We start from the raw sequence: 71,664 nt of genomic DNA, 5'->3' as shown, positions 1-71,664 counted from the left end.
GATGATCTGGCAAACCTTTTCGGGGTCATATAGCAGTCTCCCTCCCGATGCATCCAAACATCGCCACCTTCCCTTCAGCATGCCTATGCTGCGCTCCACTACCGACCGCGCACGGGCATGTGCTGTACTGAAGTGGGCTTCCTAGGCTGTCTGAGTGTGCGCAATCGGGGTGAGAAGCCATTGGGAACCGTGTTTTACGCAGAAAATCCTCTTTCACATTCCGCTGTTCCTGGGCACTGTATGGACACGTAATACATTTCGGACATAGAGGGATAATATCCTCTAACAACGCCAATGCAGCCATATCTCCTACTGAAAACTTTCACTATCAGGCTTTTTATAGGCTATAAATTGAGCGAAATGTTTTACACGTGTGGAATTAAAATGAATACCTATTCGACGTGAATTTTATTCATGTATGAATAATTCAAATTGTTGAATTGATTTTATTGAGCGAAACATTCATTTGGCCTTTTACCATTAGCCCTAATGGTGACGGTGGTGGTGACGATGATGATGATGAAACTGCATGTCGGCGCTCAAGAAGTTCCGAATTCCTGCAGTACTCCAGTATTGCCACAAGGAAATGTACTTACACGAACTAGAACCAGACGTAGAGATAAGTCCTTTTCTACGTCTAAGACGGTTTTTATAAATCTGTACTTAGACGTGGATTTGATCGCACGAACACTCTAAGATCAAATCTGTGCGTAAGTACGTTTTATAAATGAGGCCCTATGTGTGTAATGCCGAATCTGGAAAATAGAGAGTGAGTTGGAGAGGGAGATGGAGAGGTAGATATGGCGAGAGACAAAAGCTGCCCCTAGACACCATTCAGTCAAAATACAGGACAAGGATGGGACACTGACAGAGCATTTCAGCACAGAGCTAAAAAAACAAACAAACAAAAAAACCTGAAATGTTGAGGAAAACGTAATACTTACAGAATTCCAGGGAACACTCCCACACCACTTCTGCCCCTCCTTCATTCCCAGCGCACAACGGAAGTACAGCCTGGGATCAAAGAGGTCGTCATGAGGGAGAGAGACATTGCATCACACAAACACATGCTAGTAAACAAATGTCATTTTAATTAAAAAATATAAATGAATAAGAGGTCATGACAGCAAACTCACAAACAAAGCACAAACACGTGCGCGTGCGCGCACACACACACACACACACCTGTAGCGCTGGGATTTGTCGACTGACTTAATCAGAGCCTGGAGTTGGTGCAAACAGTGAGAGGGAGGAATGCTGAAGAAAAGGAGTATCAGTATCATCACCATTGTCGTCGTCCAGCTTAGAAGCAGTTGAGTGACTTTCATGTAGTTTTATAGAGTTTCACCACCTACTAAATATTGTTTACTGAAATATTGTTTATGGCATTACTGAAAAGGGCCAAATCATTAAAACATAAACTTACTCTGCAGGATGAGTGAAACCGCAAGGCGGCGAGCTGCGCACACGTAGAAAGATTTCCCCTGGTTTGGGCCATCGCTCACGCCGGTTTTCAGTAGGCAAGTGGTTCCTTGAGGAACGTGAACATAACAGGCAGCGTTTGAATGAGACGTACCTTTGTTTATTGACGATTTTTTATTTGGGGCTAAAACAGGGCAGTTAACTTAAACTGCTTAACCTAGTCGTCTAGAATAGACTAACGTTACTACCGATATCTGTAAGTTACCTAGCTAAGGAAATAACTGAAAAAATAGCCCTTTTGACCACTGACTAGCCAAGTTACCAGCTTCCTAGAATACAATTACCACCGAAAAAGGCACTGCTATGATTAGAAATGAAAAACCACATCTGCATCAATGACAGAATTCCAACGCAAAGAAAAGGCAGAAAGCATTTAGCAGAGTAGGTAGGTTTGATGACTACATAGCCAGCTTTGGTTAATTAGCAAACTAACTCCATCCAATTGTGGCGGGGTGGTGCACTTAGCATTAAATGGTCTCAGAGAATGTTAGGACCAGGTCTCATGCTAGTTGTTTCCGACTACGCCACTCTCACAGATGGGGTGAGAGACCCTCAGTTGAGCATACTATAATTAGGACTAGGTTCCCTGCACAGTTCCTGTCCAATCAAAAGAACTTAGGCAGAGGCCGTGGTATAACAAATATAAATACAATGTTTATTAAATGCACAGTAGTAAAATCAGATGGATGTACATCCTATTAAAATAGCAAACACTAACAACAGGGGCGTGATTGTGGGCCTAATATACCTGGGCCTTTAGCTTAGAATGGCACATGGTTTGGTGAACTCCCAACCTGGGGAACGCTACAACACACGTGATTTAGGAATACAAATATATAACCACACCAACTCTTATCTGCATATCACATCTAAGTATCACTGCAAACATTAGGCATTGTAGGACAAACACTCAGTGCAAAGTGTAAAAATGCGTCGCCAGGTTAGTAAGCCTAGCCTAATCAAGGCTCTAAATGCATATAAACCCCCAAATAAGCACACAAAACAGCCCCTTAAACAAACAAAACAGAAAGAAATCAAACAATGGAAAACTAATAGGGGAAAAACAGTGGCAGTCGCCGGACACCACCTGCAGCAGGAAATATCCTCATTAACTACACAAACCACACAGCATCAGTGCACAATGTTCTGAATGACTTAACAAAACATACCGAGGGCTGTTGAGTTTCTAACCCCGCTACTCCACGCTTGTCCACCGTCGTGTCAAGCTAAGGAGGCTGTCGCTACGTGGGAAATACACATTAAGCTACATCAAGCCATCACACCATAAAAACATGCAAACTACTACAAATATAATGAGGGTTACCAGCCTACCTGAGATCACACGGAGCCAATGCCTAAAGCGTTAGGTAAACCGCAGAACAAACAATTGCCTCCAGTACTACGTGCCAATTTAAACTATCGCGGGTCTGAAGGAAACGGCACGTCAGCCATGGGCTGCCTAGGACTCCTGGGTCCTAAAGCTACCCGGTTACACAATGATAGGCCTACATAAATGCCGGGGATAACACAGCTGCAACATAATTGATCTTACCATGTGTGTCACAACGTGTAATTTCCATAATTGCTCACTAACGTTTTCTTCAGACCCAAAAAGTTGCAGTGTACAAATTCTCTGGCGATGACAATTCAATTTGTGCGCGCAGTCCTTCTTCTCTGTATGGAAACAGGGGACCCGCCAGATAATATTTTCTTGTGCTGCCATCTGCTGTTAAATAACTTTGAGGAGTTCGAACAGAAGGATATTTAGTTTCGCGACAGGGGGTTAGAAATATGTATTCACGTGTGATGTTAAATCCACGATCTGTTGAAAGTAATACGTTTGATAAAAGCACCTTACGTAGAGCAGAGATACTAGGGTATATAAATTTAGTAGGCCTACAGACATTTTCAAGAGTAGCCTACACTTTTGAATGTATGTGCCCGTCGCAAGGTGGCAGTGCCCTATTTGCATACAGTTACTCTCATAATAATGTTGAATGGTGATAGAATATTTGTACAAAAAGGACCAGTAGACCGTGAATAAAGTACATGACATTTCGTAAAGACTCAGATATAACAGATGACCTAATGCTTCCTTTTTGAAGCATAATGGAGAAAGATTTATTTTTCCTGTTGCAGGGGAATAACATGTGGGAAGTTTAATGGAGAGATCGGCATTTTACATTTCATTTCTTTGGTTTTCCACTGTTTTCTCTGACTTTCCCCCTGCTTTTAGTTGAGTTTACTTTAGGACAAGTTAAGGGCTAAAAGTTAAAAAAAAATGTGCCAGTCTTTTTTGCCAAGTGGTCCGTTAAGGAGAAACAAAAGCAATCTCTTTCCTCATTGAATCCCCCAAAGGGTCTCACAGCATGTCTGTGTTAAAAGAGATTTAAGAACCTTAAGCACTTGGGGTTGTGATAAGAATTGTTCTATGTTCTAAACAAGAAACTGTTCTATGAAAATTACTGTGATACAGCAAGCACATAAATCAAATAAAAACAGATGAATTTCATGTTTAAAATGATCATAATACCTTCACATTATTACTTGTGTAACTATGTTTGTTTAATAAAATAAATATGTAATAATTTCACAAGCACATGATATAACAATAAAACATATTTATTATTACACATTTTAACATGTTTTGTAAGTCTCAACACCCCAACAATAGCCATGGCCATAACTATAGTATTGTTTCCAATGTTTTTCTATATACATTAGGGGTGGGCGATATGAGCTAAAATTCATATCACGATATTTTCCATTGTCCAGAAGATATCGATATGATATCACGATATATGAGGGGAAAAAATCTTAATCACATTTTAATAGCCCTTCTTAGCTAAATTATATTAGTTAAGGCAAAATATGTCATCATGAAAAGTAAAAATCAAATAATGATAAAATAAATATGTACCTACTGATATGTGCTACAAATGTAATTTCTGTATGATTCCAATAATTTCAAGCATTTTTATAATCAAAAATCGCTGAATTTGCGCATGTCCTGTTCAAACAGAGAGACATGCGAGGTGAGGCAGCGACGAGCAGCGTCTCATCTCAGATTGTGCAATCCCTCACTACAGTTGAGCGCATGCCTTTTGCTTTCTCGTTGTTTGTCACCACTGTAGTATTTGTGGACACTTGTATTATATGTCCTCTCTATCCATAGAATAGGTCATGTATTTCACGTATGTGTAGAGAACCTATGTAGTCTTGCTGATCTGACATAAACCCGCATAGCAGTGAAAAAGCACTGAGGGGAGGCAAACAGTACCTGTGTCTGAATGAAGGGGGCGTGCGCGAGAGCCTGAAACTGGACTTTCAATCGAAACGTGAAATGTTAAATAATGGGAGACCAATGCCGGAGCCAAAAGATATGCTTCAAACGAGGGGACAGAAGATAACTCGATCGAATACTCACATTCAAAGCCAAATTGCTTTTGATGTTGGAACTAGTGATGGGCAAATGAAGCTTTGGTGAAGCATTGAACCATTAGGCACATTGTTTCAAAAATCGGTTCATTACTTGAAGCTTCAGTAACAGTGACCTCTCCTGGTGATGTGCCAAGGCTGCAACTAAATTAGCCCAGCTAGACAGTGGCACGAATCTTTAAAACAATGACAATCTAGTGTGCACGCACCAAATCCCCACACACACACACACACACACACACACACACACACTCACACACACACACACATGCGCCCGTATACAAAGATTGTGATATATATATTTTTTTTACAAATAAAGATTAATTCTTTTTTGTATATTGTGTTATTGAAGAGAGAGTGCTTGGGGAAAGGATGTGCTGGACAAATATGGCACAAGTTGGGTGTGCTTGTGTAACCATGTTGGATAGGGAACAGTCAAAGATTTTGATTTAAAAACATTATTTGTTCTACACTTTTTGGACTGAGCCTGTTGATATAGTCTACTTTTCCTATAGCCTAAATATTTAACAGCCAGCGCACCTTATCATGAGCGATCAGAATAAAGTGTTCCCACATGTCAGAACGACCTCTCTTCCTAGATGCTTTCATAATGATGATAAATCAATACGAACGTAATGACTGTCACAGAATGAGATAGGCTACTACGAACCAAACGCAATGTTGTGCGCGGAAGTTTTTATGCTTTGAAGGCGCTACAATTCAGACTCAAAACGAGGCAACTGACTGTTTCGTGCGTGGCGCTGTGAACCACTCAGCTGGTTCATTCGGAGAAATGCAAAATCCATATCATGGCGTGGCACAATACCGGTTTTTACTATCAAACCGGTATATCGCCCACTCCTAATATACATATGCATGGAAATACTCCCATGTGGTAAGGGTTATGTACATATTTTCAACAATTCCAAAAAATGTATACTACTGGGTCTTATACTATTGGAACACAAATTATGAAATCGCTTCCATGCATGCAAGTGTTTGCTAAAAATATGATGAAGGCTATTGCATTAGTTTTCTTTGGAGTCCACCAAATCATTCCCTAATGCTGTTATTGAGGAGGAAGTTTACATTGACTCCAATGACCACATACAGTACATAATGAAGTATGCAGCTTCTTAGGAAACCCCTCCCATTCTCATGAATGACATCCCTATGGATGATTTTGAGGAGGGTAAGATTTGGAGTTCTGTAAAGCCCAATGGTGAAAATTAGAGATTACCCGACAGGGTCAAAGATTGCCAGTGGAGAATCTGGTCCTAATGACATCACATATTATTTGAGTATTTCACTTCATTTAAATACTTTTTAGTATTCTCCACCCAAACACCCAACTAAACTCTTTGGATAGTCTGGGGAGATCTCTGTCCACAAGACCGTTAGTGTTGTATCTTAATGCTGAGGAATATTAAACATTAATGACAGGTGTGCATGTGAACTGTCTGACTGCATTCCTGATCCTGTATTTCAGGGTGTGGTTAGGTTCCTGGTCGAAAAGGGGTTAATGCAGTTTCTCTTCCTTATACTGTGGAAAACTAAATGCAAAACATGCAAAATGCAAAACAAAATGCAAAACATTTTTCTCATTAATTTGTCAATGTCACACTTGTCAATGTCAGACATTAAAACAACATTTTGTGTGAACACTGAACTATCTGGAACTGAGTTCCTTGGTGCAATGACAGGTGAAACAGGTGAAAATGAACTTCTTAACCCCAGGAAGAGTGCATTGGAGATTTTTATTTTGTCTTACAAAACACAGCTTAAAAAAGCTAAAAGAAAAGCCTTATTTTATGACACCAAAAAGGCAGAACTCAGTTTTTCCTTTGTAACGTCCTTTAACTCATACTGTTCCTTTTCCCAGATACACAGATAATCTAATCTGTCCTCAGACTGTTGCCTATTCACCTGTTCATGTTCATTCATGTTCATGCAAAACTCTGCTCTACCCTCCTCCTCCTCCCCCAGCTACTAACCTCACTGCTGATACCTTTGCCTCCTTTTTTCACAGAGAAAGTGGCAGCCATCGGGAAGCAATTCAACCAACTGTCTACTCCCCCTAAGGGCACAACCATCAATGGCTCATTGTTTCCTTCTTTCACCCCTCTCACTGAGAGTGAGGTCTCCAAAAACAGGTAGCCGTCCTACTACACGCCCGTTGGACCCCATCCCATCCAACATCCTTCAAGCCATATCACCTGCCGTCTTACCGGCAATCACACATGTGATTAATGCTTCATTTAATTCTGGAACATTTCCTTCTTTATTCAAAGTGGCTCGGGTAACACCGCTGCTCAAGAAGCCGTCTCTCGATCCCACTCAGGTGGAAAAGGTGGTGAGCGACAGACAGAGGGATAGAGAGAGGGAAGGAGGGAGAGACAGACAGACAGATGGAGAGACAGACAAAGGGAGAGACTTATACAGTCTTTAGAACTGAACTGCACAGTTAAGCTACAGGACCTACAGACAGAACAGCATGTGTGCTTTTGTGTGTGTGTGTGTGTGTGTGTGTGAATGTGTGTGTGTGGTGTCACCAATGCATAGGAGCTGGCGTCTCATATGAACGGCACCAAAATAATTTGACTCCTCAAACACTTGTATGAATGGAACTGAACTGGTTCCCATATATATATAACTGGCACTGAACTAAATGGACTCCTCTGGTTCCCATACATATGAGTGGCACTGAACTAATCTGACTCTTCTGGATCCCACACACTCTCCTTGCCTGACCCCCTGCCATGTTTGCACACAAACCTCACTGGCGTAGTGCAGCAGGCCTTCGAGATGCTTTTCAGTCAGAGACAAACTTGGCGTGTGTTTAATGTAAGGTGATTGAAGTCAACCCTGTGTGTGTGTGTGATGTGATGTGAGTGAAGTCAACCCTGTGTGTGTGTGTGATGTGAGGTGAATGAAGTCAACCCTCTTCTCCCGTAAATCACACACCCTGGTCGTCATGGCCCTGCTGAGTGATGAGGGGGGAAAGAGTTGGCCGGAAATTGAAAGAATTCAAGGAGTGGAGTGCGGTGTGTGACTTCCTGGAGCTCCACTTGTTGAAGAACTAAGCACTAATTGTGAAGGTGTTTCATGTTAACGAGATCTCATCCCTCTCAGTGTGAGAAGCTGGTTTTGACTGCAAGCATTTTTTGAGTAAATATACTTGCAACAGCACAGCGTACAGCAAATAAACAAACCACACACAGTGGCGTGATCTGGCTTGGCTATGATACGGTTACTTAATCTTTTTTTATAATGCAGGTCGGCCAAACCCTGCTGATCACACTGATTTTGCCCAATCACAACACCTGGGACCTGAGTTAGCTAACTCCAGTCCAACCACATCTGCTAAGAGAGCACAAACCCTCAAAACTGCTCATCTACAATACAATGACAAAGTTTTCAATACTGTCAATAAGATAGATAGATATGTACTTTATTAATATCTGTATGGAAACATTCTTGTGTCCAGACAGATAGCTGGAAAGCTACAAACAGTCCTGAAAATTGTTCATCGTTAAGTTGGATATTGTAGCGATCTCAGTCACTACGAGTTTGATACAATAAACCATTACAATATGACCGTTACTCGCTAACAAATATCAACAGCAACGACATCGGGAACGTCTCTTTTTTCAGTTCACAAGATCATACTCATAAAACGTGTTGTTATCATATTCACAATTATGAATAAACGTGTTTGTAGCCTGGTTAAATTACATGGAAAATCCTGTTGGTTTGTTAAGGTTTACTATGGGCAGGGGCGACGTTAGCCACCCGGAAGTAAGTTATCTGTTGTTGTGACGTCACGTTGAATTGTCGTATAGAGTAGCATTAGAAACCGTGATTCTTCACTTGTTTTATGGGGTTTGTTGTAATGTAAGTTGAACAAAAATGGTCAAACGATGTTCATGGTGTAGATACAACACTTATACGAGGTATCATGAGAGGATAGGCAATGGGGTATATTTTATCCCATTTCCCAAACTAAAACAAGGCAGGGCCAAATGTCTCCGGTGGATTAAATTGTGTGGCAGACCACAGTCAACTCTACGTTCATTAGCTATCTGCCATACTCTTGTTAGGTTGGAAATGTCCTCTGCTAAAGCAATCAACTAAGCCTACATGATCATAGGCATACTCATTATTCACATTATTGTCATTGACAGTACCGGCTTACTTTCACCACTGATGTTATGCTAGGCTTAGGCAAGTTATCTCTGGCTAAAACGGTTAAAACTGGCTAACGTTAACGTTAGCTTTTCACTAGCTGCGCTAGTGTAGCTATGTCAGTTATCGGACAGTTTGTTAAAAATCAGCCTATTAAACAAATCGATATGCACAAGTATACATAAGTTTAATAATTAATTAACATGACAACGTGAACATTTGCCGATAACACACGCATGCCGGTTACGATAGCTAGCTAGACAGTTAGGACACAGTCCTGTCAGGGGCAGGTTAATGCTAGTTATAATAAACGTAGGTCTACATCTCAGTGCCTCTCCAGATTAGTTAAATTAACTGAAGGTAAATTAATTTAATCTTTCCCTGCGGTGCATGAACAATGCTGGTATTGGATGTATTTATCTGCAATCGTGATGACCGTGGGATGAGGCTTCTACCCTTTGCATAGTGATCTGTACACTTTCGCCTCAAATGTAAGCTTGTTATAACATATCTAGTTTTAAATTTTATACATATCCCTCGATTGCATAATGAAATCCCCTTTGAAAGCTTCTAGACGAAATCAGGTTCTTTTGTCTCCAAAAGTTGTCTAGAGCCTCTTGGGATATCGTTTTGACACTGATAGCTGCCATTGTAAACTCTAGTCAGCTCTGATAACTTGTCCGAGTTAGCAACAGTAACTAAGGGGGGCGGGGCTTAGCCATAGGTCAATTGTGTATTAGTAACGAAACAAGAGGTGTTTCAGCATGACATATCAGCTGCTAAATGAAAACTATGTGCCTGCGAGAAATTTGAAAAAAAAAACGAACATCAGAAATGTTTTTTTTTTTTTTTTATGTTTATTTTTGATATATAATTTAATATAGGCATATACAAACTGTCCCACCAGCTAGCTGTTACTCAGAATCACCGCTCATTGTATGGTTTAAACCGTATTTTCACTTATAGTTCAAGCACACCGAGTACAGTGCACACCTTCTGCGTAGGAGTAACGGGTATCTATTCAGGAAAAGTACTTGTACTCGAAGTACACTAACTAAACTACCGGTAATATGTTATTTTATTTATTTATTTTTTATGCTTAATTTCTGAGTTGTTTGGTGTGTGTTTTTTTTAAAAAATGTATTTTGTCTGTTTCGTTTTGTTGTGGTTTGTTTATGTATTGTTCTTCTGTACTATGTGGCCTCAATCAGGGCATTGCTGCAAAAGAGCCCTGTGCTCAGTCAATTTCTCCCTGAATAAACAATGATGATGATGATATTCATTTCACCTTCCATGTTTATTTTGACGTTATAGCCTCTCGAGCGCAAGCTACCCCCAATGCCATGGCAACCAAACGTCTGAACACTTTAGTTTCCCCTGTCCAGGCTACAACTCAAATGTATCCGCCTAGGGCAGCGTTTTTGAAAAGCATTATTTTCAGTGCTGGAAAACGCCGTTTTAAAGTGAGGGGTGTTGTGTATTCCTACAAGACTATTTAACGGGATGCTATGGAGCAGTTAACCTGGCTATTAAGTATCATAGCTATCTCTAGCTTAGGGAACCATCTTAACAGTTTGCCGTTGCCTGTGTGTGATTAACTAATATGTGTGAATATGAACTTGTGAACATAAACTTGTCAGGGCTCTCAAGTGTCACGCATTGAGCGTGACAGTCACTCATTTCGGTCTTAAGTCACGCACTCCCGCCACACATCGTATTTCTCACGCTGAAAAAAAACTCTAGGCTATTTAATGTGCCGCAGCGCGCAAACATGACCTGGCCGCGCTGCCCTCACCATGGAGGAATCAAGCACGTCTCCCCGAATTCCCTGGGGTTCTGCCGTGAGGTGCCAGTTATCAGCCAATCAAAAGAAAAAGTGGGCTACACAATAGCCAATCCAAAAAATACATCTTTTGTATCTGGGTAAGATTTAATCCAGCAACCAATTAAAATAAAGCATCCTAGAATTGCGCGCGATTGATCTTCCGGAGCTCCAAGCATCAGTCTTCTACAAAGAGTAAGTCGTCTCCTGTTTTAATGTTACAACACATTCACAATGGTTTGACACAAGCAATGACAACTTGACTGCAGTTAGAGAATATTTCCCAGATAATTAGCATCAGTTTTTAATGAGTGTTTGTAGCCAACACAGCCTGCCTTTACACTATAGCTTTGACTCAGAACTTCGTTAATAGGCTATAATAAATTCGAGTAGGCCTATTCAAAATATATATAGCCTATAATTCGAACGAATATTAGGCAGCCCTTAATATTCAATGATGTTATGGGCATTATTTTTGGTAAATGTGTTTGCTTGAACATTCTATTCAGATTCCGAGGTTTCTTCACGCCTGGTGAAGTTGTGAATCGCGAGCTCATTAGGCATACTAGCATGTTATAAATATCCTGGCCATGGATGCATTAATCATTGCATCTGTCTTTCAAAGATGTCAGGTAAAAAAACAAATAAGCATCCTGTCCTTCGCCCAAAAGAGGAAAGCCCACTAAAAAGGCCAGATTAGGCCCAGAGAAGGTTGTAAACACATTAGAGGAGGAGATGGTGGAAGAGGAGAGACAGTACAGGTGGAGGAGGAAGAGACAGTGCAGGTGGAGGAGGAGGAGACGGTGGAAGAGATGGTGGAAGAAACAATGGAGGAGATGGCTAGAACAAAAGAGAGAAAAGTCCCAGGAGCAGCCCTACAAGACCTCTTTTAATAGTGAATGGACCTCTAAATGGCCATTTATTACTGTAGGATACACCAGCTCATATTACTGGTGCTCTATCTGCCGCCAAGAGACCTCGTGTGCCCAGTGGCGGTTCTAGACAATTTTTACTAGGGGGGCCAAGGAGGGGCACATAAAAACTATAAGATTTTTGTAACCAATAGTAGCTAGGTAGTAATATATAATAATATATAGTAATAATATAATAATTATAATAATAATATTATAATAGTATTTTTTTCTGTTTATAGTTTCTTCAAATTTAGACTTTTTAAATGTAGTATTTTCTAATTCTAGTGGTTGTCATCATACAAAATTGCCCCACCAGAAATGTCGGGCTAAAATCGCCACTGCTATTCATACTAAAATCTAAGCATGTGCTTTTTTATGTGATGTCTCCTTTAGGATTTGTTTTTGGCGTTGATACAATCGTGAATAATTACTGTGTCTTATCAAACCTAAACTATCCTGCGCAAGATAGTGAGCTGTAGCTGATTGCATATCTAAATGAGACAGAAGGACAGCGATATTTGGAAAAGGCATTGAGGCATTATTAACTTCAACTTTATTTTGTCCCTTAAAGTCTGCAAAGTGTCTGCACCAACTTTCTTTTCCCGACATTTACATTTATCTTTCAAGAGTACAAATGCCTATCAATATGCAGTTGCAGGATGGGTGAACGACACCAAAATATGGCATCTGGAGACAAAAAATATTTATGTGATCACAGGTCATGTAAGTAATTATTCACGATTGTATCAATGTGCTGCATTTCACTTAAGAGGTCAGTCATTCCCTAAACCTTTTGGAATAGAACGAAATTGTATATTTGGGTTTCTTTGGCGACAGTTCCCGGGCATTTGAACTTTCTGTGGGTTGTGACCGACGCACAGCTAGACTACTGTCTCCCTGTTGGACACAAATATATATAATATTAGACACACGTCACAATCACATGGTATCCATGAATAGTAGTTGCTGAGCTCTCATTCACCGACGAGCACCACACCTGGCAGACTACAGTGTTTGGGTACGCCGCTTTAATTTACCGGTGTAGAACGTTGCGTCACAATATTTCCGCTTTTGGCGCTCGGGTGTAAAATCATAATACATTTTTATTTTTTGTATTTGGTCGGCACGGGGTGGCCACAGGGGTGGCCACAGGGGTGGCCAGGGATATGTTTACGGGGGCACGGGCCACCCCAGAACCGCCACTGCGTGTGCCCATCCAGGTGTGCGGGATGTGACAAGGCACATAGGCAGTAAGGGGCATCAGCAGGCACTGAAGTCAACCAGCACAATTAATACATCCAATTCTATGACTATGGCATATATAATGGGAACCAACACCAAAAATGATAAAAGAGTCCAAAAAGGCAACAAACACCTACAATAAACATAATTCTCTTTCTCTCTCTCTCTCTCTCTCTCTCTCTCTCTCTCCCAAATTGAATACATACTTTGTAATTGGTTGAATTGTCAGTGCCATGTGTCAAATCTTTTCTGCAAGTCTGAGCAATTATTAACAACAAAACACTAAAAATAATATGGGGGGGGGGCTGGTCTGTGGGCATACGGCAGGGGCGGGGCGGGGCAGAATGGGGGTGGGCCGGGGGCGTGGTCAGGAGGGGGGGATATGTCACTCTTGCCTGTCTTCAAAACTTGAGAGCCCTGACTTGTTAATAGCTGATTACGACGAGGTTCTAAATACCACGGAAAAATACCGTGCGGTATATGCGGTTTGGCAAAAGCGCAGATTAAGCTGCGGTCGCAATGTTAGTAAATGAGGCCCTCAGTGACACACACACACACACACACACACTCTCTCTCTCTCTCTCTCTCTTTCTTTCTCCCTCTCTCCCTCTCTCTCTCCCTCCCTCTCCGTCTGTCACACAACACTTGCTGTATAGTTTTCCATCCTAATCTTCCATTATTTGAGAGTCTTTTCTCTTTTCTCTGTCCAGTGGATGAACACAGTGTGGTTGAGATAAAAGGTCTGTTTTAATCTTTTGTCTGTTTTGAGACAGAGATGAGTTTCGGTGCGTGTTTGTTGTCTAGTGGCTGCCCTGCTGTGTGATCTGTTGTCTGAGAGAGAGGCCTGGTCTCAAACACTTCACTCTCTATCTCACGCACGCACGCACACGAACAGGCACAGGCACAGGCACACGCACAGGCACAGGCACAGGCATACACACACACACACACATTCTCTCCCTCTCTCCTTTTTTCCCTTCTCATTGGCTGCATCTGTTCCCTCTCGGCTCCACACTCTTGATTAAAGACAGGAAAAAAGTGAAGCTTGCCTAGAGCGCCAAATGTGCTTGGGCCGGCCCTGTCTTTGTGTCTTAAGTGCTGGAGTCCATGGTAAACTTAATTTTTTTTTAAGGTTTTCACCTTACAACTTGTTTGGACAGTACTGGCTGCTCTGACTGGGAGCCTGCTTGCGTGTCTACAGATTCTTTATTTAAATGAGTGAGAAGGAAGAAGCAAACAATGCAAACAAAGCTTCCCTTTTTTAAAGCATGTGTACTGCACGCCATTTGTGTTCTTTGTTTAAAGAAGAGGTGTAATAATATTGCTTTACATGGAGTGAAAATAACACATGAAGAATCCATTCTAAGTATATTTTGTAATCATTTGGGAGGGTGTAGTTCACGATGAGCATTTTGTTCAGCAGAGTCTTGGTGTTGTGTAGTTCATTCTGGGTGACAGTCAGCTGCCCTCTCAGCTCCAGCACCATGGCTCTGAGTTCCCTGAGCTCAGCAAAGATGTCACGCTGGGTAGAGACTGCAGCAGCAGCAGCAGCCCCAGTGGTTTTCTGACTTCCAGTGTGTAGACACCCTCTTTATAAGACTCAGTTGGCTATTTTGTAAGATATATGCCCTTTGTGTTCATATGACAGAGCTGATTTTGTGGGTCTTGATCTTTAGCTCCTCATTGTAATTAGTCAATGTTTCCCATCTGGGAGGAAAGCCACTGAAGGTGTTGTGGTGATCAGAATCATCTCTGAGTCTGCCGTGTGCACAGAGTTGCTTGCACCACATCGCCTAGTGTGTCAGATCCCCAAATTACACAATTACAGATTGGAGCTCGGGGTGTGGAACGAAAAAGGCCTGAAATGTTGGGGTCGGAGGTCAGAAATAGTAAGGAGGTGGCATAGCTTTGGAAGGAAAAAGGAGGTGGTGTGTAGCTGTGTACAAAAATAACAGAATGACTAAATGCAACTAATAAGCAGTCATACTTGGACCCATTTTTGTGTGTTTGGGTATTTGAGACAGAGACAAAGAGTAATTGCAGAAGGGAAAACAGTAAACGCAAGAAAATCAAGACTTGTAGTTCATCTTTATTCATAAGGAAAAGTGTAAGCTAGCTGTCTAATCCTGCCAAGAGGAAACGCAGGTTGAGGACAGCATAACCAGAATCCTGGTTCCTGTAATCAGATAGCTAATATTTACTTTATGTCTTGACATACCAACCTGAATCCTGATTACTGGTGCCAGGATCCTGAACAACAGGTATGCTGTGGGGTTCTTTGGCAAGGCACTTGAGGGTAAATGCCAACATTAAATATCGATACACTATTCTTTCAGACCTGGAACATGGGCAGAAAAATTTAACTGTTGAATTATTTTTGTAGTTGAGGATTGTAATGGGAATGGATTGGCCTACTGTTCAAAGCATCCAATAGCCACGTAGCATTACTTCACAAGACGCTATTACAATCAATTAATAATAGGGCATTTTCCCCACACCACACGATTGTCTAGTAAACATTTAAAATATGAACAGAGCCATTGATAAAGCATAAAGGCAGTTACATGCAGCATGTTTTTTTAAACAATATAAACTTAGTAAGACTCACCAATTGGCATTTGATGTAGTCAGTACAGTTGAAAGTAGAAAGTTGTACATTTTAAAATTCGCTATCAAATTGAGTTCATAAAGTAAAGTTATTTACTTATTTTCTACATGTCAAAAGTAACACTAATGAGAGATTTGGGTGTTGGCAGAAGGAAACGGACTAATTCTCCCCAAAAGATACTATATCAACCTGAGTCCTGGTTCCTGTTCAGAACTATCACCATAGTATGTTTTGGGCGTTATGCTGGGGTATTCTCTACAAGTGAGCACAGGAATCTAAATAACACAGCAACTAACGTGCTATTCAACTGAATGGTTATAGCAGGTGTCAAATTGCTGATGAGTGTGAGATAATCATCCATCTCTGTTATCAGAGAGCTAATATTTACTTTATGTCTGATGACATACCAACCTGAATCCTGATTGCTGGTGCCAAGATCCTGAACAACAGGTCTGTTATGGGCAGGGTCGGCCCTAGCACATTTGGCGCTCTAGGCAAGCTTCACTCCTGGCGATTTACCTTTCTCCTTGGCACGTTTCTCTTCTTCTTCCTTTCTTTTCTTCTTAAAATAGAAATATATTGTGCAAATGGATGGCTATTGACTCTTCATTAGCCTATTTCTTTCGTTGAAGTTGCTTGGACACACACACACTAACCATACGCCTCAATGTGCTAGCATGTTCTGACAACACCAAGGAGGTACGTAGCCTACCCCTTATGTTAGATTTATTTATTTAATGTCAAAATATTAGTTGGAGATATAGAAGGGGGCGCAGTTTCTGGGCGCAGCCTCTGAGGGGTGCCATAGGCAACCGCCTATGTCGCCTGTAGGAAAGACCGGCCCTGCCTACTACTTCTTTGCTTTCAGCCAGCTGCTCAAACAGACAAGCCTGTTGACATTTTCAGACAACCGTGAAGCTCGCTTCTTTTGCACAACACAACTTTTAAAAGTAAACTTTCCATTCAAAAGCTTTTTATTACCCATTTCGCCGTATCGCGCTCACCATTCACTCAAACGTCTCGGTTACTTACGTAACCTCGGTTCCTTAAGCAGGGACCAGATATAACAGTATGGTACATGAGGTTAGTCATGGGCCCAAATTGAAGCATTTATCTATTCACGCCTGAAAGGCTGCGATTCGTCCACGCTCTCTCCTGAGCCCGCCCCCTCAGGAGCCTATAAATTCAGGAGCGAGGACCGGAAACATCCTTGGAAAGAAAACTGAGCGTAGAAGTATCAAACCAAGGCAACACTGTACACGCCAAACTTGTTATATCTGGTCCCTGCTTAAGGAACCGAGGTTACATAAGTAACCGAGACGTTCCTTATCGCAGTTGGACTGCGATATAACAGTATGGGACCGTATATATTCCCGCGTGATAATACAGTGGCAGCCAATCACACACACCAACTTTATACATTGCTTTTTCCCTCCTAGAGGTTCATACAGCAGCTGGTGGTGAACATTATAGGGCACATCCTTTATACATAGGCGACAGGGATCAGTGATCCCTCGCCTGTAGGAAACAACCCTGGAATGGTTAATTTGCAACGTAACACGTAGACACTAATGAACACATACATCATTATATCGGTCTCAGGCCAGGGGATTCAGAGATCGCCTGCCTGTAGAACACCTTGTAAAAAACTAGGTTCAGCCACATCTAACATATAGAATCTAATGAAAGTGTGGCGAGAACTCCAGCTTGCAGCTTTACAAATATCTTCCACTGAGACTCCTTTCAATAAGGCCCAGGAAGAAGAGACCCCCTGCGTAGAGTGCGCATGCAACTTCTCCGGGGGATCTAAAGACAAACTCTTATAAGACAACACGATAGCCTCTACTATCCAACGGGAGAGGCTCGGTTTTGATAGAGGTCTGCCTTTTGCACGTGCACCAAAGCACACAATATCTGATTGCCTGAATGCCCCAGTGCGCTCTACATAGCAGCGGAGAGTGCGTACTGGACAAAGCTTATTCAAACGTTCCTCCTCTGGCGCCAAAGGATGAGGCGAGAAAACTGCCAATTCAATCACCTGATTGCGGAATGGGGTTGCCACCACTTTAGGTGTGTAAGCAGCATTAGGTCGCATAACCACTCTGTCTCCAGCGATCGAGAACTGAAGGCACGATGGGCTGACGGACAGGGCTTGCATGTCACCAACGCGCTTTGCTGACGTCAATGCCAGCGCGGTCTTTAAAGAGACACATTTTATGTCCACCGTCTCCAGGGGCGAGAGGTAGCCCGCCACTGCATCCTCGACAGGCGGAAAAGAGAGGTAGCCACTCTCTTTGGCCTGATCCAGGTGCATATACGCGGCGAACCCCGGCACTGGGGCACGGCCCGAGTAGTCATCAGCTGGTGGACCTCCGCAAAAAAGGGGAGGGCGCTGGGAGCTGGCACGGCTGGGCCAGCGTAAACCTCCCCGTCCAGCAGCGAGGCCTGCACGCTGGGAGGGGGAGGGAGAGGGAGCCCGAGGCAGCTGGCTGCCCTCAGCGCAACCTCCTGCAGCTGCTGGCCCAAAGTCCTTGATGTGGCCGGGGGAGAGGTTGCCCGCGGCCGAACATCCAGACTGAGCTGCATGTCCTCCTCGTCCGAGCCCTGCTCGTCCGAGAAGTCCAGCAGACTCTCGTCATCCAGGCCGAAGTCCAGCTCCGGTGTGGGCTGGTCTTCGCCAGGGGGTAGCTCCACCGCCTCGTGGCCCGCGGCCAGCAGGCTGGCAGGCGACGGCGACGGCAACGGGGAGAGGCTCGCATGTGCGGCTGCGGCTGTGAAGCGGCTGCCAGCACCAATGCTGCCTGAGGCTGAAGGCGCACTTAGTCCTTCGGGGGTGATAACCCCGGATGGAGCCGGCGCTGCCCTCTCAGCGTCCAAGCGCTCCCATAGCGCGAGGCGCTTAGTAGCCTTAGCTAGCACAAACGCCAGAGGCAGGGTCGACGCCCGAGAGAGCCGCCTCAGCGTGGGTCCTGCCAAGGCAGGCCACGCAACGACGGTGGCGGTCGCCCTTCACCCTTGCGTGCCCGCAGTCAGGGTATTGCCTGGACATTGTTCTGAAATTAGAAGAAAGTATTCATTTCACAAGCACACTATCAAACAACTGAAACGTTGGTTAGCAAAAAGCTAGCAGGCTCGTCAGAAACTTAGCCGGCTAACTAGCTAGGATAGCGACTCTACTTTCTTAAATCAATTGAATCTTGTAGCGCCCTGAGCTAGTGAGGGTAAAAAACCCGAATAACTCACCAACTCGTAATGAGCAAAGCACACAGATTCTTTGAAACAGATATGAGCGTAGTAATGAGATATACTCAGACTGGGTACTTCGAGGCGAAGTTTTCAAAGAGGATGTTTCCGGTCCTCGCTCCTGAATTTATAGGCTCCTGTGGGGGCGGGCTCAGGAGAGAGCGCTGACAGATCTCGCAGCCTTTCAGGCGTGAATGGATAAATGCTTCGATTTGGGCCCATGACTAACGTCATGTACCATACTGTTATATCGCAGTCCAACGTAACGTAACGTTAGCCTACTACTATTGGCCGGCTTCCAAGCCCAAACGCCTATTGTTTTGCTTCCGGTCTAGCTAGATCCGGCGTGGTGCTGTAGTTTTTCTAAGGTTACTAGTTGTTGCAACAGCATTTGAAAAAAAAATACACAGTTTGCGAGGCCAAAAAGAACGTTAATCTAAATTATAGAAGGGGACGCAAAAAAACTCTGCCCAGCAAAAGAAAAAAATTATAATTTTTTTTAACATTTTTTTTTTCTGGGCGCAGTTTTTGGCGCCCCCTCCTCTGAGGGGTGCCCTAGGCAACCACCTATGTCGCCTGTAGGAAAGACCGGCCCTGGTTATGGGGCTCTTTGGCAAAGCACTTGAGGGTAAATGCCAACATTAAAAATTGATACACCATTCATTCAGACCTGGAACATGGACAGAAAAATGTAACTGTTTAATTATTTTTGTATATGATGATTGTAATGGTAATGGATTGGCCACCTAACATTACTTTACAAGAGGCTATTATAAACAATAAAAATAAGGCTTTTCCGCACATGACACGATTGTCTAGTAAACATTTTAAACATGAGAACAGGAGTTGTAACGTCCTTTAACTCATACTGTTCCTTTTTCCCAGATACACAGATAATCTAATCTGTCCTCACACTGTTGCCTATTCATGTTACCTACCTACACTTTATGTTTGCTTTCATCCCAGGGACGCTTTGAGGATTTCACATTTTCGGGCCTTGGCCCTAATGAGAAGTTTTGGGTACTTTGTGTGTCATTCAAGCAGCAGATCTACTTCACACTACTTGGCATACACATATTTTATGTGTGGACAAGAGAGAAAGAGAGAGAAAGCGAAGAAGAGAGGAAGAGAGAGAGAGAGAGATAGCAGACCGGTTAAAGAGCTTGTCATTGATAGTATCTGGTGGGAGCTACCTACCTTATTCACTGAGACAAGACTTGAAGGCTGTGGATACAAGAAGCTGTTTCAAAAAGGATGAAGGCAACGAGGCGCAGGTGAGGCTAAAGGAGCCGTTGGACTCACAACCTTTTTGCACAACATGGATGACATGCACAGACTTACACTTAAAACACCACTAGATACACACTTGACACTGCATCATAAAGTACACAAGCCAGATACTGCAAGGCAGGCAATACCGCAACTCACCACCAGCAGCGCCAGATCCCCAACAAGTTGAACAGCAGCAAGTCCCAGTAACCTCTGTTGCACTCCAATGCATTGACCACAACCACCGAAGCAAGCAGTCCGCAGGCAACAAGCCCAATATGATACTGTCCTGTAATACTTCCTCTCCACTGGCTGTACCCCCCATCTTAAGAAATTGCACTGGACTTCTCAACAGCGATGCAGGCAGGAAGCCGGGGTACGAGGTGAGAGTCTTCTGCACGGGGACTGGAGGCCATCCTCTGCTGGAAGAGAGTGAAAACTCCAGCAGCGCCCCGTTCCTGACATGATCCTCTCTCAGTTGGGTTGGTCTCTTTCTGTCCCGTTCTATCAGGAAATAAAGACAATAAAACCCCACCCACACCTGCTCCCTTCCCATTGCAATCAGCCAGTCCACTCCTGATTGGTAGGTTAGACGGACGTCAATCCACAATTATCAGTAAAGATGGCATTCATTTGTTTTAATTAAATTCATGATTTTTTTATTGTGAAAAACAAATCATAACAGCATACAGGAGGAAACCACAACAAAAGTAAAAAAGTACAGAAGTAGGTTACAAAACATGTGCAGATCATATCATGTGTAAATAATGCAGTGTGACACATGGGCCTGGCAAACATGAGCAACATCACAACTCAGAAATGTGTTGATACAAATCTCTAAAGAGTCAGATGTTACCACTGTAAGTTCATTAACTCTGTATGGTGAAGGTAGCAGTGTTTTGAACTGACAGTATAGTAAGGACAAAAAGGAAAAGCACTAAGTGCCTAACTCTGTGATGCCTTGAAGTGCGCTGATCAATGCTATTGACATAGTAATCAATCTCACATTGAGAATGTTGTGGAAATCTCACCCTAGCTTTATTATTTAGTCAAATTCGAGCACACCCAGGAAAAGTCATACTAGTTTATTACCAATTAGCAAGCAGGGACAGAGCTGTCTGCAGAGTGAGACCTCACAGCTCACAGAGACGAACACAGCTTTTGTATAATCTGGTTACCGTACATATTGGATCTGCATGTATTTTATTTAACATTTACATTATTTTATTTCATGACAAATGTTCTCCGTATCTGTAGTTCTGTGTGTATGGTCTGTAACCATACCAAATGGCTAGCGCAGGTTTATTAGCATTCCTCTCTGCAGTCCATGGATGCATATGCCTTCACACCTAGGACCAACTCCCCAAGGTAGAACCCAAATGTTCCCCATTCCCACCATACACCTTCCACCAGCCCCCAGACACACCCATTGTGTTAAGTTGTGTGTTCTGCTCCTCTTTTTCCAATGATGTAACCTTTATGCTCTGTGGAATTGCCAATTGTGGAATACACAGAATGAACCGACAACCCACCCACCAGACCTGCATTCCATTGAGTCCTTTGCTAAGATCAGAGCTAACTTCACACCGTCTAGTCAATCTGGAAGTCTGTTATCTGAATTTTGTCATTCTAAAAGTGCCCTCTGCCTTCTGAGACTAAAGGGCTATTGTAGTTAATTTCATTAAACACACTCTTGGTGACAATGGCATTGCCAGTAAGGGCAGATTTCCATAATAAATGTGTTTTAGTTACAGAAACTATGGAATTCTTTATCCCATGATTTAACTGATTTAAAAGAACCCACAAGTAGATTAGAGAAGTTGTAAAAGCAAGAATGTTTATTTTCTTATTTTGAATGAAATCTCATTGTCGTATTGTCAGAGGCTAAAGCAAACTGACCCAGGGAAAATGGTGGGTGTGCATTCTGTTTGTGACATATCCCTGTAATCACGTGATCAATCAGTTAAATTGCAAAAGAGACTCAGATCTCCCATAGGTCACCTACACCAAATAGAAAAAGTTGAAAAGGTCCACCTCATTCGTCCACTACTGTAATCACTATCAAAACCACAGATAATCTGTTCTGATTGGAGTTGGACATGATTTAAAACCTACTTTAAAACACCATATTACAACTGACATTGGTACAGTGACAACACATATTGTGTCAATAAAAACTGAAAGCATCACTCTTAATTATACATTAATGGGACACATTAATTTCAGAGCAGGGAATGCATCGACACCAGGCCTGTCCCAGCAGACTTCAATAGGAGGGTTGTGAAGGGCCATCAAACGGCTCAGAAAGTAACAGTGGACGTAGAGCTCATGGACGACCTCAGGGAGACATGGGTTTTTCTGTTCATAGACCTCTTGTTGACTAAGGTTTTTCTGCTCATGGACGACCTCAGGGAGACTTGGTTTGTTCTGCTCATAGACCTCTTGTTGACTAAGGTTTTTCTGCTCATGGACGACCTCAGGGAGACTTGGGTTTTTCTGTTCATAGACCTCTTGTTGACTAAGGTTTTTCTGCTCATGGACGACCTCAGGGAGACTTGGTTTGTTCTGCTCATAGACCTCTTGTTGACTAAGGTTTTTCTGCTCATGGACGACCTCAGGGAGACTTGGTTTGTTCTGCTCATAGACCTCTTGTTGACTAAGGTTTTTCTGCTCATGGACGACCTCAGGGAGACTTGGGTTGTTCTGCTCATAGACCTCTTGTTGGCTAAGGTTTTTCTGCTCATGGACGACCTCATGGTGACCTTGGTATTTCTCCTGCAAAGAATATTCAAACAGGGACAAACAATCATATATTATATATATTATATATATATATAGCCAATTATATGCATCATTATCATATATATAAGTACATTTTGATCAGTTTTTTTTCTGTGCACAGTCCTGGCTGCATTCAACATTTCTTGAGCAGATAAAGTAGTATATGATTAAAGTAGTACAATGATTCTCAGATCTGAATTTAGCCATAATTACTTAATTTAATTATCCAGAATCATTATTTTAAAGTCTTTTTTTTGATTGGCTAGTCAATTTACCTTGACAAATGTTGAAATGAAATCAGAGTTTTTTTTTATGTTTTCGAATTGCAGGAAGAAGACCATCTGCCGATTTTTCATGGAAGACTGGATGTAGGGTGAAACCTGTAGAATGTAACATTCACATTCAAAACTTTGTACATCATGTATCAAAGCAAGACATTTAAAAACCTAAATCGTTTAAAAAAGAGACAGACCTTTTCTTTAATGGGGCTAGGCATTCCACTGTCCATCTCCTCTCTCCTGGAAGAAATTTCTTTTTTTCCTTCCTCAAAGGTGGCCTGTAAAGAGATTAAATCCACAGTACTCTGTTGGCCCTTAGCAGCGCAGCAGACATAACAGAACATAATAAGACATATAGTAGGAGTTTTTACCTTTATCAAGTTCTTAGCCCATTGTTTCATTTGCTCAGAATTTTCAGACTTATTTATCCCATCTTTTGTCCGTGCCCAGACTTGAGTGTCAATATGTTGGTACATGATGGTAAGCTCTGATCTTCTGCATGGATCATTGATAATTTCAGAGTGTTCTGAGCTGCTGCTCATTTCAGGAAACGCAGTATATAAAAAAAATAACGAAACACGTCAACATCAATTTATTTTTTCAGCTAATAAAGATAATTCCACAAAATAGACACCATATGTAAATTTAGAGAGTACAATTATTGCTTTAGCTCATAGATTCAGGACTTAGGTAACAGTATCGAAACAAATACCTGTTTACAAAAGATTTTTCAGTCTTCAAATCGTCCAGCTGCTTCCTGTGGAGTAGAGAAGTATCAAGTTAGGATGTCTACTGGATGTCCAGGATAATTTACATTGTATATGAGTTATAATAATAATAATAATAATATCTTTATTAATATTAATAATCTTAATAATAATAATATTTGTAGAATATGTATTATATACACATAAAATAAATATAGCATATTTATTCATGTATATATATTTCTTACAAATAAAGGATCTTAATGACATTTTATACACCATGTCAGCTATGTCTATGATGGAAAGAAACACAAAAAAGCTCAATTACTAACTTTAAATCAGCAATCTCTTTACGTTGCTCCTCTTCTTTATCCATGCTGTTCATTAAGCAAGCATGTCACATGAATAAATACAAACAGAACATAGTTTAAGCAACCTCAAATTCAAACATTATTTGTTTTTAATACCCAGTACTTTCAACTCAAATATTCGTCTTATCAAGTCTACACACATACCTCTGTTTCAAGGGATCGCATGCGTGTGAGACCTCTAGATCCATTCTGTTCAAGAACCATCCATGTCACATGAATAATTACAAACAGGACATTGTTTAAGTAACATCAAAATATATGGTTATTCAGACATTATTTGTTTTATATATCCAGTACTTTCAACTCAAATATTCATCTGATGAAGTCTACAAACACACCTCTCTTCCACGAAATCGCATGATTTACTCCCCACATGCGTTTGCAAACTATAGGAAGGGAGGAGATACAGACATAGAGAGGCTTCATTCTTGAGAGGCTGTTGGTAAATAGAACAGTAATTAAAAAATAAAGTTTATTTGCCACTTACCACAGGTGAAATTCCATATACTTTCCCCAAAGTTCGTCAGATTGCACACAGCGTTGACAGTTCATTGTGCAATGTGTTGAATGTGAGTTGGATTCCAAGGACAAAGCTTTTCATTAGGATCCTTAATCCCTCCCCAAAACTGGGCTGGACTTGAATGAAGTATAACACACTGTGGAAGGACTGAAAACAGGCACATTGTGGCATTACACTGTGCTGCTCCAACGCTAAAGGTCCACTTCAATATGACTAAATTTTTAGTTGCCATAGACTTTGGCACAGCCTACAGTGGCTACTGCTTCTGTATGAGATCCAACCCTTCTCATATCAGGACTCCACACTGGGGGAAAGATGAGAGTTTTGATACACTGAAAACTCCAACCTGCATTTTGTTTGATGAAGATGGGGCATTCCTGCATTTTGGCTATAAAGCACTGATGGAATACAAGAGAATGGGTCAAAACAAGAAACGCTTTTTTAATCATTTCAAAATGCAGCTTTACAACAAAGTAAGTTCACTGTGTGTACTGTACAGTGGGTGATTTAATCAGAATATTGTGTATATAATATTGTTATACGAAATACTGGTTACACTCCACATGCATATGTTTGTCTATGGTAAAGCATTAAGCATTTAATTTCTTTGGAAATGTATAGAAACTGTCAGTTAACTTTCTGAACTAATCATTGCCATCTTACTTTCAGAATATCAACAGAAACATGATGATCTCTGACTGGAAAGAAGCTTATGGAGGCTATGAAAGTGTTCTCTGAAAGTCTCCGATATCTAAAGGATCATGCTCTAAGCATGATATCAAACCACACGAATGGGAGAACATTCAGTGCCTCTGATGTGACCTGGGTGCTGACTGTGCCGGCAATCTGGGAACCTGCAGCCAAACAATTCATGAGAGAAGCAGCAATACAGGTTAGTCTGCCACCACACCCTACTTACTATTTCCACACAACTATACAGACAACGGCACTTTTAGAGGTATAGGGGCCTAGTGTTATTACTTGTAGTTAGGTAGATCTCAAACCTGAACTGCAGCTTCTCTGATCTGTTTGTATGAGTCACACCTACATGTGTTGCATATACAGTAGGCCACAATCCTGTTGATTCATTAAAAGCTTCTTCAGAATATTCAGTCCAGTGTCTGTTCCCAGGGGGAATAAAAAAGGCAGAAGGCACCTGCGTGTGTCATGAGTTAGGACATTTGCTGGCCTCTAGAGGCAGCCAAGGACTCTCTACCAGTTTTGTATTCCTCGTACGTGGTTTAGTGACAAACCTGGATAAGTTAACTCAGAGTAAGTGGTAAACCTCGTAATAGAAGAGCCCTCTGACATTGTTCTGCTAGGATAATGAACCAATGGGGGTTATTTTATTACGAGGTTTACCACTTACTCTGAGTTCACTTTTCCAGGTTTGTCACTAAACCACGTACGACGAATACCCCCCTGACCTCTCACCTCTTCCTGTCTTTGTTCCCCCCCCCGCTATTTTCTGGCAGTTCGGGTTCAAATCCTAACTCCAGCTTGACGCTGTACTTGTCCAGATGCCCATTTATGGTTATTTTTCAGGGAGGCCTGGTCACTGAGACAGACTCATCAAAGCTCATCATCGCGCTAGAGCCAGAGGCAGCCTCAGTGTGGTGCAAGCAGCTCCCCAGTGATGGCTTCATCTCAGAGGGACTTGACAACAACATACTGGAGCAAAATACTGGAACACAGTACATTGTTGTTGACTGTGGTGGTACAGGCTTAATCCTTCATAGCAATCCTGTGCAAAGCAAACTTTACCTTTCATACTGCAATCACAGCTATCAAGCATTTTCTTTTCTTTGATTATTGCTTTTTAATTTCAGGTGGAACAGTTGACATTACTGTGCACCAGGTCTTGGATAAAGGGCTCCTGAAGGAATTACACAAGGCTTCTGGTAACGATATGGGTGGTGGATCAGTTGATGCTAAGTTCAAAGATCTCCTCAGAGACACCTTTGGCTGTGAGTTCTGGGACGAATATGAAAAAGCAAACCCCAGTGAAGTGCAGAGAATGATGTTTGATTTCACTACATTTAAATGTTGCAATGAAAAGCAGGATGTTTACATTCCTTGTCCTTTCAAGTTGTCCACTTTAGCACAGAAGAAGCAAGACATTGACCTCTTTTTCACAGATGCTCAGGGAGTCTCATGGTCAGATGGATCTATCAATATTACCTTTTCAAAGCTAGAAGAATTGTTCAGGGAGAGTGTGGACAAAATAGTGCAGGACATAAGAGCACTCATACACACACCAGAGCTCCACATAGACTACATTCTCTTAGTAGGGGGCTATGCATCTTGTAAAATCCTTCAGAAAGAAGTGAAACAGCAGTTTAGTAGCCCGAAGTGCAGAATCCTCTGTCCTGTGGATGGTCAGCTGGCTGTGGCAAAAGGGGCAGTCCTGTATGGACTGAACCCCATGATAGTGGCATCACGAGTCAGTGCTCTGACCTATGGCATTGCAGAAGCTCGCCTGTTTGACAGAGCAATACACAGGGTAGAGAAGCGGAGAAAAACCAAAGAAGAAGAGTACGTGTTCTGTGCTGATCTTTTTCACAGATTTGTCCAAAAAGGTCAGTCTGTAGTCTGTGATCAGGCTGAGGAGTATATGTTTCGTCCAGTTGATTCTGACCAGACTACCATGAGCTTCCAGTTTTACAGCACAGAGGAACCAGATGCAATGTATGTAGATGAGCCTGGATTGAAAAAAATTGGACAGTTCGTTGTCAATATGCCTGATATAAGAGAAGGCCGAAATCGACTGGTGAAACTTGAGGTTAGTTTTGGATTAACAGAGATACAAGCTACAGCCACTGACATGACCTCCAACGAACAACAGTCTGTTAGGCTGGATTTTATGACGCAGTGAAACCAGATTTATGGTTTTAAATCAAATTACTGGAAGTCACACACAGAGGGTTTCAATCATTTGAAAAATGATTTCTGTCAAAACGAGCTTGAAGATCGTCTGTGATGTTTTCTATTTAACATGAAATGGAGAGGGGTCCTTCATGGTTGAGCATGAACGTTTTTAGTTGGGTTTAGGGGAAGAAAAAGTCACTGTTTTAATCATTATTTAGCTAAAATGTATTTAGAGTGTGTTATATTATTTATTCCCAGATGACATGTAAATGCATAAATCCCAAATGTGTGAAAAACATCAGATTAAAGGATGTCATCTTCTTGATTTATTATGATTATTCAGTCAGCTTCTTTGTTCCTCCTTTGTATCTATTAAATGTCACATATTTTACACAGAAATGTACTGAATAACAAAGTACTGAAGAATTACTAAATATTGCTTTCTTTGTACCTTAAAAAAAATCAGTGAAGAATATGGGGGCAATTTTTGTTGTTGTTTGTGTTTACTGCCTTTCTCTCGCTCAGCTCCCAACCTACTCTGGGTTAAATTAAACACGAAATAAGAATGAACATAATGCTACAGAATTATTAGAAATATATATGCAAGCTGGGTGTGTCTGTTTACGCATGCAATGTCAAATGTGAAAAATAGAGAGCGCGCGAGAGAGAGATGGCGAGAGAGAGAGAGGGAGGGGAGATGGGGAGAGAGAGAGAGGGAGAGGGAGATGGGTAGAGAGAGAGAGAGGGGGAGATGGAGAGAGAGAGAGAGGGCATGGAGTCATAGGCACATTAATGCTGAAATCCCCCTGCTGGCAGGTGAAGGGTATGAAAATAATAATCCTGATGCCACCACAGCTGGTGGGGCGCAGAGGAACGCAACAGATTAGAATTGTGGACTGTACCTTTAAGATGAGTAGCGTGGTGAAAGTGCTGAAATCAGTATTTTTTTTCAGTTTGATTGTAGCACAAAATGTATTCAAGAACAACCAGATGTTAATCCTTCCCTTCATGTACACATGTATAGTAACCAGTACATTCATAGATAATACAACTTCTAGACTGCAGTGGAGTAATGTATGCCATGACGCCAGGTAATATCCTGTTGGTAGCGCAAATACATAAATACAATTTCCACTATCTGGGGAGATTGGAGACTTGGAGAGTGTCATAAGTATTACTGGTTCAAAGATACTTAAACATTTTGGGGACACCTCCCCCTCAGATAATAGTGATTAAAAAGAGTATGACAGGGACTGGTAATGAGTACCATGGATTGAAGAAACAATCAAAGAAGGCCTTCATTTCAGTGTCAGTGTTTAGCGTAGTCTAAAGCACGACCCAAATATTTTATGTCATTTTTTTTTTGTCCAGTAGATGGAGGTCTCACTCCATTTTCTGAGACAATAAATGGATTCTGAATCATTGAGGATAGAAAGAGAACATGAGATAATGAAACAAAAGAAAGTTATGAATTTACAACTGATAAACATGCATCAGTGTAGAGAAGATTAATCTCACACGGCATGATAATGCTTTTCACTGCTTAATGTTAATGTCATTCAGCGTTGTATACACACATGCCATCCTACAGAGTCAGCATCCAGAACTGCCAAGGGTGAACAAGAGCACACTAGCATATGCTGATGAAGAAAACACCACAGCTCATCATCACCCCAGGGGTGTCTATCTAAACAATGTGTATTCTAACAATTATTTCTGTCTGTCCATTGATAACTCTTTTTTTCCCACAAAAGTGGAGAGAGAAGAGAAAAGAGAAAAGGTTTGAGTGTGTGTGTGTGTGTGTGTGTGTGTATGTGTGTGTGTGTGTGTGTGTGTGTGTGTGTGAGAGAGAGAGAAAGAGAGAGAGAGAGAGAGAGAGAGAGAGAGAGAGAAATAGAAAGAGAGGGAGAGAAAGAGAGAAAGAGGGATATAGGAGAATGCATGGGGGAGAGAGAGAAAAGGTGTGTGTAAAGTGTCCACACAGCCAACCATAACTATAATGACAACTGGAACTAAAATGATATGAGCGTCCACACTAACCAACTACAGTGAAAATCTCTCTGAGATATAAGTAATGTTTTATTGTGGTGCCTTTATTGCGATGAAAACGATGTCCAATAATACTGTTCTTCATGTTGTTATTGTTTTAGTGTGAGGTGAGGACGTTCCCATTGTTATGCACTAGAGCGATATTTAAAACTATAGTTACTATAGTTACAGTTATTGTCATAGTTATCATTGACAGGGTGAACAGGCCTTGAGAGAGAGAGAGAGAGAGAGAGAGAGAGAGAGAGAGAGAGAGAGAGAGAGGGATAAGACAGGGGTGTGAGGGACAGAGAAAAAAATAATCAGAAGTAAGTCACCCCTGTTGCATGGAGGACAAATGGGCTGACAGGGCCGCTGGCCAAATAGAGAGGAAACGCTACACACTCTTTACCCAGAGCTGACTACACACGCACACACGACACACACGCACACGCACACGCACACGCACACGCACACGCACACGCACACGCACACACGACACACACACACACACCATACAAAAACCATAATCCCTACGCCAATGACCAACAGAAAAGTTTGCCCAGATGAAAGATCGCCTCATGCATCTTTCCTTTTCAAGCACATTACTTGGTGAGTCTATTTGCATGATTAAGAGGTGGGGTATTTTGGACGTAGGTTAAGGCCCGAGGATCCATCAATTACTGGATCAATTACTGAGGTAATGAGAGCAGAAATCAGTCTTCCTTTGAGTCCACCAAACCATTCCCTAATGCTGTTTTTGTGGAGGAAGTTTACATTGACTCCGATGACCACATACAGTACATAATTAAGTATGCAGCTTCTTAGGAAACCCCTCCCATTCTCATGAATGACATCCCTATGGATGATATTGAGGAGGGTAAGATTTGGTGTTCTGTAAAGCCCAATGGTGAAAATTAGAGATTACAGACAGGGTCAAAGTGGAGAATCTGGTCCTAATGACATCACATATTATTTGAGTATTTAACTTAATTTAAAGACTTTTTAGTATTCTCCACCCAAACTACCAACTAAACTCGTTGGAAAGTCTGGGGAGTTTTCTATGTCCCCAAAGAACTTTAGTGTTATATCTTAATGCTGAGGAGTATTAAACATTAATGACAGGTGTGCATGTGAACTGTCTGACTGCATTCCTGATCCTGTATTTCAAAGTGTGGTTAGGTTCCTGGTCGGAGAGAATCTCACATGGATTAATGCAGTTTCTCTTCCTCAGGCTGTGCTTAGCAAAACATGTTTCTCATTAATTCTTTCACTTCTTCGTTGCAACTACCTTGTCAATATCAGACATCAAAACAACACGTTGTGCGAACAGTGAACTATCTGGAACTGAGTTCCTTGGTGCAATGACAGGTGAATCAGGTGAACATGAACTCTTTAACCTCAGGAAGAGTGCATTGGAGATTTTCATTAAAATTTTGACTTACTCAACCTCTTTTTCAATATTGCCTTGAAATCGCTCAATTTACCTCAGTTGTGATAAATATATAGCATATAAATCCTGCCCATGTGTGCGTTCTAACTGAGTATCAAACATGGCCAACAAAACTAAAGCTAAAGCTAAAAGAAAGCTAAAAGAAAAACCTTATTTTATGACACCATAAAGAAAAGGCAGTGACGACAGAACTCAGTAGTTCCTCATACTGTTCCTCTTCCGAGATGCACAGATAATCTAATCTGTCCTCGCACTGTTGCCTATTCATGTTACCTACCTACACAGAGGAGGTGGAGGAGGAGTTATCTCCTGTTGCTGTTGTTTGGGCTAGAGCAAAGTAAACTGGCATCCAAGTTAACACGTGTGAAGATGACTGAAGCCGCATTGCCGTGGTGAAAAATAATAAATGTATAAACGTATAGACCACATTCGAGTATTAACCACAGGGCAGCAGAAAGTTTAAGAAAGTTTACAGATGGCTGACCACACCAGCCAGAGGATTTCAACATCATTCAGTCTGGAAAGGCCAAAACCCCTTCTTCAATCTAGTGGTTCAAGACAAAAACATGACAATGCTAGCGTCACTGCTAAAAACCATAATCGCTACGCCAATGACCACTGCTGAGTCTGAGAGACACTTTTCAATGCCGACATTTACACACAATACCACGGGGCAACAGAGATGAAATGCACCTGCTATGCTATCAATTGAAAACTCATTCATTGGTGGTGGATTGGTGGACTCTGACAGAAAAGTTTGCCCAGATGAAAGATCGCCACACAATGCTGAGGAATAAATCAAATCAAACTTTATTTGTACAGCGCATTTCATACCAGGAGGTAACACAATGCGCCTCACAGGAGGAAAAGGGGGGGGGGTTACAAATACTTGTATATCAAACATTAATGACAGGTGTGCATGTCAACTGTCTGACTGCATTCCTGATCCTGTATAGCAGAGTGTGGTTAGGTTCCTGATCTAAAAAAAAATCTCACACGGAAACAGAAACATTTCGCCGGGGTTAATGCAGTTTTTCTTCCTCAGGCTGCGTTGAACAACATTTTTTTCTCATTAACTCTTTCACTTCCTTGTTGCAACTTCCTTGTCAATGTCAGACATTAAATCAACATTTTGTGCCATCACTGAACTATTTGGAACTGAGTTCCTTGGTGCAATGACAGGTGAATCAGGTGAACATGAACTTCTTAACCTCAGGCAGAGTGCATTGGGGATTTAAATTTAAATGTTGTCATACTCAACCTTTTTTTCATAAGATAAATCCTTAAAATCGCTTAGCAGTCAATATGGCAATACAATTGTTTTAAAACATTGAAAACATTGTGCATTTACCTCAGCTGTGATTCATATATAGCATATAAATCCTGCCCATGTGCCCAGAGTGCCTAACTCTGTGATGCCTTTAAGTCCGCTGATCAATGCTATTGACATAGTAATCAATTTCACATTGAGAATGTTGTTGAAATCTCACCCTAGGTTTTTTATTTAGTAAAATTCGAACCCAGGACAAGGACAACACGTATTGTGTCAATAAAAACTGAAAGCATCACTCTTAATTATACATCAATGGGACACATTCATATACAGATCAGGGAATACATCGACACCAGCCCTGTCCCAGCAAAGTTAAGTTCATTAATATACAATGTTACCAATTATATTATTAATAATAAATATACTATTTTCAGAAAATATATTATTTAAATATGACAAAATAAAGACCACACAAACACATATATGTAATTTTTTATTTTACAAATAAAGGGTCTTTCATTACATTTTATACGCCATGTCAGCTATATCTTATGAAGGAAAGAAACACACAAAAAGCTTAATTAGAATTACAGAATGACTAACTTTAAATCAGACACCTCTTCTTGATGTCGTTCAGCTTCTTCATCCATTCTGTTTAAGAACCATCCATGTCACCTGAATAAATACAAACAGTACAATGTTTAAGTAACATCAAATTCAAACATTGTTTGGTTTTAAAATCAAATATTAATCTTATCATTATGTCCTACAAACATACCTGTTTCATCATTTGGCATGCATCACATGGTCTAGAGAAGGGGAGGGGATACAGACATAAAGGACTCTTGAGAGGCCGTTGGTAAATAGAACAGTAATTAAAAAAATAAAGTGTATTTGCCACTTACCTCTGGGAATGTCCCACAGCCATTCCCCTAGTTGATCAACGTGCACACAGTGACAGCTCATTATGCAATGTGTTAATCCCTCCCCAAGGCTGGGCTGGGCTTTGCTAGTATGAATGAAGTATAAAACACTGTGGAAGGATTGAAAACATGCACATTGTGGCATTGCACTGTGGAATGCTGGATCAGAAAGAAATCTGCTGAATCAGTAGGTTTAGTGACTGACAGACAACATTTGTAGTTGGCATAGACTTTGGCACAGCCTACAGTGGCTACTGCTTCTGTGAGAGATCCAACCCTTCTGATATCTTGAATCCACACTGGGGGAAAAGTGGGGGTTTTGATACACTGAAAACTCCAACCTGCATTTTGTTTGATGAAGATGGTACATTCCTGGATTTTGGCTATGAAGCACTGATGGCATACAAGAGAATAGGTCAAAACAACAAACGCTTTTTCAATAATTTCAAAATGCAGCTTTACAACAAAGTAAGTTCACTGTGTGTACTTTACAGTGGGTGATTTAATCAGAATATTGTGTATATTATATTGTTATACAGAATACTGGTTGCTCTCTACATGCAATTGTTTGTCTATGGTAAAGCATTGTTATGCATTATGCATTAAGCATTTAAAATCAGGATTTACATAAACAGTAGACGTCCACAACACATATGATTGAAAATGTAAAGAAACAGTTTTGAAACTTTCTGAACTAATCATTGCCATCTTACTTTCAGAATATTAACAGAAACACGATGATCTCCGACTCTGAAGGGAAGCCTATGGAGGCTATGAAAGTGTTTTCTGAAAGTCTCCGATATCTAAAGGATCATGCTCTAAACATGATAAGAAAACATACATGTGGAAGAACATTCAGTGCCTCTGATGTGACCTGGGCACTGACTGTGCCAGCAATCTGGGAACCTGCAGCCAAACAATTCATGAGAGAAGCAGCAATACAGGTAAGTCTGCCAAAGCTGTTTGCACCTAACATTATGGTTCTGTGACCATTTGAAATACCAATTTAGCCAGCTTTTAACCATTACTGACATAAAAAGTGTTGCCCTTAAATGGTGCACCAACACCTACTACTACTACATTACTTACTACTTACTATTTATACCCAACTAGACTAATCAGACAGCAGCAATTCCACTTTTAGAGGTATTTAGGGGTCTAGTATTATAAGAGTGAAACAGTTAGGTACAACTCAAACTGGAACGACAGCTTCTCTAATCTGTTTGTATGTGTTTAGTCATAGGCCATAATCCTGTTGATTAAAAAAGGCAAAAGAACCTGCGTGTACTTGTTTAGTTGCCTATTTATGGTTATTTTTTCAGGGAGGCCTGATCACTGAGACATCAAGAGAGCTCTTCATGGCGTCAGAGCAAGAGGCAGCCTCAGTGTGGTGCAAGAAGCTCTTCAGGGATGACATACCGGAGATATTATTTGGAACACAGTTCATTGTTGTTGATTGTGGAGGTACAGGCAATCTTTCATCGTAATCCTGTGCAAAGCAAACTATACCTTTTATACTGCAGTCTCAGCTATCAAGCATTTCCTTTTCGTTGATTATTGCTTTTTAATTTCAGGTGGAACAGTTGACATTACTGTGCACCGGGTAGTGTACGAAATCTCGCTTCCCAGGCAGCTAATGGAATTAAACAAAGCTTCGGGTAACGATATGGGTGGTGGGACAGTTGATGCTAAGTTCAAAAACCTCCTCAGAGACACCTTTGGCCATGATCTCTGGGACAAATATGAAAAAGATCACCCCAGTGAAGTGCAGAGAATGATGTTTGATTTCACTACATTTAAATGTAATAAAAAGATGAAGGATGTTTACATTCCTTGCCATTTCAACTTGATCACTTTAGCGCAGGAGAAGCAAGACATTTGCCGCTTCTTCACAGATGTTCAGGGAGTCTCATGGTCAGAAGGCTCTATCAAAATTAGCTTTTCAAAGCTAGAAGAATTGTTCAGGGAGAGTTTGGACAAAATAGTGCAGGACATAAGAGCACTCATACACACACCAGAGCTCCACATAGACTGCATTCTCTTAGTAGGGGGCTATGCATCTTGTAACATCCTTCAGAATGAAGTGAAAGAGCAGTTTGGCTGTCTGTGCAGAATCCTCTGTCCTGACGATGCTCAGCTGGCTGTGGCAAAAGGGTTAGTCCTGTTTGCGTTGAGGGGCATGAGAGCGAGAGCACGAGATCCTGCATGGTTGAGCATGAATGTTTTCAGCTGGATTTAGGGGAAGGCTGTTTTAATCATTGTTTAGCTCAAATTCATTTAGAGTGTGTTATATTGTTTATTCACAGATGACATGTAAATGCATAAATCATAAATGTGTGAAAAACATCAGATTAAAGGATGTCATCTTGTTGATTTATTATGATTATTCAGTCTGTCAACTTCTTTGTTTCTGCTTTGTGTCTATCAAGAGCGAGTGCTGAAGTCTAACTATATGTAATATTGCTACAGATATAATCTTATGGGTTAGGGTATGTTATGTGATGTTATGTGTATGATATCCTGGTTATCATGTGTGGTGCAGAGAATTAAATGCAACATATTTTACACAGAAATGTACTGAATACCTAAGTACTGAAGAATAACTAAATACTGCATTCTTTGTACCTTAAAAAAAATAAACGGTCAGTGAAGACTACGGTGTCCATTTTGATGTCGTTTGTGTTTACTTACTTTTTCCTACTCAGCTCGCAACCTACTCTGGGTTAAAATAAACATGAAATACGACTCAACAACATAATGCTACAGAATTACGTGCGATATATAAGTATGTTATATACAGCACATCATTTATGTATGTTCTGACTGCTGACAATCAGTTTGGGTTTAAAAGAAAACATGGTACTGATCTCTGTATCTATGCTCTGAAGGAGATTGTCTCTAGGTACACAAGTCTTAATTCATCTGTATTTTTATGCTTCATTGATGCTTCCAAAGCTTTCGATAGAATTTGTCATGAAACAATGTTTATGAAGCTGCTAGCGAGAGGGGTCCCTAAACCTCTTGTGAGGATTTTGGTGTTCTGGTATGCCAATCAAACTTTTCATGTTAAATGGGACAATGTTGTATCAGCTCCTTTCTATGTTGGTAACGGAGTTCGACAAGGAGGAATTTTATCTCCCTTTTTGTTTAATGTTTATATGGACGACTTATCAAGCCAGCTGAATAAGACAAATACAGTCTGTCTTGTAGGTGAATCTATTGTCAATCATCTGATGTACGCAGATGATTTGGTGTTACTCAGCCCATATAGTGCTGGGCTGCAACAGATGCTGAGGGTGTGCTCTCAGTATGGCATAGATCATGATATAAAATATAATGCAAAGAAAAGCCACATAATGATAGTCAGAAGTAATCAGGACAGGAAATTAACCCTCCCTACCTTTTATTTATCTGGCAGTCCCCTTGGTGTTTGTGAGGAAATAAAATATCTGGGCCATGTCATTTCTGAAGATTGGACAGATGACAACGATATATATCGACAGCACTGTAAAATATATTCTCAGGCCAATATGTTATTAAGGAAGTTTTCTATGTGCTCAGACTCAGTTAAATGTTCCCTGTTTAGAACCTACATAACACCATTGTACACTGCTCAGTTGTGGTCTAAGTACAGGAAAAGCTTACAATGATGCTTTTAGATTGCTGCTTCATGTGCCTAGGTGGCATAGTGCTAGTCAGTTGTTTGTGTCTAAGCACGTACCAACCTGTGAGGCGCTCTTGAGACAATTGATGTATGGTTTCATGTGTCGACTGGACAAATCTGAGAACTGTATAGTAGAGGCTCTGGTCAACCCTCTAAAGAGCTGCTATCGATTTACTTCGACATTAAGACGACATTGGCACACATGTCTTCATACTTTTTAATGAACTGTATTATGTATGTTGTATCTTCTTGTTTTTCTCTCTTTTTTATAGTTGTATGTCTGTTATTTTATATGGAACTTGGCGTCTGAAATAAAGATTTATATATTAAAGGAACAGTCTGGCATTTGTCAAAGATTGTTGATATTTGAGCTACACAGCCAATCAAATTGCACCCCTACCTTCCGTGGTCTGGAAGCAACGTACTGATTGGCTGGAATAGCGTATGCTTGTTCAGAGAAACGTTGTTTGTGTCCTAATTGCAAAGCCATCACTGTGAACAAACACCAGAGGTGTTTTGAGCTCACATGTAGAACGGTCAGCTAGAGCACCAAAAACTTTACTGGGTTTGTTACAACCGACTCAAGCTAAACAACATAAAACAAAGCAAGGTTAAATCTACGTTGAATTTATTAGAGGGACAAATATATGTCTACGGGCGAAAAATGTATATGCAAGCTGTGTGTGTGTGTTTACGTGGGTAATGTCAAAAGTGAAAAATAGAGACGGAGAGGGAGAGGGAGAGGGAGAGGGAGAGAGAGAGAGAGAGAGAGAGAGAGCGCGGGAGGAAGGGAGAGATGGTGAGAGACAGGAAGGGAGAGATCTAGGAGTCATAGGTACGTTAATGCTGAAATCCCCCTGCTGGCAGGTGAAGGGCATGAAAATAATGATCCTGCTGCCACCACAGCTGGTAGGGGCGCAGAGAAACACAAGATTAGAATTGTGGACTGTACCTTTAAGATGAGTAGCGTGGTGAAAGTAAGTGCTGAAATCTCTTTTATTTCACTGTTTGATAGTAACACAAAATATACTCAGGAGCAACAAGATGTGAATCCTTCCCTTGCACACATGTATAGTATAACCATTAGATTTCATAGATAATACAACTTCTAGACTGCGGTTGAGTAATGCATGACGTGACACCTGTTAATGTCCTGTTGGTATGGCAATACATACATACAATTTCCACAGTCTGGGGAAATTGGAGACTTGGAGAGTGTAATAAGTATTACTGGTTCAAACATATTTAAAAATGTTGGGGACCCCCCCCCCCCCCCCCCCCTCAGATAATAGTGATTCAAAAGAGTATGACAGGAACTGGTAATGAGTACCTATGCCAGCAGAGGGCAGAGAGAGCCACGCAGAGATCATGGAAGACAAGGATCTCAAATAAACTGCTGAATAAAGGGGGTCCTTAGTACCAAGACCATTCTTATGGCTCAGTGCTGACAGCATTGATAATCCCACAAGACTCAGGCATCATATAGTAGGGGTTATACCATCATATAGTAGGGGTTATATCATCATATAGTAGGGGTTATATCATCATATAGTAGGGGTTATGGCATCAATCATCAACTGTATCACTGGCATAAGTTGGGTAAATCATAAACATAAAAACGAACAAAAACAAAAACAGGACTGAAGTCAGTCAGTACACCTGTCTAAATGAGTGTCTGAGTACCATGGGTGGAAGAAACAATCAAAGAAGGCCTTCATTTCAGTGTCAGTGTTTAGCGTAGTCTAAAGCATGGCCCAAATATTTTGTCAGTTTTTTTTGTGTCCAGTAGATGGAGGTCTCACTCCATTTTCTGAGACAATAAATGAATTCTGAATCATTGAGGATAGAAAGAGAACAGAGGAGATAACGAAACCCATTCTGGGAAATGTAGTTTCTGACTTGGACAATCTCTGGAGACCTTTGTAGCCTGCTTTCAGGAGAATGTATTTTCCATCCATGACACGCCCCCCCCCCCCCCCCCCCACCCCTTACCCTTACCCTGACGCCCTCGGCAGGGGGGAAGCTTACCACTTGTCATCTCGACGGGACAGGGCATCTGCATTTCCGTGTTTTCTTCCTGGCCTGTGAAAAACAGAAAACTGGTAAGGTTGCAGCCCTAAAAACCACCTACAGACCCGGCTGTTAGTATCTTTATTCTTTGCCATCCAATGAGCTATTAGGCTAAATGTCCTTCCCAGCAGGTAATACTTCAGTCAGTGTCTCTAACGCCCACTTTATTGCAAAGCACACCTTCTCCACTGTAGCATAATTTATTTTCCTGGGCACTAGCTTTCTACTAAAATAGAGAACAGGATGTTCCTCACCTGCTTGGACTTTTGAAAGAACAGCTCCAAGACCCACCTCTGAAGCATCCATCTGGACTAAAAACTCTTTCCTGAAATCTGGGGTCATGAAAACTGGTTGGGAACACAAAGTGACTCTCAGCTGGCCAAATGCCTCCTCTGCTGCTGTATTCCACTTCACCATTCAGGACTGCCGATTGGAGGTTAGCTCTGTCAGAGGGGCCACTATTGAGGCAAAGTTAGGAATAAACATTCTGTAATAATTAGCTACCTTCTTTTTGGTGGTTGGCTTTGGCCATGCTTGGATGGCGAGGAATTTTGCCTCCTGGGGTTTAACCGGATCAATGGTATAACCCAGATAGTTGGTTTCACTAAAAGCCAATTTACACTTCTTGGGGTTAGCTGTCAGGCCGGCCTGCCTGAAGGAATCCAACACTTGTACTCTCGGCAAGTGGCTTTCCCAGTCCTGACTCTAAACCACTAAATCATCTAAATATGCGGCAGCTTAGGCTTTGTGAGGTTTTAACACCTGATCCATAAGACGTTGGCAGGTGCCCCCGACAATCCAAAAGGCATCATTTTGCACAGTTTGCCAGATGCAGCAAAAGCAGCTTTCTCCTTCGACGTCTCTCCCAACTGCCACTATCCTTTGGTAAAATCTAACGTGGTGATGAAGCGAGCATTCCCTAGGCCTTTAATAAGCTCATCAACTCTTGGCATGGGATATGCATCAAATTCTGAGACTTCTGAATCATTGCAGAAGCGCACTGTATCATCAGGCTTACTGACAAGAACAATAGCGCTGGACCATGCACTTTTCGATTCTTCGATGATTCCCAAGTCCAACATCTTCCTTACCTCTTCACCGATTATTCTCTTGTGGGCCTCTGGCACCCGATATGGCCTCTAATGTACTACCTTTCCAGGCGGTGTACGGATTCCGTGCTTCAGCCGGTGTGTGCACCCCGGCAAGGCTGAAAAAACATCCTAGTTTCTCTCCACCAGTTCCTTCGCCTGCTGACGTTGGTGGGGAGAGAGATGGGGGCCAAACTTTACTTCATCCTGTGGCAACTCTGTGGACTCTCTGGGGGTTAGGCAAACAAAAAACGCCTTTCCGTCATGCCATTTTTTATCTACCCCCAGGGGTATGCAAAGTGGTTCAGGGGGTACGCGGGGAGAAAATGTCCGCGATAACGGAATACAGACGGAATTCGCGGAATGTACCCTTTGAAACAGAATTGCAACTTTCAGACAGTAACATCATTTTGTGCATCAAAATTGCCCAAATTCCCCTGTATTTTGCCCTGCAAGACTGTATTTCTTTCTAATAAACACAACAACGATCGCAACGATGAACAAGCATTAATTAAAAAACAAAACCACTGAAAAAATGTCACGTCTATGCTGAACTCCGCTCCGGCCACGCCCCCTGTTCAACGGTTGACACACACACCTCCGCTATAGCCTGTAAAATTAATTTGCTCATCTTCCCAATCGCCTGCAAATAATGTTTTGTAGTCTTCTGTTCTGTTGATGGCTGGCAAACAACAACCTTAGAAGGTTTGGGTCACTTGTGGCACATATTATTCATTCATTTTAAGCCATCAATCTACCTCAGGGTGAACAAAATGAGCCGAAACAGAATAAAACGGTAGCTGGAGATTGAATGTCTGAAGGGGTACGGGACTGTAAAAAGTTTGGGAACCACTGATCTAGTAGATCTAGTAGATCTGCTCACCTTTTCTTTTCCCTGGTTGCCGGACCTTATAGTTGGCTTTGCCCACTCGCTCGATCACCTCAAAAGGGCCTTGCCATGTGGCCAGGAATTTGCATTCCACCGTGGGGACGAGGACAAGAACTGTGTCACCAGGCTTAAATTCTCGAGGTTGGACTGGCTGGTTGTATGCAACACTCTGCTCTCTTTGGGCTTTTTCCATATGTTCCCTCACCATGGGCATCACTGCTGCTATCCGGTCTCGCATTGCTCCTACATGCTCAATGACTGTCCGGTGTGGGCAGGGTTGTTCTTCCCAAGTTTCTTTCGCTATATCTAGACGGCCCCTGGGTCGGTGTGAGTAGAGCAGTTCAAATGGAGAAAACCTGTGGAGGATTGGGGAACTTCTCTAATAGCAAACAGCAAGTAAGGAATCAGTTGGTCCCAATTCCCCCCGTCCTGGTTGATAGCCTTCTTAAGCATGGCATTGAGAGTCTTATTGAATCTCTCTACTAAGCCATCTGTTTGCGGATGGTACACAGACGTCCTGACCGGCCTTACTTTCAGCATTAAAGGGCTGCTTTGGTCCGTGAGAATTTAGTTCGGTAAATCCACCCGGCTGCTAACAATAAATAGCTCACTTGCAATCTGTGGGTCATTGGCCTTTCCTAAACTACTTCAAGGTCACATGACAAGGAGTCGTGCAGCAAGGCAATAATCCTAAATATTCAAGCAGGCCTTGACCACGGTGGCTAAATGAGAAGGCCTGTAGCAATCAACATTGAAATACTGTGTGTGAGGACCCATAGGGAACTGTTCACACATTTAATCTGTAAAAGAGGTGTAACTATAATTCTGGGGTCAGCCCTATGTTCCCACAGCCCTATGTTCCCACATTTCTAAGGATTTGTTTTTCACTGACAATTTTGAAAATTAGGCCCTATGTTCCCACAGCCCTATGTTCCCACAGATCTATGTTCCCAGATTTATTTTGAAAAATTAGTCCCGATGTTCCCACAGCCCTATGTTCCCACATTTCTCGATTTTTCTGAAAATTAAACCCTATGGTCCCACATTTCCTGTTAGGCCCAGCCGTTTTCGGGACAAAAACACCTACAAATGCATGCCTAAAGTAAATGATCAATTCCTCCACAATTATGCAGTCAATTTGCATGTTCATGTTGCAAAAAAAAAGTTAAAAAATCGCCATCTTGAAAAGAATCGCGGACCCACCCCCGGGTTAGGGTTATAGGTTAGGGTTAGGGTTAGATGAACTGTAGGAACATAGGGCCTACTTTTTTAATGAATATTAAAAATGTGGGAACATAAGACCTAATTTTGAAAAAGCTCTTAGAAATGTGGGAATATAGGGCTGTGGGAACATAGGGCTGTGGGAACATTGGGCTGTGGGAACATAGGGCTGTGGGAACATAGGGCTGTGGGAATATAGGGCTGTGGGAACATTGGGCTGTGGGAATATAGGCACGCTCCCATAATTCTAAGGTAGGCCAGAGTGGTGAGCAGACACTATTGTTTAATTTCAGGCCTCATCAGATCTCAGCAGTCTGAGATATCTGGTAGAGCAGTATGAAAGTATTTCACTTTTGTTTTGACTCTCTTGTCATTGTTTATTTTCCTTTTTTGATCCTGGCACTGTAAATATTCTACACAAGTACTGTATGCTATATGCTCATAATTATAATGATCAGCATTGGGGCTGCTTCATTGGTAATCTGCTGGGCGATGGTCTACTATTGTTGAGCAATCACACTTTGCACTTTCTTGCGGAAAAGCAATTCTACTTTATTTAATGATTGCCCGTTTATTGCCCGAGGATTCGGTGACGTATGGGCCCAATATGTTTATTCAGTGATAATGAGAGTTTTTATGAGATACTAAATTGTGATTGAAATATATGAATGTGATACCTGTAATGACTTAAGTTATTGAATTGTTTTACAATATAAGTTCTTAAACTGTATATTTTGTCTGGAATTGATTGTTAGTTTAATGAGTTAATGGACAAATGGTTAATGACCTATAAGGGATGTGCATAGGGGATAATTTATGGTAGTTAAGCAAAATAAAGGCAAGTACTTAAAGTATAAAGTTATTATACTGTAATGTAGATTAGAAGTGTATTTTAAGTGTAATACTGTAGGTACAATATGAAGTGCTACAGAAGTATGTAATGACAAATTAATGTATTTATTGTTGTGAGATTTTCATTGTAAGGTTGCATCTGTCTTAAGTGAACTTTGATGTACTAATGTTCTTCTCTATGGGGTTTTGCCAGCGTGACAATGTACCACGTTCTCTTTTAACTGTAACAACAAGCTGTTGTGCCGAGAAGTGGCTATTAGCAGTCTTACATTGTTACGGCGGCTTCTATTCTCCAAATCCTCCACAGTCCACACGGTCCCATAGGGTGTTTATGCGCTTGCTGTGTAGCTCGCTGTTGCTCACCAATTGCTGCTTAGTGTCCTCAATGTCCGATACTCTGCCTTCCACCTCAGTCAGCCGTTCTTGCATGGCGTTTACAGCATTTTTTATTTCAGCAGTAGTTTCTTTGATCGTTGAAACATCTGAAGCGACCTTATGTAGTGTGGCGCTAATTTTACCCACTTCAGCAAAAAGGGTTTCCAGGCTAGCATTCTGCTCAACTTGTGTTGGGCTAGCACCACTGGAGTCAATGGGAGCATGTTTCCCACGTGTGGACTTGAAGTATTTGGAGGAAGCAATAGTTTATATTTCTGTGCTTCAGTTGGTATAAATTGGTATAAATTAACGATGGAGTATTCTCAAACAAAAATTCGTCAAAAAATATGAAAAAATATGAAGAAATGAACGGATGAATTGATATTAAGGTCTCCTACCATACAACAACTCGAATGGCGAAACACCCGTAGATGCTTGAGGCACCTCACGGATGGAGAACAGGAGGTAAGGCAAAAGTTGGTCCCAGTCTTTCCCGTCAGTAACTATCATTTTCCTTAACATTTGCTTTAGAGTCTTATTGAACCTCTCGACAAGGCCATCGGTCTGGGGGTGATACACTGATGTACGGACCTGTTTTACTTTCAGGAGACAACAGAAGGCTCTCATTACATTTGACATGAAGCAGGACCCTTGATTGGTTAGTATCTCCTCCGGTATACCCAACCTACTGCATAGAAGGAAAAGTTCCTTTGCAACCGCCTTACCCATTGCTGCCCTCAAGGGGATTGCTTCTGGGTATCTCCTGGCATAATCAAGGAGTACCAGGATGTACCGGTGTCTTCTACTCGACTTGGGGAGTGGGCCCACAATGTCTAACCCAATCCGTCTGAATGGAACGTCAATGATCGGCAAGGGAATTAGTGGGCTGCGTTAGGTCACTTTGGGGCTATGAAGCTGACACTCAGCGCAATGGCGGCACTTATCCTCGACTGCTCTTTACCCCTGGTCAGTAGAATCTGAAGGTTATTCGTTCATGTCTTTTCCGCACCAAGGTGGGCTCCGAGGACATGGGAGTGGGCTAAGTAAAGCACTTTAGAGACATATGATTTTGGCACTAACAGTTGACTAATTACCTCTTCCCCTTTTTTATTTTTCTATACAGTAGCCCGTTTTTCTTAGGAAATTAAGCCTTGTTCTTCTCCGTCGAAGACCGCCGAGCTCCATGCCTGGGCAGTTTGGGTCCTCATGTTGCCTCTGGCTGAACACCGTGGCACCCACCGGAGCCTCACTGTGGATCTGGAGAAACTCTGAGAAACGCTCGCCCGTTCCCCCGTCTCGACTTCCTGAGGACTCCCCTTGCGCCTGTGAATGTGGTTCAGCTGCCTGCCTTCCACTCGCAAGGCCTTGGGGACCCTGTTCTTCTTCCTCTGGGCTGGATGGAGAATCATCATTCAAGGGTGCCGCCAGGGCTTGGTGTATCTTTAGGGATTTCCTCGGTTTGGCTTTTTTCTTTGGTCCCACTCCCCAGGCATGTTGAGGGGTGTTCCAATACCTCCCCATCAGTACCGGTACCGGTAAGCCTGGAACCACACCAACTGTTGTGGACACTGAATTTTGGAGATTGAATTTTGACCTCACTCGTGGGGTAGCTGTTAGTGTCCCCATGTATACACGCTACTGACACCGGTTTGCCATGGGCCTCCCTTACCAGCTCAGGGCGGACTAGGGTGATGACACTACCTGAATCCAACAGGGCCACAGTATCTTGTCCCATGACCTTTACTGGAACTCGGGGTGCAGACTCAAGGGCTTTCGGCCAACACGTGACCGGGTTTCCACACATGAAAGAAAACAGGGCAGATCCAGCTGTCGGCATGGACTTGTCTTTCTCTGGGCAGTCCCTGGCAAAATGGCCTTCTTTACCACAACCAAAACAACATCGATCTCTGGGCAGCAAGGGGTTTCTCTCTGGCCTCCCAGGGCTGCTTCGGCCCTCGAACTTCGGGGGCTTGATCGATTCCTGGGTTACTCTGTGATTTTCCAGCAATGCGATTAAACGTTCGATATCAGCGGCGCCTTGCTGGGCTAAATATTTTTTCGCCTCACTGGGGAGCAGTGGTGGAGGAAGTACTGAAGTTTAGTACTTAAGTAAAAGTACAAGTACCCAGCAAAATATATACTTAAGTAAAAGTAGAAGTACTACATCAACAATCATACTTAAGTAAAAGTAAAAAGTACTTTTAAATGTACTTTAAGTATTAAAAGTAAAAGTACTCACGCAATGGTTTGTCTCTCAATGTCTAGGCTGTGCCATTTTGATAAAGAATGCAGATATAGCTACTGGTAATACTTATGCCTCTACAGATGTCACTACTAGTAATAATTATAAGCAACAACATTTGTTTATTGGAAAGGTTGGTGTACTAACAGAGCATTCACACCTTTGCGTTGGAATGCGTTGATCCGTCAGGGTTGACGGATCCCCATTCACTTTGAATGGGGTGACATCATCCTTTGCCGAACTAAATTGTGGCTCCGTTGGGTTCCCTTGCATTGTGTTTCATGCTTTGCTTGCGGCAAGAGTTGAAGAATGTTCAACTTTTCGTGAGGCTATGCATGTGTCAGCCAATCAACTGACAGCACAGGCGCTAGCCAATCAGATCCCGTATATGCTCACGTCTAAAAAGCGGCAAGCTAAAAAAAAAGATGGCGGACCAAACTCCGTAGATTGTTGTATTTGTACCTAAAAGTTGTTTGTTTGACTTTTTTTTGCTTAGATTTTTTTTAAGTTACAGAGAAATAGACAATGTAACAATGTACAATGTAAAAACCCTTTTATTGTAACTGAAAAATACGTCTGATATGATTTGCGAGGTGTCTGAGCCCCCTACCTAATGTTAGCATGCTATTACTTACAAGGTAAACAGCTTGCTAGTGGCGTGATTGGTTTGTTGACCTGTCAATCTCACTATAACGTCTCTGGTATCAACAGAACCCCACGCGTCAGACTCCTCCTCCGACATCCATTGGATCAACGCATTCTAACGCGTAGGTGTGAAAGGTCTGTTATTGTGCTTACCTTCTGTAATACTGTTCACACTCGAATTTACAATTCTGCGGATGACAAGTTATCTACCAGGGATTATTTGCAAAGTTAATACAGTTAAGCCTAACCAATGAAGACAACATGCAATATCTTTAAATCTTTTATTTAATTGTAAACGTGTACAAATGTAATTGTAAAACTGGTCAATGCAGAGTTGTATGCTCTATTGATTGCAGAAAAGGAAAACACATAATAATGTGTAACCCAAGACTAGGCATTAAGGCATGCCAGGCAATAACCAGTCAATAAAAAAGGCAGATCTTCACGCTAGCTTGACATAGCTAACCTACCAGCTTTATCTTACCACTACGTTAAATAAATAATGACTGTACAATCATGTTATTTTGATGCTATTGCTGTATGTCAACATGTATTTCGCTAGATAACAGTATTATATCATGTCAGTAACCAAATTAAATATATATAATAAGCAAAAGTCAGGGACATTAACTTAGCATAACAAGAATTCCGCTTATCCGACATGCTTCTTTAAATTTGAAGGCGAATTCTTGAAGGCTAACAACTCCTTTTTTGAGGCAGACAGGAAACACACTGAAACCTCCACGAGTCATTCTTGGGGCCTCTGAACTCGAACATGTCTTTTAAATAGGGCCAAGGGTGGCTCATATCAGAGGGTCGAGGCTGACTCTGGATCCATGTTGAATGATTAGGCAGTTTGTCAGGGTGTCTGTTGAATGTTTAGCCAAAAGGCAAGTCTACCGCTTGTGTTGCTGCCAAACACGCACTCTGCTATCATTGGAGCAGATAGAGCCACCTGATTGGTTTTAACTTTCAAAACAGCAACACAATCCATATTTTTGTGTAGGCAACATTTTGGCGAAACTGTGTTCATAAAATGTAACGAGTAACGACACATATTGTAGAAATGTAGTGGAGTAAAAAGTATAGATAATAGCTGCAAAATGTAACAAAGTAAAAGTAAAAAGTATGCACTATTATTTTGACCTAAGTAAAGTACAGATACGTAAAAATGTACTTAAGTACAGTAACGAAGTACAAATACTTTGTTACATTCCACCACTGCTGGGGAGTGCTCTAAGACATCGTTCTACAACCACTCTCTCTGGTGGCCACTCGCTCAAAAAGCTCCAGATACGCCTCTACATCATCTTCAGAGGTCAGTTTCGTTAGAAACTTTCTGGGGGTTTTGCTCGATGTTTGTCTGCAGAGCTCTGCAAGGGCGCTCTGTAGCTGTTGTTGACTTTGTAAGACAGTGGCCAGCATGTTATTCAACGCCGAATCCATAGCTTATCTTCTGAGTCAGCTGGGTCACTCTGCCCGAATTGCCCCTCTTCGGCGAATTAGCTGGGTCACTCTGCCCGCATTCTCAAACCAAATGTGAACTCCCAATGTTCAGATGTCACGACAAGGGGGTTTTCGGGAAGACAGGTCCTTTTATTAAGCTTAAATGCACAAACAAATGTAGTCAACAATAACTGAAAAACTCTTCTTCTTCTCGTCTGGAGGGGGGACGGGCCCTTCGGCTACCTGCAAAGACAAAGCCCTAGGTTGCAAACAGTCTCACTGGTACCTTCTCTCCCCGAGCCCTGCTTTTGCACTGACTCTCGTCACTAGTTGCTGCTCAGTTCCAAACTGGTCTAACAGTTTGCAGCTGAGCCTTTAATTAGTGGACCCGACCTCCCTTATCCCCAGAGCAGCTCCACAGGGTCCTAGAGACTGCCCAGTACAGCCAAGGGGGGTATTCGTTGTAGCTCGCTAAGCGGTTTAGCGAGCTAATTTTCAGGCTAAGATAAAAAACGCCCCTCTTTTTTGTTCGTGGAAGCAACTTTCGATAAATCACCATAGTAACATATCAATTAGCACTAACCTGCTCCAGCGCAGGCTAACTTAAGTGTAGCTGGATAAGCTTGCCACACTCCCGGAAAAAGGAGGGATCTCATTGACCAAGGACTGATATTAGATAGTTAGTTTAGCGTAGGGGGAGAGTTATTTGCGATCGCCAAGATCCATTATTCCATCATGATGAGTTCTTGTATGAGCGCTACCGATTCAGCCGACAAGGAATAATTAATTTAGAAGACCTTCTCGAGTCATTTATTGCAAACACCACAGTCGAACATTGACTGTCTTGCGTTTTTTTGCGAGTGGTACATTTTTGTAGTGTCGGTGATGCGGAGAACACTCATAATTATATGACAGTGTTATTAGTACACCATAGCATATCATTATTGTAGAAAATGAAAGAATAGAGAATTACACACAATTTATTTTCACTGCTTCAATTTATTGCATTTGTTACTAATACATTTACATTTAGTCATTTAACAGACGCTTTTATTCAAAGCGACTTACAAGGAAATGTAAAACTACAATGTGGTAGGAGGTGAGGGGAATCGAACTAGCAACCTTGCAGTCTCTAACCGTTGGCGGTGTCTTCTGTACTACATCACACTCACCATTCTGGATTCATACATAGATATGACCCTACAAACATCCCAACACACCTTGCTCTCACAGCAGTGGCGGTGTTGAATTTTGCCATGATTATGGCCTTGTATTCTTCATAAGCGTTCATGTTCATCTCCTGCTCACCAGCGGAGAAAAAAGAGCCCTTTTCTTTGAGTTTAGAACCATTACACCGTTAGAAAATCATTGTTTTGGTGATCGACCTTTCCTGCCTTTTGAAGTAGGACGTGCACGCGCAATTGCCCTGATAAGTTTAGCCTGATTGAAATTAACCACATGATTTGGAGGCGGATGAGCCGTTGATGAACCGATATTTGCTGCTTTCAATCAGCTCGCTAATGTTAACGGGCTAAGAGGACAATTGATTAACTTAGCTTCAGCCCTTACGACGAACCGGGCCCTGGTGCGGTATATGCCATCCACAACCTTCCCTAAGGGCATTTGCCCACGTTTAGCCCTAGTGGGACCCCAAAAGTAGCTTGGGGTACCACAGTTTGCATCGGTCTTAAGTAAACTATGATGAACTAATGTTCTTCTCTACGGGGTTTTGCCAGCGTGACAATGTACCACGTTCTCTTTTAACTGTAACGACAAGCTGTTGTGCCGAGAAGTGGCTAACCTCCATGTTTTTGCTTTCGTTATGAAGGCTAGATCTTTCCCAGACAGCTTTTGTAAGCGTTGACTGCATGTGCATGTTTGCACGTATGTGGTAAATAGAGCAATCATTAGTTCTGCTTTTGTCAAACCCCTGAACTCTTTGTTGGTCCATGGGCTCTGGCCTTGGTTGAGATTCCTCACTTTGTGATTCTCTTCTGAATAAATAACACAAAGACAAGACGGTTTCATCAGATCTTCATTGTTCCTCTCACCAACCAAATTATAGATTAATTTCCACCACAAAGTACACGTCAGTATTCTACTTCACATGCACTTAAACTACTTTAAGGTCCCATGACAAGGAGTCATGCAGCAAGGCAATAATCCTAAATATTCAAGCAGGCCTTGACCACAGTGGCTAAATGTGAAGGCATGTAGCAATCAACATTGAAATACTGTGTGTGAGGACCCATAGGGAACTGTTCACACATTTAATCTGTAAAAGAGGTGTAGCTATAATTCTAAGGTAGGCCAGAGTGGTGAGCAAACACTATTGTTTAATTTAAGGCCTCAGCAGATCTCAGCAGTGTGAGATATTTGGTAGAGCAGTATGAAAGTATTTAACTTTAGTTTTTACTCTCGTGTCATTGTTTATTTTCCTTTTTTTGTTTATACCTTTGAACCTGGCACTGTAAATATTTTACACAAGTACTGTGTGCTATATGCTCATAATTATAATGATCAGCATTGGGACTGCTTCATTGGTAATCTGCTGGGCGAGGGTCTGCTACTGTTGAGCAATCACACTTTGCATTTTCTTGCAAAATGCAATTGTAGTTTATTTTAATGATTGCCCGTTTATTGCCCCAGGATTCGGTGACGTATGGGCCCAATATGTTTATTCAGTGAAACTGAGAGTTTATATGAGATACAAAATTGTGATTGAAATATATGAATGTGATACCTGTAATGATTTAAGTTATTGAATTGTTTTACAATATAAGTTCTTAAACTGTATATCTTGTCTGGAAATGATTGTTAGTTTAATGGGTTAATGGAAACATGGTTAATGACCTTCAAGGGATGTGCATAGGGGATCATTTATGGTAGTTAAGCAACATAAAGGCATGTACTTAAAGTATAAAGTTATTATACTGTAATGTAGAGTAGAAGTGTATTTTAAGTGCAATACTGTTATACTGTAAGTACAATATGAAGTGCTACAGAAGTACAGTATGTAATGACAAATTAATACATTTGTTGTTGTGAGATTTTCATTGTAAGTTTGCATCTCTCTTAAGTGAGCTATGATGAACTAATGTTCTTCTCTACGAGGTTTTGCCAGCGTGACAATGTACCACGTTCTCTTTTAACTGTAACGACAAGCTGTTGTGCCGAGAAGTGCCTAACCTCTATGTTTTTGCTTTCGTTATGAAGGCTAGATCTTTCCCAGACAGCTTTTGTAAGCGTTGACTGCATGTGCATGTTTGCACGTATGTGGTAAATAGAGCAATCATTAGTTTTGCTTTTGTCAAAACCCTGAACTCTTTGTTGGTCCATGGGCTCTGGCCTTGGTTGAGATTCCTCACTTTGTGATTCTCTTCTGAATAAATAACACAAAGACAAGACGGTTTCATCAGATCTTCATTGTTCCTCTCACCAACCAAATTATAGATTATTTTCCACCACAAAGTACACGTCAGTATTCTACTTCACATGCACTTTAAACTACTTCAAGGTCACATGACAAGGAGTCGTGCAGCAAGGCAATAATCCTAAATATTCAAGCAGGCCTTGACCACGGTGGCTAAATGAGAAGGCCTGTAGCAATCAACATTGAAATACTGTGTGTGAGGACCCATAGGGAACTGTTCACACATTTAATCTGTAAAAGAGGTGTAGCTATAATTCTAAGGTAGGCCAGAGTGGTGAGCAGACACTATTGTTTAATTTCAGGCCTCATCAGATCTCAGCAGTCTGAGATATCTGGGAGAGCAGTATGAAAGTATTTAACTTTTGTTTTGACTCTCGTGTCATTGTTTATTTTCCTTTTTTTGTTTATATCTTTGAACCTGGCACTGTAAATATTCTACACAAGTACTGTGTGCTTTATGCTCATAATTATAATGATCAGCATTGGGACTGCTTCATTGGTAATCTGCTGGGCGAGGGTCTGCTACTGTTGAGCAATCACACTTTGCACTTTCTTGCGGAAATGCAATTGTAGTTTATTTTAATGATTGCCCGTTTATTGCCCCAGGATTCGGTGACGTATGGGCCCAATATGTTTATTCAGTGAAACTGAGAGTTTATATGAGATACAAAATTGTGATTGAAATATATGAATGTGATACCTGTAATGATTTAAGTTATTGAATTGTTTTACAATATAAGTTCTTAAACTGTATATCTTGTCTGGAAATGATTGTTAGTTTAATGGGTTAATGGAAACATGGTTAATGACCTTTAAGGGATGTGCATAGGGGATAATTTATGGTAGTTAAGCAACATAAAGGCATGTACTTAAAGTATAAAGTTATTATACTGTAATGTAGAGTAGAAGTGTATTTTAAGTGCAATACTGTTATACTGTAAGTACAATATGAAGTGCTACAGAAGTACAGTATGTAATGACAAATTAATACATTTGTTGTTGTGAGATTTTCATTGTAAGTTTGCATCTCTCTTAAGTGAGCTATGATGAACTAATGTTCTTCTCTACGGGGTTTTGCCAGCGTGACAATGTACCACGTTCTCTTTTAACTGTAACGACAAGCTGTTGTGCCGAGAAGTGCCTAACCTCTATGTTTTTGCTTTCGTTATGAAGGCTAGATCTTTCCCAGACAGCTTTTGTAAGCGTTGACTGCATGTGCATGTTTGCACGTATGTGGTAAATAGAGCAATCATTAGTTCTGCTTTTGTCAAACCCCTGAACTCTTTGTTGGTCCATGGGCTCTGGCCTTGGTTGATATTCCTCACTTTGTGATTCTCTTCTGAATAAATAACACAAAGACAAGACGGTTTCATCAGATCTTCATTGTTCCTCTCACCAACCAAATTATAGATTATTTTCCACCACAAAGTACACGTCAGTATTCTACTTCACATGCACTTTAAACTACTTCAAGGTCTCATGACAAGGAGTCGTGCAGCAAGGCAATAATCCTAAATATTCAAGCAGGCCTTGACCACAGTGGCTAAATGTGAAGGCATGTAGCAATCAACATTGAAATACTGTGTGTGAGGACCCTTAGGGAACTGTTCACACATTTAATCTGTAAAACAGGTGTAGCTATAATTCTAAGGTAGGCCAGAGTGGTGAGCAGACACTATTGTTTAATTTCAGGCCTCATCAGATCTCAGCAGTCTGAGATATCTGGGAGAGCAGTATGAAAGTATTTAACTTTTGTTTTGACTCTCGTGTCATTGTTTATTTTCCTTTTTTTGTTTATATCTTTGAACCTGGCACTGTAAATATTCTACACAAGTACTGTGTGCTTTATGCTCATAATTATAATGATCAGCATTGGGACTGCTTCATTGGTAATCTGCTGGGCGAGGGTCTGCTACTGTTGAGCAATCACACTTTGCACTTTCTTGCGGAAAAGCAATTCTACTTTATTTAATGATTGCCCGTCTATTGCCCGAGGATTCGGTGACGTATGGGCCCAATACGTTTATTCAGTGATAATGAGAGTTTATATGAGATACTAAATTGTGATTGAAATATATGAATGTGATGCCTGTAATGACTTAAGTTATTGAATTGTTTTACAATATAAGTACTTAAACTTTATATCTTGTCTGGAATTGATTGTTAGTTTAATTGGTTAATAGAAACATGGTTAATGACCTTTGAGGGATGTGCATAGGGGATAATTTATGGTAGTTAAGCAACATAAAGGCATGTACTTAAAGTATAAAGTTATTATACTGTAATGTAGAGTAGAAGTGTATTTTAAGTGCCATACTGTTATACTGTAAGTACAATATGAAGTACCACAGCAGTATGTGATTTTTGTGGGTTTTGCAAGAGTGACAATGTTCCACTTTCTTTTTTAACTGTATTAACAAGCTGAGTGTGCCGAGAAGTGGTTAACCACCAGGTTTTTGCTTTCGTTATGAAGGCTAGATCTTTTCCAGACAGCTCTTGTAAGCGTAGACTGCATGTGCATGTTTGCACGTAGGTGATACATAGAGCAATCATTAGTTCTGCTTTTGTCAAACCCCTGAACCCTTTGTTGGCCCATGAGCTCTGGCCTTGGCCGAGATTTCTCACTATATACTGTACGTACACGTCAGTATTGTCCTTCACATGCACTTTAAACATCTTTGTACTGTAGCTGAGCATTTCAACAATGCCATGAACACAATACCTCATCAGCCTGTCATGAGAGTTGGATGAATTTCAAATGGTCCAAGGCTTTGTTCCTGAATACCAGCACAGTGTAGGCCTCTGGGTTACTAGACAGCTGGCTACTCTGTGGCTGGATTCTACAAACCATGAATATGGTTGGTACATAGGCACCAAAACTGAACTGATCCAAGGAACATTAAGCAATCTTGGCACCTACAGCGATCACAAGAGTACAACAATTTATCAATGAAAGGAAGTTCTGGAAGGCGTCTGAGGGGATGTCTTATGTTTTTCTACATGTAGGAAAGTTTTGATACTTAGATAAAACTGTTAATGTTTTACGTGATAAACTGTACCTACAGAGTCCTTAAGCTATGAAATTGCTTGAAATATGATGAGTGATTGGCTGTTTGCCTGCTACAGGAAGTGCTTCTGCTAGTGTTGCTCGCTGAGAGCATTGCCTAGCAACGAGTGCAGCTGACAGGAAAAGGGGCCTCGCTACTCACAAGAATGAGTGGGGCTTAACTCCATGTATCAAGGAGCAGGACTGGGTAGAGGCTACATCTTTTTACCACAAAGGTTACACAGGGCGCCGAATACAGGAAGAGAAGCAGATATAGCTTCTTAAGGTGTGGGTTGATGTTAGCAAACAAGATCAGACCAGTTTGAGACCAAATATGCGGGGGAGTAAGTGCCATAGATTATGGAAGTCATCGCATACTTCAGAGAAGCTAAACACTGTTGAATCAAGAACACATTAGGTAACATGTAAGGGTATTTTGTGCTGAGTAATATATCTATTTCATACTATATTATAAATATTATGAACCAAAAATACAGTAGAGAAGAGTATACTTATAGTATCACGTTAAATGTGACCCAATTGAAAAGGACAACACCTACAACTTCATTAAGAATATGAATGTATGAATTAGCTTCTGTGTCAGACACATGCTACCGGGCCAGCAATAAAGAAAGTGAGACTCATTCTTAACTAGAATATGCATTTCCTGAAGGAAATACCAGTGCATGCAATGCAAAAGTAATTTTTTTTAAATACATTTCCTGAAGGAAATACAAGTACTAAAATAAAATTAGAAGTGGTTGCTAGGTTGTTGCTAGGTGATTGAGGTGGTTGCTAGGGCATTGCTAGGTAGTCATAGTGGTTGCTATGGTGGTTGCTTGGTTGTCATTATAGAAGTGGTTGCTAGGTTGCTGGCGCAGGTTTATTAGCCTTTAAATGGTTGTTGTGAGTAGCCAGGCCTTCTTCTCTGCAGCCCTTGGATGCAAATGCCTTCACACCTAAGACCAACTCCCCCAGGTAGACTTCAACTTTTCCCCATTCCCACTATACACCTTCAACCAGCCCCCCAGACACACCCATTATGTTAAATTGCGTGTTCTGTTCCTCTATATCCGAGCGTGTAACCTTTTGTCACGTCTCTGCTGAGCTCCTCTCCGGCCGCGCCCCCTTCAGCTCACTAATCTGCCATTCACACGTACGCGTTGGAATGCGTTGATCCGTCAAGGCGGACGTCATCCTTTGCCGAACTGAATTGTGGCTCCGTTGGTTTCCGTTGCGTTTCATGCGTTGCTTGCGGCAGTTGAAAAAATGTCAACTTCTTGAGAGGCAACGCATGCGTCAGCCATCAAATTGCCTTTCATGCATAACTGACAGCACAGGCGCTAGCCAATCAGATCGTGTTTATGCTCACGTCTAAAGAGCGGGAAGCTCAAAAAAAAAAAGATGGCGGACCAAACTCCGTAGATGGTCGTATTTGTACCTAAATGTTGTTTGTTTGACTTTTTTTTGCTTAGATTTTTTTAAAGTTACCGAGATATAGACACTGTACACTGTAAAAACCTCTTTATTGTAAGTGAAAAATACGTCTGATAGGATTTGCGAGGTGTCTGAGCCACCTATCTAATGTTAGCATGCTACTACTCACAAGGTAAACAGCTTGTTAGTGGCGTGATTGGTTTGTTCACCTGTCAATCTCACTATAACGTCTCTGGTATCAACAGAACCCCATGCGCCAGACTCCTCCTCCGCCATCCGTTGGATCAACGCATTCCAACGCGTACGTGTGAATGGCATGTCACTCTCCCAGCTGCACGCTCATCAGCCTCATTCACAGTCCCAGCTGCACTGCATTCAGGTCCCCAATCACACAAGCACATACACCTGTTTCACTCCCTACATATACCCTTCACTCCCCTCACTCCGTGTCTGGTCTCGTCGCTCGATGGACGAAGTTCCCGTCAGCCAGCTCAACGACTATTCCCTCTGCGATTCCGACTCCTGGTCACCAGCCACCACACCGTCTTTGTCCGCTGGGTTTTAGCCCAGCAAGCTCCCTGTCCACGTCCTTCTAAGCCCGCAAGTTCCGTGCCTCCCGTCTTTCAGGACTACGTTACCTAGAGCTCACGACCCCAGGTCTTCCAGTGACTATCTCGTCCGGCTGACTGCCGTGTATTTTCAGTTCTGCGCCCTCGCGCTGTTTATGCCAGAGTTAGACTCTGTTGCTTGTTTGCTCCTCAGTTTGTGTTCTTAGTTTGTCTATGTGTTTAGTTAGTATTTCCTGTTTGTTATCTTCGTGTGTTGTCTTGTTGTACTGTTCCTGAGTGTTCCTGAGGTTTCGTTAATTAGTATTCCCTGTGTTTCTGTGTCCCCCCGTTCGCGGGCTGTGTTTCTATTAAACTCTGTTTCCCTGAAAACTCCCGGCAGATCCGTTACGTTCCGTGACACCTTTATGCTTTGTGGAATTGCAGACTTGGAATTGCCAAAGTGATTTTGCTGTCAAATTACCGAAGTGAACAGCTGATGTGAATTACGACGTGTGTGGTGAGAAGGGAGCAAGGAGTGATGCCAGGAGATTGGATAGGGATTCAAGGGACACAAGGCCATACAAATGAACCACCACTACACTACGGACAATAATCTCCTATTCTTCGTTCCACTGTAGCGTGTTGTGTGCCTTTCAAATCTATCACATGTAATGCGCAGAATGAACCGACACCCCACCCACCAGACCGACATTCCATCGAGTCCTTTGCTAAAACCATCTTGTAACCACAACTAATTTCAGAGCTAACGTCACACCGTCCAGTCAATCTGAAAGTCCATTATCTGAATTTTGTCATTCTAAAAGTGCTTTCTGCCTTCTGAGACCAAAGGGCTATTGTAGTTGATTGGATTTAACACACTCTTGGTGCCAATGGCATTGCCAGTAAGGGCAGATTTCCATAATGAATGTGTTTCAATTCCAGAAACTATGAAATTATTTATCCCATGATTTAAGCGATTCAAAAGAACCCACAAGTAGATTAGGGAAGTTGTAAAAGCAAGAATCTTTATTTTCTTATTTTAAATGAAATCTCATTGTCGTAATATAAGAGGCTAAAGCAAACTGACCCAGTGAAAAATGTTGTGTGTACATTCTGTTTGTGACATATCCCTGTAATCACGTGATAAATCAGTAATATTGCAAAAGAGATTTAGATCTCCCATAGGTCACCTTCACCAAATAGAAAAAAGTTGAAAAGGTCCACCTCATTCGTCCACTATACTGCAATCACTATCAAAACCACAGATAATCTGCTCTGATTGGAGTTTGACATGGTTTTTAAAACCTTCTTTAAAACACCATATTATAACTGACACGTATTGTGTCAATAAAAACTGAAAGCATCACTCTTAATTATACATCAGTGGGACACGTTCATTCCTAATAGATCAGGGAATACATCGACACCAGGGCTGTCCCAGCAGAGTTCAATGGGAGGGTCGTGAAGTTCCATCAAACGGCTCACAAAGTAACAGTGGACGTAGAGCTCATGGAGGACCTCATGGGGACATTGGTATTCCTCCTGCAAAGAAAGCATGTCAAGCGATATTACCTCATTTTTACAGCTCTGAAGACTATTCAAACAGGGACAAACAATCGTATATGTTATATATATCGCCAATTATATGTGTCATTATCATATAAGTATACGTTTTGTTCAGTTATTTTTCTGTGCAGTCCTGGCTGCATTCAACATTTCTTGAGCAAATGTAGTAGTATATGATTAAAGTAGTACAAGGATTCTCTTAATTCAGCTATAATTACTTAATTTAATTATCTAGAATCATTATTTTAAAGTGTCTTTTTTGATTGGCTAGTCAATTTACCTTGACAAACGTTTTGAAATCAGAGGTATTTTTGATGTCTTGGAAATGCAGGAAGAAGAACATCTTCAGATTGTCCATGGAAGACTGGATGTAGGGTGAAATCTGTAGAATGTAAAATTCACATACAAAACGTTACACATGTAAACCATGTATCAAAGCAAGAAATGTGAAAACCTTAATCTTTTAAAAAAGAGGCCTACATTCTCTTGAACAGTGTTAGGAATTCCACTGATCTGCTTTAACATTCTGTCCTTCTCCTGTCTCTTTAAAAGCACATCTTTTTTTCCTTTCTCAAAGATTTCCTGTAAAGAGATTAAATGTCTCAAGAGTTTCCTGTAAAGAGATTGAACTCCACAGTACTCTGTTGGCCCTAAGCAGCACAGCACACATTACAGAACATAATAAGAAAAATAGTAGGAGTTTTTACCTTTATCAATTCCTTAGTCCTATCTTTTTGTTTTTGTTCAAATCTAAGCTTGGTCATCTTTTCTTTTGTCTCTCCCCAGATTTGAGTTTTAAGTTCTCTGTACATGGTGACAAGCTCTGATCCTCTGCATGGATCATTGAGACTTTCAGAGTGCACTGACCTGCTTATTTCAGGAAACACAGTATATATATATATATTAAAAAGAAGTCAACATCAATTTATTTGTTCAGCTAACAAAGAGTATTCCACAAAATAGACACCGTATGTAACTTTAGGGAGAAAGTATTACTTAAGCTCAAATGATTCATGATTTAGGTGACAGTATCAAAACAAATACCTGTTTGCAACACATTTCTCAATTTTCAAAGTTTCCAGCTGGTTCCTGTGGAGTATCAAGTATCAAGTTAGGATGTCTACTGGATGTCCAGTGTAATTCACATTGTATATGAGTCATTAATAATACAATTGTTTGAATATATATGATATAAATGCAAAATAAATATAGCATATTTTACAAATAAAGGACCTTAATTACATTTTATATGCCATGTCAGCTATTTCTTATAATGGAAAAAATACATAAAAAGCTTAATTAGAGTTACAGAATTACTAACTGTAAATCAGAGACCACGTGTTGATGTTGTTTAGCTTGTTCATCCATTCTGTTCAAAAACCATGCATGTCACATGAATAAATACAAACAGGAACATTTTTAAGTAACATCAAACCAAACATTATTTGTTTTTAAACCTTTCAACTCAAATATCCATCTGATGAAGTCTACAAACATACCTCTGTTGCGAGGAAAGGCATAATTTACACTCCACAACCTTGTGCACCAGCTGGTTCCTGTGGAGTAGAGAAGTATCAAGATAGGATGTCTACTGGATGTCCAGGATAATTCACATTGTATATGAGTTATTAATAATACTATTTTTAGAATATATATCATATAAATATGAAATAAATATAGCATATTTTACAAATAAAGGATCTTAATTACATTTTATATGCCACGTCAGTTATTTCTTATGATGGAAAGAAACACATAAAAAGCTTAATTAGAGTTACAGAATTACTAACTGTGAATCAGAGACCACTTGATGTTGATGTTGCTCAGCTTGTTCATCCATTCTGTTCAAGAACCATGCATGTCACATGAATAAATACAAACAGGACAATGTTTAAGTAACATCAAATTCAAACATTATTTGTTTTTATACCCAGTACTTTCAACTAAAATATTATTTTTCAGTTCACCCTCCACACCTTTGCGCACCCTAGATAAAGGGAGAACATACAGACATAGAGAGGCTTCCTTCTTGAGAGGCTGTTGGTAAATAGAACAGTCATTTGAAAATAAAGTTTATTTGCCACTTACCTCAGGGAAATTTCAGTACAAATTTCCGAAAGTTCCCCAAGGTACACACAGTGTTGATAGTTCATTGTGCAATGTGTTGAATGTGAGTTGGATTCCAAGGACAACGCTTTTCATCAGGATCCTTAATCCCTCCCAAAAAGTGGGCTGGGTTTTGTTAGTATGAATGAAGTATAAAACACAGTGGAAGGACTGAACACATGCACATGGTGGCATTGCACTGTGGATACGAATGCTTGATCAGAAATAAATCTGCTGAATCAGTAGGTTCAGTGACTGACACAGACTCATCAGGGCTAGTCTTTTTCCACTTCTCAAATATGACAACATTTGTAGTTGCCATAGACTTCGGCACAGCCTACAGTGGCTACTGCTTCTGTGTGAGATCCAACCCTTCTGCTATCAGGGCTCCACACTGGGGGGAAGGAGAGGGTGTTAAGTCACTGAAAACTCCCACCTGCATTTTGTTTGATGAACATGGGGCATTCATCGATTTTGGCTATGAAGCACTGATGACATACAAGAGAGGGGGGCAAAGCAAATTAAGCTTTTTCAATCATTTCAAAATGCAGCTTTACAACAAAGTAAGTTCACTGTGTGTACTGTACAGTGGGTGATTTAATCAGAATGTTGTGTATATTATATTGTTATACAGAATACTGGTTGCACTCTGCATGCAATTGTTTGTCTATGGTAAAGCATTTTTTATGCATTATGCATTAAGCATTTAATTTAATTGGAAATGTATAGAAACTGTCAGCTAACTATCTGAACTAACCATTGCCATCTTACTTTCAGAATATCAACAGAGACATGATGATCAACGACACTGGAGGGAGGCCTATGGGGGCTATGAAAGTGTTCTCTGAAAGTATCCGATATCTAAAGGTTCATGCTCTAGACATGTTGTCAGCACACGCGGATGGAATCATATTCAGTGCCTCTGATGTGACCTGGGTGCTGACTGTGCCGGCAATCTGGAATCCTGCAGCCAAACAATTCATGAGAGAAGCAGCAATACAGGTAAGTCTGCTAAAGCTGTTTTCAAAGAATGTTATGTTTCTGTTACCATTTGAAATACCATTTGAATATCAATTTAGCCATCTTTTGACCATTACTGACATAAAAAAGTGTTGCCCTTACATGGTGCACCAACACACCCTACTTACTATTTCTACGCAACTAGACAGACAACAGCACTTCCACTTTTAGAGGTATAGGCGCCTAGTGTTATTAGTTAGTGTGAAGACCACACGATGAGATGCATAAATGTTTCTTTTTTCACACACTGCACACACACATGACATAGCTCGTGGCTCAACTTCTTCTCAGCCTATTGTTCTCTAACAAAGAATGTTAGCTGCCTCTAGGGGATTAGGACAGGTAGGCTTTTCTCTACACTACATTCCCTCTCCTCAGAGAAAAACTAGTAGAAGCTACACAAAAAGATCCTTAAATGCAAAGTATAGCTCAACTACCTCCAAATTAATTGAAAACATCATGACGTATTAACATGTAAACAGATAAAACAAATATGTATATATATAACTTAAAAAACATCTTTAAGCTAGGGATTCTGGTGGACTACGTCATCCCAGTGAGATTCCAGGACGCCTTCTTGTCCTGTGGATGTGGGACTCACTACTAAGCTAAGTAAAGTCCTTCAAGTAATCAGAAACCTTTCTAGCTCACAACCACACGATGAGATGCGTAAAAGCTCCCTCTAGGGGATAAGTACTGGTAGGCTTTTCTCCGCACTTACTACAGTTAGGCAGAACTCAAGTTGGAACCGCAGCTTCTCTGATATGTTTGTATGTGTTTAATGATAAGCCATAATCCTGTTGATTTATTAAAAGCTTCCTCAGAATATTCAGTCCAGTGTCTGTTCACAGGGGAAATAAAAAAGGCAGAAGGCACCTGCGTGTACTGTATGTCATGAGCTGGGACATTTGTTGACCTCTCTACATGTTTTGTCATCACCATGTGCTCTGTGTTGTGTTTTGTTGTCCATGTGCTTCAGTCCTGACCTCTCACCTTTTGTGTTTACTTCCTGCCTTTGTTTGATTTTTCCCGCAATTTTCTGGCGGTTCAGGTTCAAACCCTGAATCCAGCCTGACAATGGTTCGTTCGTTTAGATGCCCATTTATGGTTATTTTTCAGGGAGGCCTGGTCACTGAGACAGACTCATCAAAGCTCATCATCGCGCTAGAGCCAGAGGCAGCCTCAGTGTGGTGCAAGCAGCTCCCCAGTGATGGCTTCATCTCAGAGGGACTTGACAACGAAATACTGGAGCAAAAACCTGGAACACAGTACATTGTTGTTGATTGTGGAGGTACAGGCTTAATCTTTCATCGCATTCCTGTGCAAAGCAAACTTTACCTTTCATACTGCAGTCACATCTATCCTGTATTTTCTTTTCTTTGATTATTGCTTTTAAATTTCAGGTGGAACAGTTGACATTACTGTGCACCAGGTCTTGGAAGGAGGGCTCCTGAAGGAATTACACAGAGCTTCGGGTAACGATATGGGTGGTGGAACTGTTGATTTTAAGTTCAAAAATGTCCTCAGAGACACCTTTGGCCATGATCTCTGGGACAAATATGAAAAACAAAACCCCACTGAAGTGCAGAGAATGATGTTTGATTTCACTACATTTAAATGTGCCAAAAAGATGAGGGATGTTTACATTCCTTGCCATTACAACTTGACCACTTCAACATTGAAGAATCTAAACATTGGCAGCTTCTTTAAAGATGGTCAGGGAGTCTCATGGTCAGATGGCTCTATCAAAGTTAGCCTTTCAAAGCTAAAAGAATTTTTCAAGGAGAGTGTGGAAAAAATTGTGCAGGACATACAAGCAATCTTACACAAACCAGAGATTCACATAGACCACATTCTCTTAGTAGGGGGCTATGCATCTTGTAAAATCCTTCAGAATGAAGTGAAAGAGCAGTTTGGCCATCAGTGCAGAATCCTCTGTCCTGTGGATGCTCAGCTGGCTGTGGCAAAAGGGGCAGTCCTGTATGGCGTGAACCCCAAGATAGTGGCATCACGAGTCAGTGCTCTGACCTATGGCATTGCAAAAGGTGTCACATTTGACCCAGCAATACACAGGGTAGAGAAGCGGAGAGAAAACAAGGCAAAATACTACGTGTACTGTGACGATGTTTTTCACAAATTTGTCCAAAACGGTCAATCTGTACTCTGTGATAAGGCTGAAGAGTATATGTTTGGTACAATTGATTATGACCAGACTGCTATGAACTTCCGATTTTTCAGCACAGAGGAACCAGATTCAATGTATGTAGATGAGCCTGGAATGAAAAAAATTGGACAGTTCGTTGTCAATATGCCTGATATAAGGGAGGGCGGAAATCGAAAGGTGAAACTTGAGGTTAGTTTTGGATTAACAGAGATCCAAGCTACAGCCACTGACATGACCTCCAACGAACAAGAGTCAGTTAGGCTGGATTTTATGACGCAGTGAAAACAGATTTATGGCTTTATATCAAATTACTGGAAGTCACACACAGAGGGTTTCAATAATTTGTCAAAGCTGTCAAAACTAGCTTGAAGATTGTCTGTGACGTTTTTTATTTAACATGAAATGGAGAGGGGTCCTTCATGGTTCAGCATAAACATTTTTAGCTGGGTTTAGGGGAAGACTGTTTTAATCATTGTTTGACTCAAATTAATTCATAGTGTGTTATAAAGTTTATTCCTAGATGACATGTCAATGCATGAATCACAAATGTGTGAAAAACATAAGAATAAAGGAAGTCATTTTGTTGATTTATTATGATTATTCAGTCAGTCAACTTCTTTGTTTCTGGTTTGTATCTATCAAGAGCAAGTGCTGATGTTGAATTATATGTAATATTGCTACAGATATAATCAGGGTTATGTGATGTGATGTTATGTGTATGTTATCCTGGTTATCATGTATGATGCAGAGAATTAAATGTTACATATTTTACACATAAATGTAGTGAATAACCAAGTACTGAAGAATTACTAAATACTGCTTTCTTTGTACCTTAAAAAAATAAACGATCAATGAAGAATACGGTGGCCATTTTGTTGTTGTTTCTGTTCACTGCCTTTCTCTTGCTCAGATCCCAACCTACTGGGTTAAATTAAACACGAAATAAGACTGAACAACATAATGCTATAGAATTATTAGAATTATATATGCAAGCTGGGTGTGTGTTTTGTAATGTCAAATGTGAAAAATAGAGAGTGTGTGTGAGTGAGAGATGGCGAGAGACAGGGAGAGAGAGAGAGCGGGAGAGAGAGAGGAAGAGAGCGCGAGAGAGAGCGAGAGAGAGGGAGAGGGAGAGAGAGAGAGAGAGAGAGAGGAGTCATAGGCACATTAATGCTGAAATCCCCCTGCTGGCAGGTGAAGGGCATGAAAATAATGATCCTGCTGCCACCACAGCTGGTAGGGGCGCAGAGGGACACAACAGATTAGAGCGGCGGACTGTGACTTTAAGATGAGTAGGGTGGTGAAAGTGCTGAAATTAATGTATTTTCAGTTTGATTGTAACACAAAATGTACTCAAGAACAACCAAATGTTAATCCTTCCCTTCATGCACACATGTATAGTAACCAGTACATTCATAGATAATACAATGCATGCCATGACGCCTGTTAACCTGTTGATAGCGCAATAAATACATCAATACAATTTCCACTATCTGCGGAGAGTACTCATTGAGTGACTTAACATATACAACGCCAAATCAGATAAACTTGGGACGGTATGTTAAATTAAAATTAAAACTGAAAACAGTGATTATTATTATTATAACAATTATCTTTCACCTGTATTACATTGACAACAATACAACAACACATTATTTGATGTTTTACCTCATGAATTTTATTGTTTTTCAAAATAAACACTTAATTCAATTTTGACTTTTGCAACATATTTCAAAACAAGTTGGGACAGTAAAGCATTTAGCACTTTGTAATGTTGCCATTCCTTTTCACAACCCTAAAGATGTTTAGGGACTGCAGACACCAGGTGATGAGGCGTTTCAGGTGTACATGTGTCCCAAATGTTTTGCGTTTCAAAATGCGCCACACATTCTCTATTTCAGGCAGGCCAGTCCAGCACCCACACATTCTTCTTTCTCAGCCATGCCTTTGAAATGTGTGCAGAATGTGGTTTTGCATTATCTTGTTGAAATATGCATGGGCGTCCCTCGAAAGGATGTCGTCTTGAAGGCAGCATAAGTTGCTCCAAAATCTCTATGTACTTTTCGGCGTTAATGGTGCCATCAAAGGAGTGTAAATTACCTTTGCCAAGGGCACTGACACAACTCCATACCATGACAGACCCTTACTTTTGGACTTGTTGCTGGTAACAGTCTGGATGGTCCTTTTCTTCTTTGATTCGGAGCACGCAGTGTCCATTTCTTCCAAAAAAGACCTGAAATACTGATTCGTCTGACCACAATACACGTTTCCACTGTGTGATGGTCCATCCCAGATGCCTCCGAGCCCAGAGAAGTCGACGGCGCTTCTGAACACGATTAACACAAGGCTTCATTTTGGCACAGTAAAGTTTTAACTGGCATTTGTGGATGTAACTATGTATTGTAGTGCTTAACAAAGGTCTGCCAAAGTAATCCTGAGCCCATGTGGTTATATCGCCTATAGATGAATGACGGTTCTTGATGCAGTGCCGTCTGAGGGATCAGAGATCATGGTTATTCAGCCTGGGCTTGCGCCCTTGCCCTTAACACACTGAAATTCCTCCAGATTCCTTGAATCTTTTAATTATGTTATGCACCGTGGAGGGTGTATAATCCAAATCCCTTCTTATCTTTCTTTGAGAACAATTATTTTTAAACATTTAAATAATTTGCTCACACATTTGCTGGCCAACTGGCGATCCTCAGCCCATCTTTGCTCCTAAAGAACTAGGCCTTTTCTGGATGCTGCTTTTGTACCAAATCATGATTACCATGACCTGTTGACATCACTGGTTTCAAATCACATCATTATTTAATTATTCTACCTCATCACTACCCCTAAATTGCCTCCGTCCCAACTTTTTTTGGAATGTGTTGCAGGCCTGAATGGCAGGAATGGACAAATATTTACAAATCAAATGAAGTTTAACTGACAAAACATGAAATATATTGAATACAGTCTGCAGTGAAATACAAGTCAAGGTACATTTATAAATCACTGCTTTCTTTTTTTATTTGCATTTTCCATACTGTCCCAACTTTTTCTGATTTGGGGGTGTATTTCATTTCTCAATAAGTATTACTGGTTCAAACATACTTAAACATTTTGGGGACACCTCCCCTTCAGATAATAGTGATTAAAAAAGAGTATGACAAGGACTGGTAATGAGCACCTATGCCAGCAGAGGGCAGAGAGAGCCATGCAGAGCTCATGGAAGACAAGGATCTCCAATAAACTGCTGAATAAAGGGGGTCCTTCGTACCAAGACCACTCTTTTGGCTCAGTGCTGACACAGCATTGATGATCCCACAAGAGACTCAGGCATCATATAGTAGGGGTTATATCATCATATAGTAGGGGTTGTATCATCATATAGTAGGCATCATACAGTAGGAGTTATAGCATCATATAGTAGGGGTTATATCATCCTATAGTAGGGGTTATATCATCATATAGTAGGGGTTATATCATCCTATAGTAGGGGTTATATCATCATATAGTATCATATAGGGGTTATATCATCATATAGGGGTTATATCATCATATAGTAGGGGTTATATCATCATATAGTAGGGGTTATGGCATCAATCATCAACTGTATCACTTGCATAAGTTGTGTAAATGATAAACATAAAAACGAACAAAAACAAAAACAGGACTGAAGTCAGTCAGTACACCTGTCTAAATTAGTGTCTGAGTACCATGGATGGAAGAAACAATCAAAGAAGGCCTTCATTTCAGTGTCAGTGTTTAGCGTAGTCTAAAGCGTGGCCCAAATATTTATGTCAGTTGTTTTTGTGTCCAGTAGATGGAGGTCTCACTCCATTTTCTGTAACAATAAATGGATTCTGAATCATTGAGGACAGAAAGAGAACAGAGGAGAACATTAAACAAAAGAAAGTGATGAAGTTACAACTGATAAACAAGCATCAGTGTGGAGAAGATTGATCTTACACGGCATGATAATGTTTTTCACCGCTTAATGTTTATGTTATTCAGCGTTGCATGTTTTTAAGATAAAATTAACTGCGTGCTGGTTTACAGAGAAATCAGAGTAACGGACCGCCACACGTAGCAATTGGTTTGATACAGTTGAGTTTACTGGTTTTAAGATTGGACAAGATTCAGCCGGAGATGCCGAGCTCACAATAGCTCTGTCACCCACAGCTGGAGAACGTGTTCTGAATGTTACATGTGATCACAATTGGTTTATAAGTCCCATCTTCACTGATGGTACTTTCTGGGCCCCACACGTATACGCCTCTCTGTGACTTGCATGTTTCAGTCGTAATTTCTGGCCTGACAATTAAGTTTCTGTGAACCTCCACTCCCTTCCTACAGATAGTTTCCCTATCTCATCTGTCTCCTGCTCAGGCTGCCCTATGACCTTGGAATTTATGTCACTGGTCATCCTAAACTTGAAAGCATGTGCTTTGTATGTTATCTTAGGGCCCCTCTGTCTGAAACCTGTTTTCCAACTGCCTTCAGTTATACTGGTTAAATGGGCATACATTGTTAATAGAAATAAAATGTTAATAAATTCATACCTAAACTGAATTTATCTTACAATATACACGCATCACATACTATAGAGTCAGTATGAAGGACTGCCAAGGGTGAACAAGAGCACACTAGCATATGCTGATGAAGAAAACACCACAGCTCATCATAACCCCAGGGGTGTCTATCTAAACAATGTGTATTCTAAACAATTATTTCTGTCTGTACATTGACAACTCTTATCCCACAAAAGTGGAGAGAGAAGAGAAAAGAGGAAAGGTTTGAGTATGTGCGTGTGTGTGTGTGTGTGTGTGTGTGTGTGTGTGTGTGTGTGTGTATGTATGTGTGTGTGTGAGAGAGAGAGAGAAAGAGCGAGAGAGAGAGAGAGAGAGAGGGATATAGGAGAATGCATGGGGGAGAGAGAGAAAAGGTGTGTGTAAAGTGTCCACACAGCCAACCATAACTCTAATGACAACTGGACCTAAAATGATTTGAGCGTCCACACTGACCAACTACAGTGAACATATCTCTGAGATATAATTAATGTTTTATTGTGGTGCCTTTATTGCGATGAAAACGATGTCCAATAATACTGTTCCTCATACTGTTATTGTTATAGTGTGAGGTGTGGACGTTACCATTGTTATGCGCTAGAGTGTTATTTAAAACTATAGTCACTATAGTTACAGTTATTGTCATAGTTATCGTTGATAGACAGAGAGAGAGAGAGATAGAGAGAGAGAGAGAGAGGGAGTGAAAGAGAGAGAGAGACAGATAGAAGAGAGAGAGAGAGAGAGAGGGAGTGAGTGAGAGAGAAAGAGAGAGAGAGAGATAGAGACAGATAAAGAACGAGAGAGAGAGAGAGAGAGAGAGTGAGAGAGAATTTTTTGAATTTTAGTAAAAAACTTTATTTACATCATCCATGTTCCATTATCTTTCATCTATAAATATGAAATAAGGGAAAAAAAAGTAAAAGAAAAGAAAATTTAAAAACAGGGCAATGTGCGAGCACTTTATCTCAACACATATCCATATATCAATTCATAAATACTAACAGAGCATAATACCTCTTTGTGTCCCCATACACTCAGAAATCCATCAATAAATTTCATTGCAGAATACAATTAAAAATCGATCATCATTCTGGACTTGACCAATTGCCTCTAGGCAAGTACCCACACAATCGACATAATCAGGTGTAATATTCAACAATGGAAAAAGATCTTCATCATCAGAAAACACTGCATCATTATTAAAAGACTGTAACATAGCCTTTTCTCTTTCCGTTAAAGTATCCTTGACCTTGTTTAAAAATGGTGTGACAATTCGCAAAGACCTTATTCCTAAAATTGATGATAGATTTTCTGCATTATTTAAAGTTGGTCCAGCCACAGTCACAAGGTCTCTTAACGTGTTGACACCCTTATTGCTTAGGATGTTATCCAAAGATGGCATCATTCCTGCTGAAACATCCAAACGTGCCCCTCTAATTAAAGGCTCTTGCAAAAGCCAGCAAAGAGAGGAAGAGGCTTCCCTTTGTATTTTAAACAAAGAAAGCACTTTAAAAACTCCACAATAAGAACAAGGTAGTCTCTGGGTAGATAGTGTCTTTGGGTCCATTAAGAAAAGAGAACGATCCATGTCCAAACCTCCTAGACTCCTCAATAGAGTACATGCAAGAGGCCCTCCACACTGTCATTTGGTCCATAGAGTAGTCTTTGTAAAAACTGGAGGCGGAAAGCAGCAAATCTGATGAACTAAAAACTTGCCCACCTTCCTCTTTTGGCAAGAACAAAACACTTTGGGGTATCCAGTGTAACCCATAAATGAAAGAGAGCATGAAATCAAATAAACAAAAACAAATAATAGACACAAGACAATACATTTACAATGTCTCATTACCATCGTTTTCATCTGCTTGCTGATTGATCTTTGTCAGTAATTTATTGAGTCTATAAACCTCTTGTTCAGTAAAATTACCTTTTACCTGCTTGAAATGCTGAACTGACGCGCAAAAGGCTTTTACATATGGAAAATGCTCTTCCACTTTGACCCCTCGGGTATTTTTAGTGGACCCCAAGAAACTTTTGATCATCTTTAAGGTATATGTAAGAGAAGGGGAGCATGAAGGGTAGTCTGAAGCATTATCAATGTCAACAAGCAAAGTATCTGATCTATTTTCATTCGCAAATTTTTTTTCCGCATTTTTAGAAGATTCCCTAGTCGTTTTCCTCTTAGGTTTCTTAGCCGATACTTGCTCATCTTCCATTGCATCGTCAGCACAAAAAAGTGGTTCTGTGGGTTCAGCATTCTTACCTTTCCCATTCATTAAATCATTAGTTATTTTGTCCATCATCAGATTCATTGTATCATTTGAAACACTTACGTTCGCTTGCAAACTTTCACTACTTTCCACAGTCAGGGGCGGAGATCCCATTTCATTGTAGGGGGGGACAATACATGGTCAAATTTCAGAGTGTAATTCCGGGGGGGGGGGACATGAAAAAATTGCTTTCACGAGAGCTAGCATAAACTGCTAAATACCGAATTCTCTTTTAGAATTATCTAAACAGCATTAAATGTTCTAACACGAAATATCTATTAACAGACAAATAATGTCCAAAGTTCAAGAGAACTTGATGCTCAAAATAAGTTATAAAACAGCTCGTCGGGGAATCGAACTAGCAACCTTTTGATTGACGACTTCTCTACCTCCTGCGCCACTGTCATTCCATAGTACAATACCAGCATAGTTCATGCACGGCAGAAAAACATGACATTAATTTAACTTAAGATAATTTAACAAATCTGGAGAGGCACTGAGATGTAGACCTACGTTTATTAACTAGCATGAACCTGCCCTGACAGGACAGTGTCCTAGACTGCTATCTTAACTGTGTTAATTACCGGCATGCGTGTGTTATCGGCAAACGTTCACGTTGTCATGCCAAACCATTAATAAACTTATGTATACTTGTGCATATCGGATTGGAACTTCGTAAATGGAGTTTAGAAAAAAACTTCTTCTTTACATGTTCTTACTGCGTTCGAGAATGAGATTCTAGATCTCTTTACATATCTTGTATCATAGCGGCAGCGACAGGGGAGAGAGGAGGAAACAGTCTGACAATCTGACCGTGTGCTACTGGGCTGATTAACTGAAACACGGAGCTGCCGGTAGCCCTGCCCGTTGGAAACAGCATGTGAACCAAACCACTTTGAGGAATAGGGGGAACATGATTTTTCAACACTTAAAAAACACATTTTTTACGTCTATAATTAGCACCGCTTGTGTCGTCGTATTTTTTATTTATTTTTTTAATTAAAAAAAATCTATTTTTTTTTTTCAATGATTGTTGGGGGGGACAACTTTATGGTAGGGGGGGACACGTCCCCCCCGTCCCCCCGGGATCTCCGCCTATGTCCACAGTAGGCATACTTTCACCATTTTCTACCGTAGCATCAAAGTTAGCTTCACTTTCTGCACCTACCGGTATGTTGTCGGTTACGGCAACCTCCGGACCAGAAGACGGCCTAGTCTCTCCATTATGCTCCTCTGCACTCCCACTATGATCATGATTGTCGTTGTCTCTGTTAGTCGGTGCATCTCCCATTAATCCACCGTGTTCACCATCAACACAGTCTTCTTCTCCATTAACCGGCGCATCTCCAGTTCTTCCACTTTGACCGCCGTTAGCACTTTCGCCTTCTTTATCAGCCTGCGCATCTTTAGCAGGTGTATTTTTCTCAGGACACGATCTAATACCGTGGCCTTCTTTCCCGCAGAAGAAACACTTCATGTTATCAGTAGAAGCAAAAATCATATATTGAAAATTATCTACTTGGAATTTGAACTTAACATTCAGTTCGCCAGAGTGACCATTCAAAATCATGTGAACGTGCCTCCTGAATGACACGACATGCTTTAGAAGCGGGGATTTACATCCCAG

The 71,664-nt window shown here is 41.0% G+C and overlaps 5 protein-coding genes and 1 pseudogene across 9 annotated transcripts in view; 3 read left to right on the top strand and 3 right to left on the bottom strand.

The window, feature by feature from the left end:
• Positions 1–2,791, bottom strand: part of LOC122133336 (RNA polymerase-associated protein CTR9-like) — a 30,041-nt gene extending 27,250 nt beyond the window's left edge. The window contains exons 1-3 of the mRNA XM_042709323.1: positions 2,652–2,791; positions 1,427–1,531; positions 1,186–1,257 (exon numbers count right to left, since the gene is read on the bottom strand). The gene's annotated coding sequence lies outside the window, so the exon portion shown is untranslated. The remainder of the gene's footprint in view (positions 1–1,185; positions 1,258–1,426; positions 1,532–2,651) is intronic.
• A 19,228-nt stretch (positions 2,792–22,019) lies between these two features.
• LOC116224086 lies at positions 22,020–24,893 on the bottom strand. Its single transcript, XM_031582794.1, has 9 exons — positions 24,828–24,893; positions 24,679–24,726; positions 24,485–24,529; positions 24,302–24,346; positions 23,975–24,019; positions 23,634–23,796; positions 23,457–23,540; positions 23,260–23,364; positions 22,020–22,978 (listed from the first exon to the last, which is right to left on the bottom strand). The coding sequence occupies exons 1-9, from the start codon at positions 24,890–24,892 to the stop codon at positions 22,400–22,402; spliced, it is 1,179 nt and encodes a 392-aa protein (XP_031438654.1). The 5' UTR covers position 24,893; the 3' UTR covers positions 22,020–22,399.
• A 145-nt stretch (positions 24,894–25,038) lies between these two features.
• Positions 25,039–27,918, top strand: LOC105900808 (annotated as a pseudogene).
• A 2,681-nt stretch (positions 27,919–30,599) lies between these two features.
• On the top strand, positions 30,600–35,697 carry LOC105902073 (heat shock 70 kDa protein 12A-like). Its single transcript, XM_031577719.2, has 5 exons — positions 30,600–30,633; positions 33,623–33,870; positions 34,122–34,346; positions 34,725–34,866; positions 34,977–35,697. The coding sequence occupies exons 1-5, from the start codon at positions 30,600–30,602 to the stop codon at positions 35,639–35,641; spliced, it is 1,314 nt and encodes a 437-aa protein (XP_031433579.2). The 3' UTR covers positions 35,642–35,697.
• Positions 35,698–57,639: 21,942 nt separating this feature from the next.
• LOC116223144 lies at positions 57,640–60,107 on the bottom strand. Of its 5 annotated transcripts, none has more exons than XM_031578688.2 (9): positions 60,013–60,107; positions 59,715–59,765; positions 59,424–59,480; positions 59,246–59,293; positions 58,969–59,013; positions 58,632–58,791; positions 58,405–58,506; positions 58,205–58,306; positions 57,640–57,900 (listed from the first exon to the last, which is right to left on the bottom strand). In XM_031578688.2, exons 1-9 carry the CDS (start codon positions 60,075–60,077, stop codon positions 57,739–57,741), a joined length of 792 nt encoding a protein of 263 aa, XP_031434548.1. In that variant the 5' UTR covers positions 60,078–60,107; the 3' UTR covers positions 57,640–57,738. The 5 variants fall into 5 exon arrangements, with proteins under 5 accessions (XP_031434548.1, XP_031434567.1, XP_031434543.1 ...); XM_031578707.2 differs by having other exon boundaries at positions 58,632–58,794; positions 59,635–59,765; positions 60,013–60,106; XM_031578683.2 differs by having other exon boundaries at positions 58,632–58,794; positions 60,013–60,106.
• A 222-nt stretch (positions 60,108–60,329) lies between these two features.
• On the top strand, positions 60,330–63,668 carry LOC105904640 (heat shock 70 kDa protein 12A-like). Its single transcript, XM_031577712.1, has 4 exons — positions 60,330–60,593; positions 60,808–61,032; positions 62,170–62,341; positions 62,454–63,668. The coding sequence occupies exons 1-4, from the start codon at positions 60,330–60,332 to the stop codon at positions 63,494–63,496; spliced, it is 1,704 nt and encodes a 567-aa protein (XP_031433572.1). The 3' UTR covers positions 63,497–63,668.
• Positions 63,669–71,664: the final 7,996 nt, after the last annotated feature.

This window comes from Clupea harengus, chromosome 2 (genome assembly GCF_900700415.2).
Source record: "Clupea harengus chromosome 2, Ch_v2.0.2, whole genome shotgun sequence".
NCBI lineage: Eukaryota > Metazoa > Chordata > Actinopteri > Clupeiformes > Clupeidae > Clupea > Clupea harengus.
This window is presented reverse-complemented; position numbering and strand designations above follow the sequence as displayed.

Coding starts and splice junctions, on each gene's coding strand:
- LOC105902073 (XM_031577719.2), top strand. CDS start 30,600: ATGAATGACATCCCTATGGATGATATTGAGGAGG. Junction 30,634..33,622: donor TATGGATGATATTGAGGAGG/GTAAGATTTGGT, acceptor CAACATTTGTAG/TTGGCATAGACTTTGGCACA. Junction 33,871..34,121: donor AAATGCAGCTTTACAACAAA/GTAAGTTCACTG, acceptor TCTTACTTTCAG/AATATTAACAGAAACACGAT.
- LOC116223144 (XM_031578683.2), bottom strand. CDS start 60,077: ATGAACTATCAACACTGTGTGTACCTTGGGGAACTTTCGGAAATTTGT. Junction 59,294..59,423: donor TGCCTTTCCTCGCAACAGAG/GTATGTTTGTAG, acceptor GTTTTTGAACAG/AATGGATGAACAAGCTAAAC. Junction 58,307..58,404: donor CTAACACTGTTCAAGAGAAT/GTAGGCCTCTTT, acceptor TACATTCTACAG/ATTTCACCCTACATCCAGTC.
- LOC116224086 (XM_031582794.1), bottom strand. CDS start 24,892: ATGAACTGTCAACGCTGTGTGCAATCTGACGAACTTTGGGGAAAGTAT. Junction 24,530..24,678: donor TGCGATTTCGTGGAAGAGAG/GTGTGTTTGTAG, acceptor GTTCTTGAACAG/AATGGATCTAGAGGTCTCAC. Junction 23,797..23,974: donor GAAAAATCTTTTGTAAACAG/GTATTTGTTTCG, acceptor TGAAATGAGCAG/CAGCTCAGAACACTCTGAAA.
- LOC105904640 (XM_031577712.1), top strand. CDS start 60,330: ATGACAACATTTGTAGTTGCCATAGACTTCGGCACAGCCTACAGTGGC. Junction 60,594..60,807: donor AAATGCAGCTTTACAACAAA/GTAAGTTCACTG, acceptor TCTTACTTTCAG/AATATCAACAGAGACATGAT. Junction 61,033..62,169: donor TGAGAGAAGCAGCAATACAG/GTAAGTCTGCTA, acceptor GTTATTTTTCAG/GGAGGCCTGGTCACTGAGAC.